This window comes from Gracilinanus agilis, chromosome 2, assembly GCF_016433145.1.
Source record: "Gracilinanus agilis isolate LMUSP501 chromosome 2, AgileGrace, whole genome shotgun sequence".
Lineage (NCBI taxonomy): Eukaryota > Metazoa > Chordata > Mammalia > Didelphimorphia > Didelphidae > Gracilinanus > Gracilinanus agilis.
This window is the reverse complement of record NC_058131.1, coordinates 583,032,180-583,104,268: the sequence shown is the minus strand read 5'-3', so window position 1 is coordinate 583,104,268 and position 72,089 is coordinate 583,032,180. Positions and strand designations below refer to the sequence as shown.

Below are 72,089 nucleotides of genomic sequence, written 5' to 3'. Positions count from 1 at the left end.
TTGAAAATGGAGATTTAAAAAATTATATACATGTACATATACATATATTTCTAGATTACATGTAGATAAAATTTTCAATAATCATTTTCTGACATTTAGTGAACCAGATGTGAACCATCTTGTGAACATCAATTGCCCCTGCTACTAAGGAAGACAAAGTCAGTGGATGACTTGAGTTCAGGAGTTCTGAGCACCATTATGATGGGCACTAAGTACAGTAGTAGCAATGTGAATGGCCTAAAGCCCACCTAAGGAGGGGTAAAAGAAGCTACAATCAGAACAAAGCTTCTAGCTAAGTTCCGATCTAGATAAGAGAGGGAGATTGAATCTCAAAAAGAAAAAAATTACTAGACAAGTTTCATACAACTTGGGTCTCTCCCTCCCTCTCCTCCTCCCTTCCCAAGATGGCAAGTAATATGATATAGGTTATACGTATGCCATCATGCAATACATATTTCCACGTTCATCATGTTTTGAAAGAAAACACATGTTGCTTATACAAGAAAAAAACTCATGAAGGAAATGAAGTGAAAAATAATATGCTTCAATATACATTTAACTCTATCAGATCCTTCTATGGTGGTGGATAGCATTTTTTTTCATGATCTTTTTGGAGTTGTCTTGGGTCCTTGAAAACCTGAGAATACCATGTAAAGGTCAGTTATTATTATCATTATTAATAAAATGAGGAAAAGACAAACCTTCATTTCTCACCAGGCTATAATTTGGGGTGTATGGAGTATTCAAGGAGGCCTAACACTTCTGGTGTCAGGGTTTGTCAAACACTTTCCAGGGCTGCTCATCTACCTTTGGTGTCTACTTTCCACCCAACTCTTACTTGTGGCTCTAGGAAGCTGTAGCTACACCCCAATAAACTGAGGCAGATGGGCTAAACCAGGTTGAAGGTAACTGACAGACCTCAAACTCATTGGCAATTTAGAGGTGTGAAGACTTTACCTGGCAGAAGGGGCTGCTGAGAACATTTTTTTTCCAACAACCATGAAGGTGGCAGATGTAAGTACAGGCTTAGAGCCTGGTTATACATTGAAGAAGCCACTGTATCCCAGTCCATAACCAGTCATCCTTGACTTTTGTCTTGCCACTGGACTTCAATGACCCTGGAAGAAAGAATGAAGCTGACATCTTTGTGCCTCTCTGCCTCACTTACATCCAGTGTATACAGGAATTAGAAGACATCACCCAGTGATATCATTTTGGTCCTTTGAAAGTATGGAGGACAACAATCCACCAGTGTCTTTTGGTGTTATTGCAGACTGCTCAGAAGTCAGGTATAAAATTCAAATATTTGTTTCCCCAAGTTACAAAACACTCAGGTCTGTTTAATATTTTATTGACTCAAAATATTCACAAGTATATTAAAAAGTCATTTATTCTGATCACTTGAAACTAAACCTGAACCTGATATATGAAAATCCAGAAAGGTTAGAAAGATATTTTTCCTAAGAGAAAAGGAATAGTTATTCAGCAAAATGCGAGAGGAAATCCAGAAATATTGTGTAGAAGGGACTCGATAAATGAAATTTTATAAAAGAGTGCTAGTATATAATAATAATAGCACAATTTTGTAGAGCACTTTAATGTCTGCAAAATGACTGACATGCTCTTTCTCAATGGATCCTTATAACAACCTATGAGGTAGGTGATATCATCCCCATTTAAAAGAGAAAGAGGGAGGTTCTAGGTTCAAATCTGGCCTCAGACACTTCCCAGTTGTGTGACCCTGGGCAAGTCACTTGACCTCCATTGCCTACCCTTACCACTCTATCAGCCAATACACAGAAGTTAAGGGTTTAAAAAAAAAAGAGAAGGAGGGGCAGCTGGGTAGCTCAGTGGATTGAGAGCCAGGCCTAGAGACGGGAGGTCCTAGGTTCAAATCCGGCCTCAGACACTTCCCAGCTGTGTGACCCTGGGCAAGTCACTTGACCCCCATTGCCTACCCTTACCACCCTTCCACCTATAAGTCAATACACAGAAGTTAAGGGTTTAAAAAAAATAAAAAATAAATAAAAAAAGAGAAGGAAACTGAGGTTAAATGACTGAGGTTAAAAGTCATGCAGCTAGTAAATGTTTTGAGGCAAGATTTGAACCCAGGTCTTCCTTATTTCAAGTGTTCTGTCCATTTTTTCATCTCTAGTGGTCCTATTTTTAGAGTAGGAATTGAGTGTCTCAATTTGTCGTGATTCTGAGTACTATATTGATAAGTTCATCATAAATTGAGATGTTGTTCAATCTTTAAATCAATAAGAAGACAACTCAAGAAAATGTAATAACAACACTTAGAATATTCCTCTAACCTTCCTTCAACTGAAATGGACTCCATCCCAGGTGTAACTAGTAAGTAGTATGGAACCCACTTCAGAATTATGTAATATAGTATCCTGCCCCTGCAAAAAATGGGAACACTGACAAAGGAAGTATTTATTAGGCCTCGCCTTGGGTGACACTGTGAAATAGGTATAATTAGTTTTATACCACTTTCTCCCCTCCCTGTAACTGTCCCAATACCCAGTACCTCATTGTCCCCCTTCTCTTCAGACAGTGAGTACATTCTTGTTCAGACTCATTTCCTCTTAATCTCATCACAGGATCTAAATCAATACTTTGTCTATTTCAAAACTACTTGAATATCTAGCCTTATCTTTTTTTGTGGAATGAAAAGGCTTTGCCTCCTATTAAAAGAACGTAAGAAATCATCAATCTAGGGGATAGGGTTTTGTGGAGGGGTAAGAGAAGCCTTTCCTTGTACTTCCATACAAAGTCAGCCTTAAAGATTCCTTATTATAGCAACATTGTCTTTGGGGGGCAAAATTAAGGATTACACATAAATAATCACTGGAGCCACCCATGGGACATCTATCGCCCTTGCTACTGAGGAGGCTGAAGTTAGTGGATGACTTGAGTTTGGGAGTTATGAGCACCAATATGGCGGGCACTAAGTAGAAGAGAAAGAATGTGAATAGCCTAAAGCAGGAGGAATAAAAGAGGCCAGATCAGAACAAAGCTTCCAGTGTACTTCCAACCTAGGCAAGAGAGGGAGATTGAGTCTCAAAAAGAAAAAAAAAATCACTAGACAAGTTTCATGAGGTCTGAGTCCTAGCTCCATCACTTACTGAATAGTTTGATCTTATCAAGTTAATTAACGTTGCCAAGTTTCAGTTTTCTCATCTGTCAAATGGAGATAATATTTACACCATCTACTTTACAGGATTGCTGTGTTATAAAGACACTGTTCTGGGAAGGGATTCAGACCAAGTCCAATTTGACTCTCTCTCTCAATCGCTAATTTCCTAGATCTTTTGTATATTTAATCCACATGGCAAACAGAACTTTCTCAGAGTGGGGTATATTTACTGAAGACTAGCAGGTACAAGAAATTTCTGACCCAAAATAAACATGCAAATTTATCACAAATAATGTCTGTAAATTGCAAATATAATTCTAAAAATAATACTTCCCCCAACGTGCCTGCCTAGAGAGTCAAATTAGATTATAAATCAATAGTCCTTTCAAGCCCTATTGGGCTTACTTGCCAGAAGCTATGCAGCCTACCAGTACAATACTCCAATTATAAAGAATCCAAGATGAAGGGAGAATAAAAAAGTGATAGATTTTGAAATGTGTGGATCATTGAATTAACAGGGAGAGTGACAGAAAGAAACAGCTGAGACTTCCTGGACCAGCACAGAAAGACAGAACTATTGAAATGTGGTCTCCGGCTGTATCAGAGAGAAGATGAAAACAAAAACATTACCATAGATACAGAGGAATGGTTGGTGGCGAAGGTAAAAAGACAGGATGAAAGTCCTTTTTTTTCCCCTAATATTTTCTTATAGTCTTACTGATATTTCTGGAGTCGTGAACTCATGTGTAAGCCTGACAAAAGTTATTTCTCTTTGCTAAGGTCCTTGTAACCCATTCCTCAGTTCCCTCTGAGGACTGGAGGCAAAAGCACACCTTTGCATTCCTAACCTTTTGTCAGAGCTGAGAGCTAGTGGCTTCGTTTTGAGGGTGCTGCTTTTTTTTAAAAGGAAAATTTAGTTCCAAATAGAGAAGATCATTTCTGCCTAGCAAGAGAAGCCCATTGCCTCAATCCAGTTACATGACTCAATGCGTCCTCATTCTCTGAGCAAGACCTATTGTTCAGATGGGGTCAGGATCGTAGAAGGAGAGAATATTATTACTTCTTCATTTCAAAGAGCAAGAAAGTAATGAGATGTCAAGCAATAATTATGGCACCTAATTTTGCATAATTTTGACAGCTAATTTAAGCTTCCTATAATTTTTTTTTGAGATGAGGAACTGGACCTGTGATTTTATTGCTCTAGGGATTTCCCAGTGAACCAAATCTGTTTATTAATGCAGGCAGGCAACTATTCTGCAATGTTTGGAGCCTGAGTTCTTCACCTGGGATCTATGGATTAAAATTAAAAAAAACTGCATTTTCTCTTTTTGTTGTTTAGTTTTTATTTCATAATCATGAACTTAACTCTGCAGTATAGCCAGACTACAGAGTTTTGTGGGGAAAAAAGGGAAATGTAACCCAGAGAGAAGGGCAGCAAGTAACAATATAAGGATTATATGGTATGAGAGCAGATAGGGGTTGGGGGAGCACTACCCAGGTAAAGAGGAATGGATTGATGGTGAAGCAAAAACAAACAAACAAACAAACAACAACACATCCAAAACCCATCCCAACAACAACACCCAAATAAAAAAACTTAGCAGAGTTCCCATAGAAAGAAAAAATGATCTTTTTTATTTTTGCTGATCTTGCCATCCCAAGAGTTAAAGTATTCTTTGACTTCCATGATTTACATCCCTTCTCTTACTTGGGCAAACACCATATGGAGGACATTCTCTCTCCATCACAATAGCAAACGTCTTTCTGATATTGATAATCAGAAGATTGTTAAACAGTTATCTCTGTGGTTGCTTCATCAAAGAATCTGATATGAGCTTAATGTCTGAATGATAGTTGCCTTGGTAAAGGAGAGCCTTTATGACTGTGTTTGGCTCAATTATGTCTACCATTTTGGGAGTGTAAATATAAAACAATCAACACAATGGAATTCAGCTTTCAGTCAGTTGTATGACTGTGAAGATATGGTCTGCTATAGAAAATAGCCTGTCTGTTATCTTCTTGTTTTTATTCAGTTTAATCCCTATATACTTATACAGATCTTTCTCATAAGGACTTTATAGAGATGAAGAAGTAGGTACATAATCAGTAGTTGCTCTCAATCTCTTTTTAAGGGAGGAAATAATAATACTTTCTGTGATTTTTTTGCAGTTGTCTCTTATCTTCTTTTCCTTCAAATATATAGAAAATGGATCCCTGAGTGCCCTTGAAACTGCAACACCTTTACCAGGGATTTTTTTTAACATACAGTAATCCAAAACTATAATCCAAATGAATGAATGTTGTCATCAGTCAGTTCTGTTTTTGTGTGTGTGTGTGTGTGAATTGTATTTGTAAGAGCATACCTCTGTAGAGATTTCAAATAAAAGCCAAAATATTTGTATTAAGCCCATTTGCTTCTTTGTTGCTTTCCTAATGGGGCTTCATCTTATAAAGCCTCTCACCTTATAGCTGAGACTGACAGAGAATGAAAGAGACCAGAGGGACATTCATGCTTAGGTAGAACATGAATGATGATCCAAAGGAGACTGAAGCGAATAGAAATAGAACCAAGAGAGGACCGTATAATAGAACCCAAGGGAGGAAAGTGTGTAGAGAAGGGGAGGATAGAGGTAAAAGAGTCTAAAGCTGAAGAGAGCTCAGGTAGGATAAAGACTGAGTAGAGGTCATTGGATTTAGTATTAAAAAATTCTTGGTACCTTTTGAGAAAGTAGATTTGGTCAAGTAGTAGAATTATATAACAGACTACAAAAGATTGAGAAGTAAGTAAGAGGTGAGAGAATGAAGATAATAAGTGTAAACTACTTTTCAAAAGGGATAATTATTATATTTGAGCTATCTGCTTAACAGGATTCTTATGACAGTATTTAGTGAGATGCTTTAGGCAGAACCTTAATCTCATCAGCATGGATACCTGCCTCCATAGATACAGATTTCAACCCTTCCAGGTCTTCTCATTCTATGTGATTCTTGTTTAAATCTTGTCTACATCTTTCAACAAATACAAGATCCATTTAGTGCACCAAAAGTCTTCATTTTTACTAAGTTAAATTCAATACAGATTTATTAAGGACCTGCCATGTATATGTAATTTGGCTGCTGTAGGGTTGCAAAGACAGAAATGAAATAATTTCTACTCTTGTGGAGTTCACACGGGGCACTAGAATAGTATTTAAGCTGTCATCTACCTCCTACTCATCATTCAAAGGCTGACCTTTTGGGATCCTTGATGATATGTATGACAGAACGAAATATTCCCAGTATAACTTGGGACAATCATTTAAGCTCTGATCTCTTGTTTAATGTTCCTTACTTATACTCACCGTGTTCTTTCACCTGCTCCTTGGGTCATCTCAGCCTTGATTCTTCTGAGATAGTCTCTGATTACTAGTCACATAGCACCACTGGGATTGATTCTAAGAAATGGGCTTTTAGGGAAGTCAGCAAACTGAGATATTTGAAAGAATCTTGCAATTTCCTCAATATAATACAGCCTGATTTGCTCCTCCTAGTCAATTCTGGGCCCAGTTCAATTCTGTGCCTGTCTGAGATATCTATAAAATGCCTAAAAACTCACTGATTACCCATTGAACTCTCTATTGCAATTTGCATTACATATATTTCTATCGACATTGTTTTTACAGTGTTAATAGGCCATTCTTTCCCCCATGACAATGGATTTCTTTGCATTATGCTTTATGTTCCTGGCATTGATAGCATCTGTCTGTTGTTATCTTCAAAGGAGCATTTGGGAAACTTTGCTGTAGATAAGGAAGCCTTCTGTTCAGATTGTACATAGGAAATTCTCTGTGACACTGCAGAATGCCGTAGGTGAGCACCCGTCAAGTTGTTTTGTGCCTAATTTGATGTTGATATTCAGTAGGCTGTTGAATAAAGTTACCTGTCATAATGTTGGATACCGCAGGGAGGTGATGGGAAATCATTGCCTGGGGCTGAGTAGTTTGGGTCAGAGCTGGGATGAGAGCAAAAATAACCTGAAAATTGGGGTTATCACCAGAGTATCTGTGGAGTGGCAAAATCCAAGAGGATGAGCTAAAAATAGGAGACTGGTTGCCAAGCTGAGCTTCCGTCTCGTAAGGGAATGGAAAGCAATGGAAAAGCATCTAGTAAGTGCTTACTGTTTGCTAAGTTTTACTAAGTGCTCAGATAGAAAATTGAGATATTCCCCTGCTCTCAAGAAACTCACATTTTAATTGGAGGAGACAACAACACTTAAGGAGAAGGGAAGAAGCATTTATTAAGTATTTACTAAGTGCTAAGTACTTTACAAATATCTCCTTTGATCCTCACAGCAACCATGGGAGATAGGTGCTATTATTATGTCCATTTTACATGGAGGGAGCTGAAATACACAGAGATTAAGTGACTCACCCAGGGTCACAGAGCTGGTAATGGCTGAGGTCAAATCTGAATTCAGGTCTTCCTGACCCCTTGCCCATTCCTCTATGACCATTGCCCTCTACTTCACTGCAGGTAGAAAGGCCAGTGAGCACTTCTTGGTAAGGAGAGTATCAAAGCAGATGGCAAAGATTAGAGGACCTTGTGGAGCAATGGAAAGACAAATGGCCCCAACAAAGATGGTTCCAGGGCCAGCTGGAATACCTCTAGCAGAGGCAGGAGTTTAGGGCTGGTACTCAACGGATAGTAGATGTCAGCTGTTGCTCAGTATTGATCAAAGGGCAATCAATGAGGGTTGAGTTCCTCTCAATGTCAGCAGGAGATATTGGCCAATTTTGGGCTATGAGGTCAGTCTGGCAATGGTCTAGTCAGCTATATCTCCTTCTGATTTGTCCAATTCTCCTGGGACAGTGAACACAATATATTCTATTCCTCCTGAAGAATGCTCCCGAAGTAAAGTCCATGTAATGTGGGAAGGATTTGGAGTAAGGAACTAGCCTCAAGGGTCAGATCCCTGGATAGTCCTCAGAGAGATTTTTTCTTGCTTTTATCTGAAGGACCAGGGAAAGAGCAGGAGAGAAAAATAAAATGAACTGCCACTATAATTAAAAGTGATGTGAGATGGGGCAGCTGGGTAGCTCAGTGGATTGAGAGTCAGGTCTAGAGATGGGTTCAAATCCTAGGTTCAAATCCAGCCTCAGACACTTCCCAGTTGTGTGACCCTGGGCAAGTCATTTGACCCCCATTGCCCACCCTTATCACTCTTCCACCTAGGAGCCAATACACAGAAGTTAAGGGTTTAAAAAAAAAGTGTTGTGAGAGAAGTCAGTAGAGAAAGACAATTTATTTCAGGAAGCCATGGGAGGCCTCGGCCATGGAGGAGGGTCCAAGGAATTAAATGTGCCATCTTGGTCAAGATATCAATCCCTATAGAGGTGGCATTGTATCCTTTCTTGTGGGCAGGTCAGGCATATGATTTGACATTATGGCTAGCCAGGATTTACAAAGGTTTCCATAAAACCTGCTGGTCAGATCACTGGTCTTTGGCCTAGGCCTTTAATTCCTAACCAACTTGTTCTACCATCGTCCATGCTATAAGAATATAAAATTTAGGTTTTTATGTTAATATCAAAGTTCTACAGTAATATTGTGGTCACCGATTTAAAAAATATTATAGCTTAAGTCAAGATGACTTTTAGCAGCTTTACTTACAAAGAGGTAGAAAAGAGTAAAAGTGGAAAAATGTAAGAAGAAGTTAGAGAAATGCCTAGTTTACCACCCTAAGTGTTGCTCCTGTGTCCGGCTCAGCCCTGGCAGGGCTTGGTAACCTTCAGCCAGAGGACCTGGTGGTGTCTTCAGCAAGGGTTCTACCAATGCAGCCTCCTCCAGGAAAGGAAAGACTCTCTGGAACCAATCTCTCCAGAAGCCAGGAAAAGTTGGCCATCTACTCATCCAGCTCATCTGAAGACAAACTCCCAAGGAGAAGATCCAAGGAGAAGTCCAAAAGGCAAAGTTCTCCAAAGAAACAGTCCAAAGGAGAAGCTACTTCCAAAGAAGTCCAAAGGAGACGCTCCAAAGGAGAAGTCTTCCAAAGAAGAAGACCCTCAGTCAGGAAGTGCAGGGCTTTTTATAACCCTTTTCCCACATCACTTCCTGTCCCTTCCCTACTTTATGGGAACCAATTGCAGTCTTTCAATTTGCCTAGCACTGCCCAGGGGGTGGACAGTGGCCTCTGGAGGTGTGAATTTACTTTAGTAAGTATCTGTGAATTCTCTTGCTTAGTGTTTAGTAGGGGTGCTTAAGTTTTTGATTGATTAAGTTAAAAGTTGCTGACTGGTAGACAAAGAAAGTCCAATTCACTCTTCACAATGCCCTGTCAATCTTTGACTCTATATAATTCTTACCATCTTAATGATTTAGTTTTACTCTTATACTCCTGAACATTTTGGGAAGAAATTGCAAAATACAACCAAATGAGTTCATCAAAACATCATGTTTTTCTATCTCAATTAGATCCTAAGAGCTATATGGAACTCATTTTATTCTTATCATAAATCATGGATTTAGAATTGTGAAGGAACTTAGAAGACTTAGAAAACCATGATCTTTATAGATGAGGAAACTGAGTCTGAGTAGTCATGTGACTCCTGAAGTTATAGAGCTTGTAAATGTCAAAGGTAGGATTTGAATCTAGTCCCTCAACTACAAATCCAGCACTTTATCATGCTTTTCTTTATATAATGACTCTCCAGATTGCTCTCCAGCAGTTGTTCCAGACCTTCTCTTTCATTCTCTATGCTACCACCATGTTGTCTCCTGCTTTTGTTGAGAATACCAAGATACTATGAGCTTCCTCATCTTTTTTACTCTAAAATTTACTGCTTTGTCACTCATGTTCTCTGCCTTTGCTCTAATATCTGAGAAAAAAGTCTTCCTTCTTACAAACAATAAACCTCTACTCACGTCCTGCTGTCACCTCTGGAAGCTTTTCACATTAATCAAATTCTCTCCTTCTCTGTCTCTGTCTCTCTGTCTCTGTCTGTCTCTCTGTCTCTCTCTGTGTCTCTGTCTCTATCTCCCTCTCTCTCCTCCCCTCCCAATTTGTCTCTACCTTTCACTGCCAAATTCATAAAGGAAAAAAATAACTACTTCTGCTACCTCCTTATTTTTCAGCCTCTCATAATTTGTGTTCTTTCTCTCTCTGCCCTTTTTAGTGTGAATAGCCTCTGAGGCTCTGTTCTGGGTCTCTTCACCCTTCTCACCTCTTCCCGTTATCTTCTCTCTCAGTGATCACTTGAGTTGCATTTAATTATAAATTCTCTGTAGATGATTCCTATATATGCCCAATAATCATCTCCTAAACTTCAGTCTTTTACCATCGAATATTTGTTCAACATTTTCTGCCGGATTCTTTATCATTAACTTAACTGAGTATGTCCAAAACCCAATTAATTGTTATTTCCTCTAACCTCTTCCTCCAAACTTTGGTATTGTCTGTTCAGGACACTACTGTCCTTCTCCAGAGTCACCTTTAACTCTTCCTTCTCCCTTACATATATATCCAATCTCTTGCCAAGTCCTGTTGATCCAATATCTATAAGAACACTTGAATCGAATTCTTTTTCTCTACTTAACAGGACCACCACCTAGTTCTGGCCATCATCACCTCATTCAGATTGCTGTAACAGCCTCCCAATTATCCTACCCACCACTTCCAGTCTCTCCTCTGCCTAATCCATTCTCCATACAGCTGCCAAAGTAATCTTCCCTCCTGTGAGCCCTTCATTCTCCAAGGACCTATGTAGTCTTCCAGATTTATAATACTACCCTGGAGTTAATCCTCTTTTCCCCTCCACACATATAAACATCAAGTGAAGAGAGAAGTCAGCATTCTTAGAGAGTTGACCCCTTTCTCCATATCTATGCAATTCACAGAGCTAGTTGACATATAGTAAAGGCAAAGTCCTCCTACTCTTACTTGTAGCTCTATGCCTAGCTATCCTCTCTTACCCTGGCACCCACTGGGTCCAGGAATTACTTGGTGGAGTCTAGAATCTCCTTTGCTGGGCCCAGGAAATACTTGTGGTTCAAGGGATTCCTACAGCTCCTGACATAACCCAAGGAATTCACTGCCACTCAATCTCTGCCTGCTATTTCTAGAGCTAGAGGAACGCAAGGTACCAGGGAGAAGTCAGAAGGCTGTGAAAGTAGGGCACTTAGGTCATATAGTAAATAGAATGCCTAGATTGGAATCAGGAAGACCTGAGATCAAATTTGGCCTTTAAAACTGGCTGTATGACCCTGAATAAGTCACTTAACCCTGTTTGCTTCAGTTTCCTCATTATAAAACCAGGAGGAGAAGGAAATGGCAAATTACTCTAGAATCGTTGCTAAGAAAGCCCTAAAAGGGGGTCCTGAAGAGTTGGACAGAATTAAAACAATTAAACAACAGAACAACATCAACAAGTTCTAACACAGTACCTAAGACATAGGAAATACTTAATAATGTGTACTGAATGATTAATTTTAAAATGGGAGTCTCACAAGTGAAAGTAATCCTCCAGACAAGATTGGCTTGTATATGTCAGTCCCTTCTATCATTATGGAGACTGTGATTCCATTTTTCCAGTGCAAGATTGAATTAGAATTTTTTCATGGTCACATTATACTGCTGACTCATAATGAGTTATCAGTATGGTAGAGTCCCTTGACCTTTTTCTTATCTTCTTAGTAGCATTAAAATCTAGTCATCCTGTGCATCTCCTTTTGGTCCCACCCACATCCAGGGTTTTGTTTTTCTTCCCACTATATTTATGTTTAGTCAACCTTTCCTTATGTTTGCTTTTAGTTCAGAGGCATATCCCCCTTTTCAAAAATAACCCTTACTTTCTTTGTATTAATTATGTCAGACGAGTGACAAAGGTTAGGCAATTAGGGTTAAATGACTTGCCCAGGGTCACAAAACCAGGAAATATGTGAAGCATATTTAAAAGTTTTGGGTTAAACCTCTTGAAACAATTATTTGTAATGAGAAAAAATTCCAAAGACTATTTTAAACTGTCCTATGTGGTCCCCTTGCACCCTTTTTTATGGACCATCCTTGTGACTGTGCTAGTAAAAGGGACCTCCAGTGGAACAATTTCTTCTACTAATGCAGATAAATGCCATTGTTCAGTTGTTTCAGTTGAGTTTAATTTTTCATGACCCTTTTTGGGATTTTCTTGACAAAGATCCTGGATTTGTTTTTGCCATTTCCTTCTCCAACTCCTTCGACAGATGAGGAAACTGAGACAAACAGGGTTAAGTGACTTGCCCAGAGTCTTACAGCTAGTGTTTGAGACCAGATTTGAACTCAGGAAGATGAGTCTTCTTGGCTGCAGACGTAATACTGTAGCCACTAGGTCATCCCGCTTCCCTTAATGCAGAAAAATTTATATTGTCAAAGATGTCCACCTCCAAAGAAAAAACTGACAAATAGGAATAGGCAAGACATAGTTTTATATATACGTATATCTTTTTGTCAAATGATGCCTTCTCTAATGGGAGATGGGGGGAGAGGAAAGAGGGGACAGAATTATAGGATATTTTAATGCAACAAATAAACGAACAAATAAATAAATGCTTGCTGATTGTTTTATTTAGGAGTAGCTGGGGGCACTAAGAGCTTAAATAGCTTGGACTAGGTCACATAGTCAGGATGTTTCCGACTCTGGACTTGCCCTTCAGTCTTTCTGACTCCACGATTAGCATGCTTTTCCCTTGGCCATGTTGCTTCTCATACAATCCCTTCTGTGATCTATTATAGATAATCATTTAAAATATTTTCAAGCTCAAATCTTCATAAATTCCTAAAGCGATTATGAAAGCTTCTGGGGAAAAATTGTTTTCAAAATAGGGTTCCTCTTCCTTCCTTCACTGTACTACTGACTAAAGAACTCAGACAATCAATTAGCTTTTATTAAGTGCCTACTGTGTGCCAAGCACTGTGCTAGACACTGTGTGATTAAATCTATTAGAGACTGACTTATCTGGAGGCTTTGCAATTGCAGATTTTGTCTATCATAACCTTTTCATCTTTCATAAGAGGAGGTTACATCTTCTCAAATTTCTGGATAAATCCTGCCTAGCCTGTTAAAAAGAAGTCTGATCTCGAGTTTAAAGGGCTTTTTGTTTGTTTCTTAAGTGTGGTGTCTTAAAAGAGAGAGAGTAGCATTTTAAAAAAAGAATCAAGTGCATATTATGCTCAACAAAAGATCTGTAACAAACCAAGGGGTATACCTTAAAAATAATGACTTCTTCCTGCACCAGAGTCCACAAAACTACTGTATATTCCTATTGTTCAAGGTACATTGCCTAGCAACAAAATACGGGTAATCCTTGAGCAGATTATTCCTAACTGCAGGCCATGAGAAAGCTTGTCTGATGACATGCTGATGTGTGTGCTGTGAGTGGGAAGCCAGCTTTATCACCTCTATTCCAGGCTAGACAGTATGTGCAAATGAAGCAGACAGTTTTGGAGTTCCCAGGTCTTGGGTTTCCACACCACTAACAAAGGCTATATAACCAGGAGCTCTGCCTACAGGGCTTTGGGACAGGTAAGAAGAGCATCATCTTTTTGCCCTGGAAATGTTAAGAAAATCTCAGAGCTCTTTATGCAAAATAACCTGACTCCCAATCCATTTGGAGCTATTTCACAAATTTCAACTTTTAATTTTTCATCCCTTTGAAACAAAACTACATAATCCTTGCTTAAAATTGTATTGCATTTGGGAAAATCACCAAAATTGCTTTCTTTTTTTTTTGAAAAAAGAGTTAAAGTAAATATTTTTTGAATGATAAAAAAAAAGACTTGGAATCACCTATAACATGTACTAGACTATTGAACTCTGAGACTTGGGTCTTTCTTCAGGAGAGAGGAGAAGCCCAAGATCTCTGTCTGTCTCTCTGAACCTCAATATTTTTTGATGGTTTTTTGCCAATTTGTCAATTCTTGTCAAATGGGTACAAAGTCCAACGAAGATCAATATGTAGAGGTTCAAGCTTGAGTTCTAAGGTAATGAAAGCTTTGGTGAATGACTAATGCACACAGCCAGAAGTTGGTTCTGTAGCTATTCGACCAATCCTAGAAGAGAGACAATTTGTTCCAATAGTGATGAAGGTAGCTCTGTAGTGGTTAGAACTTGGTTCACACGTCAAATATGCCAAGATCATCCACTGCATCCCAGGCCATAATCCTGATTTTGTCTTGCCACTGGACTTAGATGACTCTGGAAGAGGAAGTGAGGCTTACAGCTTTGTCCAATTCTGCCTCGATTAAATCTAATTCATGCACAAGCCAAAATATCACTCCCTTGATGTCATTAGAACTCTTTAAAGATGAAGGACAAACAACAGAATATATCTATGGCCAAGGTTTATTTTATGACCTATCAACTATCTTGGCTAAATCCTAACAACTACTTATAGTAATCCTGCTTAGGTCATTCTGGAAAAGCAAATTTTTAAAGTTAATTTTTTTAGTCAACAGAAATATATTTTTTCTTTCTTCTACTGCACCCTTTTAGGAAAAAAGAAAAGGAAAATAAAAACTGGCAACAAATTGACTGAATTAAGCAAAACACATTTTCTCATTGACTATGCCCAAAACATATATTTTTCTATAAGGTCTATCATCTCCATGTTAGGAGGTGGAGACCATCCTTCATAATTAGTTCTCTGAAAAGTAATTTGGAATTATACTAAGAAAGTAACTGTAATATCTATAATCTTTCATTTGGAAATTCCTATATCTACTTCAAGAGGTCAACGTTAGAAAGATCCTATATACACTAAAATATTCACAGTAGCACTTATTCTAGTAGCAAAGAAATCAGAGACAAAGTAGACATACCTATTAATTGAGGAATAACTAAACAAATTGTGGTACCTGGATATAATGGTATATTACTGCCCTACAAAAAAAGAGAAATGTGAAAAATTCAGACATATGGTAAGATGTTGTTTGTCTTTCATTTCAGGACCAATGACATCAAGATGTAGGATCAAATAATCAGAACCAGGAAAACTATCTATGGGAGGACCTTGTTTTACACACACTCAACAAATGATGATTCAGGTATATGCAAATGGCAATCAAAATTTTAAAAAAAGGAAAAAAATTTCAATTATTGACTATATCTATGCCATTTTCCCAAGCAGAATAAAGTCTCAGCAGCAGATCTTCCAGTCACACTCATTCTAGCTCTGAGAAGCTAGTGTGTCATGACATTGTTTTGCACCAAATATTAGCTCCCTTATTGCCCAGGGTTCACACTTGAAACAAGTCATGCCAGCTTCAGAGCAGTGCTTCTTTTTGTTTCATCAAAGCTATTTTGTTATTAATAATGTCCCCAAAGTATAATAATAGTAATAATGTTGGTAGCTCTGATAAGCCTAAGAAAAGTGGTAAAATGCCTAGGTATGTCCCATAAAAATACTTATTAAATAACGGGCACTGCTAGAATGTGAAATTTTCACCTTATGCAAAGGATCTTGGAATATATTGGTTGCATAAAATGAGGTCCTACTGTATGTATTGACTATATCTGAATCAATAATAGTGCAACTGAATGCTGTGTAATTGTAATAACTAGGGGCTGGCACTGAAGAAGAGATGGAAAACACATGTCTATCTCTTCTCTGAAGAGACATTTGATGTGAACTATTAATGTGGAACGCTATGAGGCTTGACTAACTTCTTGGTTAGTTTTTCTAAACAGCTACCCCCACTTTTAAAAATTATTTGTTCTAATTATTGCTCATTTAGTGGAAAAGAGGAAGGATGAGGGATATATTTAGGAATAAAAGTGATGGATGTAGAAATAAAAGATATCACTAAAAATGTTTAAATGAAAATAATCTCACAAAAAAGAAAAAGACTGATCAAGATTCCTACATGTAAATCAGACAGGGTAAAAATGTCAAAAGCTAAGACCATGGTTAAGGGCACTGCAAAAATGGTGGCATGAATTGAACTCTCACAGGAAAGAAAAATCACAAATAAGCAGAAAATCTGACATTGAGTTAATAAAGCCACACAGCAACATAAATCAAAATAACAACACGGTCTTCTGGTTTTCAGGAATTTAATTGCCCCAATAAAACCTGGAGCATAAAGGTCAGCACCAAGGTTTGAAGGAGCAGAAATGTGGTGATGGTATGTGTAGGGAGAAACAACACCCCTGCTTATAAGGAAATAAGCTTAAAAAAGCCAGAGAAGTTCTCAGATATTTGGACATCTTGACATTTTCCAAAGAGATTTCGTGATCAGTCAATCAACAAGCATTTAAGTGCATGCTTAGGCCACACATTGTATTAAGTGCTGGGAATATAAATAAAAGGAAAAAGAAAAGATGATCCATGCCCCCTAAGTGCTTACAATCTCCTGGAAAAGACAACATATAAAAGGGAGCCTAAAAGTAGGATCGGATAGAGGAGTCAAAGAAAGTACCTAGATTAGGGTCATGATAAATGGGAATGATGAAAAGATTTCTGCCAGCACTACGCACTTATTAAGTACCTAGTTTGTGTAAGGCATTGGGTAAGCTAAAAGATGAATCCCTGATCTCAGAGAGCTCATAATTTTATAAGGAGACAGGTGAAAATATCTATGTACAAATAAGATAGAAACAGGATAAAATAGAGATAATCAACCCTGGAAAGGCACTAACATTAAGAGGTAACAAGAAAAGCTTCTTGTAAAAGGTGGGATTTTTGCCAGGACTTGAAGGAAGCCAAAAAGGCAGGAGCTGGACATGAGAAGGAAGAATATTCTGGGTATAGGAAACAGTCCTAGAAACTGAACATGAAGTGACTTGTGCAAGGTACAGCAAGGAGTAGGGAGAGTAAGATGTAAAAAGACTAGAATGGCGAGGACATTAGTCTGTCAAGGACTTTGAATGTCGGAGGATTTTATATTTGATCCTGGAGGTGATGTGGGGCTATTGGAGTTTACTGAATAGTGTGTGTGTGTATTGAGGGGGAGAAGTGACAATGAATGATCAAATCTCCATTTTAGTTAGATTAATTTGACAGTTGAATGGAGGATGGACTGGAATGGAAACCAAAGACAGAGAGAGAAGCCAACAGGCTACTTGCATTAGTCCAGATGTGATGTTTGTTATGGACCAGGTTGGTGGCAATGTCAAAAGAGAAAAGGGACACTTTAAAAAATGTTACAAAAATGATTCTTAACCTTTTTTATGTAACAGGAGCTTTTCATAGTCTAGGGAAGTTTACAGAAGTTTCTCAGAATTGTATTTTTTCGTTGAATAGAACAAAACGCAAAGAAAACCAATTATATTCAAATAGTTATAAAATATTTTTAAAAATAGACCCTAGGTTAAACTCCCCTGTCCTGGGTAGATTGCCCTTGGGAAAGATATGGAGGCAGTAATAGGCAAGCTCTGTGCAGGGGACAAAGAATATTTTTATGATGTGGAATTTAAGAAGAGAAATAGAGGAAAGAGAGTTGAGTTATGATAGATGGGACACAAGTTAATGGGATATTTTGAAGAATCAGCAGAGGGCTCTGGATGGGATAGGATGAATATTCAGGAGCGGGCTGAGCTTTCAAAGACATTTTAGAAAAGAAAGAAAAGAAGGTCATTACAGCATTTAAAAAAAATTCACAGAGAACAGAAGGAGCTCCATAAGAAGATAAACAGAAGCTGGACAACTTTAAAATTAATTAGCGAAATTTATTATATTCTTTTTAAAAATGCAAGTTGTGTGTCATAGGAATATTCACGTACAGATCTCATCTTCTATTCTTCTGTATATGTATGTGAATGCTTATATTTATGTGATTCAGGATAAAAAAATTAAAATTTGAACTAAAGAAAAAGAGGACCATCTGAGAATGATGCTGAGAGCTTCATGTAACCTATTCAGATTTATATAGTGTTTAACATTTGCTATGCCATTTGAGTCCAACAACAACCCTATAAGGAAGATACTACAGGTACCTGGCTATGTTTCATGTATTAGAATCAAAAGATCATAGACTTTAGTCTCTCTCCTTTTTCTTACTGAATCAGGGAGTAAAAAGACATGGGAGCCTGTCAGAGAACCCTAAATTTCAGAATTTCCTACTATTTTCCTTCCTTTGATAGGTATACCTTTTGAACAATGGTCAACAACTAGTGACCACATTTACCTACTCTTCACTCCATTTTTGACTCATTGCAATCTGATTCTTCTATCATTCCACTAAAATTGCTCTATTACCCATTTAATTCTATTACCTTTTGGACAAGTAAAATGTACTTTTCATCAGTTCTTATCTTTCTTGAGCTTTTTTTCCCCCCCAATGGACACTGATTAGCCCACTGTGGTTCTATACCATTATACTCTTGATTTTCCTTGTTCTTTTCTGTTCAATGATTCCATTTCTAGTGAGCATTGCAGTTCTATTCCATTATATTCTCCTAATTTCCTTTCCTTCCTTGCCCCTAAGTAGTTCCTTTTCTTCCCTGTATCTCATAACAAGGAGCATCCTCCAAGTTTCTGTCTTCTTTCTCCTTCTCTTTACACTCTCCAGAGCCCATGTATTCTCATATTTTCAATTCTACATACATTTACATTTCCAGCACTGATGTCTTATCCTCATTATATTTCCAGTTATTAAAAAGATATCTCCTTGGACATCATGATATTACCTTAAATCCAGCATAAATCTGTTCCAAATTTTAATTTCTCCAGGTTTGTCAAGGACACAGCCATTCATTCTTCTAAGATCTCTGGCTCCAACTTAGCCTTAGCTTGTTTGTTAAGTTCCCCTGATTCTTTTTCTATGACTCATAAATTTGAGTCTTTCTCTACATTTTCAAAGAAAACTATCCTAGACTAGGCTCTCATTGATTTACTTTAATAACCCTTTAGCTGGTCCCTCTACATTTAATTTATCCCTACTTCAATGTACTCTGAACATTTACTTTCATTACAGGACTCCACTGTCTTGTTCAATAACCTACATACCAATCTACATTCTTCAGTTTGTCATTCCAGGACCAATATTAGCTGAGTCACTCCAACATTCTTTTTTCACTACTCTGATACACAACTCTGCTGTAGTCAGTCTATCCTCCTTACTGTGTCTTGCATAACCCCTGAATGTTTTGATCTTTGCTCGTTATTTTTCTCATGTGAAATGCTCTTTACTCTCCTTTCTGGCAAGCCAAATCCAATGAACTTCCTTCAAGGACTAACTCATATCAATTACTCCAAAATGACTTTATTGAATAGTATACCCCATTTTGAATTGCCTCAGCATTTAAAAAATAAAATCTGGTACATTCTTTACTTGCTTTTACATTGTCTTGCAATTCTTTGGTAGCTCTTACATGTATTTTCCAACTTTCTAGCTAGATTGTAATTTACTTAAGGGCAGGAATTATGTTTTTGACTTAGAAAAATTCTTATAGTAATTCATTCAATGCTAGGCACACTATAGTTGCTTAATAAATGCTTGTTGAATGAATAATTAAAGGAGATTGAGGTCCCCACATGTCAAAAGGAAGGGACAACAAATACGGTGTGCTGAAGCTTCCAGGAAAGAATGTGGGCATATGTCTTTAACATTTTTTTAAAAAAAATCTTGCCTTCTGTCTTAGAATCAATACAGTATATTGGTTCCAAGGCAAAAGACCTGTAAGGACTAGGCAATGGAGGTTAAGTGACTTGTCCAAGGTCACACAGCTAGGAAGTGTCTGAGACCAGATTTTAACCTAGGACCTCCCATCTCTAGGCCTGCCTCTTAATCCATTAAGCTACCCAGCTGCCCCCTTTAACAATTTTTTATCTAACTAATACAACTTTATTCAAACCTGGGGAGAATAAAGAGAAATCTTCTTGACCAACTCTTCTTGTATGAAGTACTTAACTTATGTTTAATTTAACTTTTTTTTTTGCTCCAAGTAAATATTAAAGAACTAAAAGACTATATTTAAAGTCCTTCAGCAGAGAGATCAAGTATAGGGATCACTGATGAGGAGAAAAGATACATATCTAAAACGATCAGTAGTAATACAAGATAACATACTACTTCAGTCAAATTTTTAGTTTTTACTATGTAGTAGGTTCTATGTTAAGCTCTGGAGATACAAAGACCAAATGAAAACAGTCCCTGCCCTCAAGTCATTTACATTTCAGTGGTGGAGAATATATATATATATATATATGTATATATATATATGTATGTATTTTACAAATTTTGAATATGTAATCTCAGAGGGAAAGACTTTAGTTGGGGAAAGTAGGACAGTAAAGACCTTTTACAGCAAGTAGCATTTAAGTTGAGTTTTGAAGGAAGCCAGAATTCTAAGAAGTGAAGGTGAGAAGGGATTGCATTTTAGACATAAAAGTAGGATCACTTGAATAATCAATTGAATTATCCCAACCCACTTAAAGTAACATATTATCATGCCCTAATACCTTAGTTAGATGATTGAATTAAATCATATATTGCAACTAAGTTTAAAAGAGACTTGGTCACTTCCAATGACTCTCATGAGCCATTGAATAAGCTGGAAATAATGTTACACAGAAAGAATGCTTGGATTGGTTGAGGGAAGTTGGTCACATCCTAGGGTCACCTATGAAATATCAAGTATGTTGGTGTGAGGGAGAGTCAGAATCCAGGAAGATTTGGGTGGTAGAGAGTAGTGAGAGCAGCTTCCTAAAATGAAGTTATCATTTGGAAAAAGGAAGACGCCTTTGGACTTGGCCAGAGAAGAACTTGGCAAAGTTGGAGGATTTCCCATCTTCCTATCCTCCCAATAGTAACCTAGTAGCATCCCTGGAACAGCTGGTTAAATTGTCTGCATTAGGAATCAAGGACAGACAAAATGCAGATTCATGGCTCTACAGAAGACCAGCAAAATGTTTTAACCTTTCCCAAGGGGAATTTTTTGAACTTTGTATGAAAGGGAGAAAAGGATTTTTAGCAACCAGGAACTTTGCTATTAGTTGTCCTTTTGCTACATGTCTTCTCTAAGCTTGAGTTCACTTTCCCTACATGCTGTATGTTCTTTTGGGAGAGTGTATCACAGATCTGAAGGGGAAGAACTGTTAAGAGGAAGAATGGGCTGTTCTTACTGTATCACCTTAGTAAATACCTCTTTATAAAAGTGACTTAAGTTTAGTTTCTTAAATGACTGTAAGCTGATAAGGCTGTCCTTCATGCCTGAAATGCTCTTCCTTCTCTTTTCCACCTCCCAGCCTCCCTGGCTTCTTTCAACTCCCAGTCCTAATCTCCTTCTACCAGAAGACTTTCTCAATCCATCTTAATACTAGGGTCTTCTCTCTTTCTCTGTTGATTATTTCCAATTTCATCTGTCCACAGCTTATTTTCCTATATAATTTTTTATGTACTTGCTCCTCTATTAGACAGTGAGCTCCTTGAAAGTAGACATTGCCTTTTGTCTTCTTTTATATCCTCTTCATTTAGCATAGTGCCTAGCAATATTAAATGCTTAATAAGTATTTTTTTGTATTAACTGACTGATCATTTTGTCCAGGAGCACACTGGTGAGGTTTCACACACTATATACCATTATAAGGCACTTTCATTATGGGTTACCCTAAGAGCCTGGAGGGATATAGCAGTCTTGTTCTGAGGATGAGGACTTGATTTATCATTGTGCAATGGAGTTGGTTTAGACACCTCAGAACATGTGCTACAAAGGTACAGTGTTCTAAAAATACAAAATCAGAAATGGAAGATAGAGAAATTTATGTGAGAATAACAAATATACCAATACTTCAGTTCTTCAAAATATCTACAATTTTGTTCCTCAGTCAATACATTTCAGTCTTCCCATAGCTTAATAGATGGTATCATTTAGTGACAATGGTCAACCTTCTGGTAATAATCTCTGAATTTAACTTGGTTATTCCTTAGATAACAGACACAGAGTATATCACTTGATCTACACTTTAATTTTTTCAGCTTGGTAGAACCAGCTGGAGCTTCTGTCCCCTTGGCTAAGCCTTCAAATATCCATGATCATACCCACCTTTGATGAGGTAAAAATCTGAGTAGGACACTGGTCATGAAGGGAATTGGGTTGCAGATCCCTATTCACTTATTAATATTCTGAATTTAAACTCTGAATAAAATAAGCATTAACTATATCCACAGGGGAACAGAAAAAAAGGATCAATAGGAAAATATGAATCTCATGTACAGCCTACCTTAAAAATACATATATATAGTACATAAAGCAATAATTATATGAAAAAAGAGAAATACCATAAAACATTACATATCACTAATATTCTGTTGTAATAAATTATAATCTCTATAATCTCTACATTTTCTTCTTTAAAGGTTAATTCCTTGCATTGTCCATTTCAATTTATACTTTATCTATCTATCTATCTATCTATCTATCTATCTATATATATATATATCTAATGGAACCATATACAATTAGCTTCCCAATTTTGTCAGCTTTGACTGATAGCAAGGCAGAATATCCATTTTTAAAAGGTATTATGGCTGTGATAGTGTCAGCATAGTTTTATTGTTCCAAATTACTAGACCTAGTCACAAAGCCTTTCTAAATCATGGAAATTTCAAGTTTATCCACACTTCAATTGTTTCTAGCATTCTCATGGTTTTGGCTAGTCTTTTATAAAACTGGATCTCAATAATTGGAAAGCCATTAATTGTTCATGGGTAGGACGAGTTAACATAATAAAAATGAACATTCTACCCAAATTAATTTACCTATTTAGCGCCATACCTATCAAATTACCAAAAAACTTCTTTACTGAATTAGGAAAAACTATAACAAATTTCATTTGGAATAACAAAAGATCAAGAATATCAAGGGAAATAATGAAAAGAAATGTGAAGGAAGGGGGCCTAGCAGTACCAGATATTAAACTATACTATAAAGCAGCAGTCATCAAAACAATATGGTACTGGCTAAGAGATAGAGAGGAGGATCAGTGGAATAGACTTGGGGGTAATGACGTCAGCAAGACAGTGTATGATAAACCCAAAGAGCCCAATTTGGGGGGCATGAATCCACTATTTGACAAAAACTGCTGGGAAATTTGGAAAACAATATGGGAGAGATTAGGTTTAGATCAACATCTCACACCCTACACCAAGATAAATTCAGAATGGGTGAATGACTTGAACATAAAGAGGGAAACTATAAATAAGTTAAGTGAACACAAGATAGTATACCTGTCAGATCTGTGGGAAAGGAAAGATTTTAAAACCAAGCAAGAGTTAGAGAAAATTACAAAATGTAAATTAAATAGTTTTGATTATATTAAGCTAAAAAGCTTTTGTACAAACAAAAACAATGTAGTCAAAATCAGAAGGGAAACAACAAATTGGGAAAAAATCTTTATAACAAAAAACTCTGATAGGGGTCTAATTACTCAAATATACAAGGAGTTAAAGCAATTGTATAAAAAATCAAGCCATTCCCCAATTGATAAATGGGCAAGAGACATGAATAGGCAATTTTCAGGTAAAGAAATCAAAACTATCAATAAGCACATGAGAAAGTGTTCTAAATCTCTAATTAGAGAAATGCAAATCAAAACAACTCTGAGGTATCACCTCACACCTAGCAGATTGGCTAAAATGAAAGAAGGGGAGAGTAATGAATGCTAGAGGGGATGTGGCAAAATTGGGACATTAATGCATTGCTGGTGGAGTTGTGAACTGATCCAATCATTCTGGCTGGCAATTTGGAACTATGCTCAAAGGGCTATAGAAGAACGCCTGCCCTTTGATCCAGCCATACCATTGTTGGGTTTGTACCCCAAAGAGATCATAGATAAACAGACATGTACGAAAATATTTATAGCTGTGCTTTTTGTGGTGGCAAAAAACTGGAAAAGGAGGGTATGTCCTTCAATTGGGGAATGGCTGAACAAATTGTGGTATATGCGGGTGATGGAATACTATTGTGCTAAAAGGAATAATAAACTGGAGGAATTCCAGGTGAACTGGAGAGACCTCCAGGAAGTGATGCAGAGCGAAAGGAGCAGAGCCAGAAGAACACTGTACACAGAGACTGATATACTATGGTAAAATTCGAATACAATGGACTTCTGTACCAGCAGAAAGCAATGACACAAGACAGCTCTGAGGGATTTATGGTAAAGAACGCTGCCCACATTCAGAGGAAGGACTACAGGAGAGGAAACATATAAGAAAAACAAATACTTGAACGCATGGGCTAAGGAGGACATGATTGGGGATGTGGACTCGAAACTACCACACCAATGCAACTAACAACAATTTGGAAATAGGTCTTGAACAAGGACACATGCTAAAACCAGTGGAAATGTGCATCGGCTATGGGTGGGGGGAGAGAGGGGAGTTAAGGGGAAAGCAGGGGCATGAATCATGTAACCATGTTAAAAATGAATATTAATAAATGTTTAAAAAAATAGAATTGTGCCATTGAGTTAAGGATCACAATGGCAGTTGAGAATGCTAGGAATGAGTCAACACAGCCCGTGAATCTCATTAAACCTTGTACTACTGTGGCTAGTAGAAGTAGGTGACAGCAGATTAAAACTATGGTGCCATATGTGTCATCACTCCTCATTATTGGTAGGTGGCTTAAGGCATCAATTACGAATTGGAAGCACAATGACAAAATTGAGAATCAATAAAACTAGGGACACATAAATATACATGAGTAAAAAAGTTTGAGAAGAAGATAAAATGCTCCCACATATTTGATCTTAGCCAAAAGGCCAAGAAGCAAACAGCTTGCTTTCTTTTACAAATGATAGTACAGCTTGCTTTTCTTTTAAAATACATAACAAATTCAACAAGTAATTTTCAAAGCTATTTTGCTTGTCTGTAATTCTTTCTGGCCTTCTGTTCTCTTCTGCACATTAAAAAAATGCCTCAACAACCATATTTTCCTTTTTTTCCTTCTTTTAAAATTTGGCTACTTTAGTTCCTTAATCATTTCACAAAATGGAAAAAAAAATTTTGTAGAAAAAAATATATATGTAAATGTATATATTTTCACACTGACCAGGTCAGAACATGAAGGTCTTATTCTGCATCTTAAGTTCATCATTTTTCCACCAGGAGGGGAGTAGCATGTTCCATCATCAGTTTTCTGGAATCGGAGTTGACTGTTAAATTGATCAGGATGCCTAAGTTTTTCACAGATGATTCCTTTACAGCATTCTGGTCTGAATTATTTTCCTTGTTTTTCTCACTTCTTCTGAATCAGAACATATCTTTCTAGGTTTCTTATTGAACAATAATATTTCCTTACCATATATCACCATGATTATAATGTCATATTCTGCTAATTACCTATAACATTCCATTATATGTTAGATTAGCATTCCATTACCATTATGTGTACCCTAATTTGCTCAGTCATTCCCTGGTTGCTCAGCACCCCCTTAGTTTCCAGTTCTTTATTATAACAAAAAAGGTGCTATACTTATTTTTTACATATGGATCCTTCCCCTCTCTCTTTGATCTCTTTGTTAAATATAATAACGGTATCACTAGGTCTAAGTGAATGAACAGTCTAGTTGCTTTGGGGACACGCTTCTAAATTTATTTCCAGAATAAGTGGACCAATTCACCACTCCACTAACATTATGCTAATCTGTTTATTTTCCTACAGTCTCTCCCCAAATAGTCGTTTTCTTTGTTTTGGGGGACACTTTGCCAATCTAATGAATTATGAGACGAAGCGTCAGAGTAACTTGAATTTGAATTTCTCTAATGATTAGTGCCACGGAGTCCCGCCCCTTTCATCTTATTGTTATGTAGCCCCACTTTTAAGCTGGGAAGATGAAAGACAGGGATTTGGAAGGACACACTAACACCTGCTTTCATGCCTGTCCTCTTTGTCACGGTTACCATTTGATTTATATTGCAACATAGTTCTTTGCCTCAGAAGCATTTATTCAGTGACCCATTTCAGGACAGCGTAAAGTGAAATGGAGTTCCAGATCCAGGAAGAGCATTTCTGGGAGCCGACATTCTCTAATGCTGTTTGCCGGTGCAGCTGAGATCACAAGCCCAATAACCCGACACGGGGATTGGAATCAGTGGGTAATCGAGGACGAGCTGTACACAGGGTTCTCCTCGCCATGGCCAAGGATTTGGCTAATATGCTCGGAGCTCCCCATCCCCAACCCTTGATCTGCCAGCATAGAGTCTTCAGATAATATCTCAAGCTCTCCTCTTAGGCTAGGAAGTATCAGAATTAGACGGGACTTCCCACTTAAATATGGAATCTAAGACTACAAGTTGCAGGGGAGGTAGTGATCTGGTTTGGGGAAGAGTTTCCTCCCTGGAAGAATTCTATACCATAAATCAGAGTTCTTGCTTTTAAAAAATGGGAACAAGAACACATGTGATCCAGTAATTAGGTTTTAGACAAGAATACTTGCCTCAAAAAAGAAAAACAAGAATTGTTCTACTATTTCAAGTAATTACAGTTATATGAAGAGCTACCATTTGTTGTTATTATGGTTCAGTTATTTCAACTGTGTTTACCTCTTCATGACTCCATTTGTGTTTTCCTGGCAAAGAAACTAAAGTAGTTTTCCATTTCTTTCTCCAGTTCATTTTACAGATGAGCAAACTGAGGCAAATAGGGTTAAATGACTTGCCCAGAGTCATAGACCTAGTAAAGATCTGAGGTCATATTTGAACTCATGATTCTAGGGCTGGTGCATTGGGTTTGGAGACACATAGTTTGATGGAATATGTAGCCTTGTGGTCCCTTGTTCTCTGGTGACAAAGTAAAATTTTTTTTGTGCAAAAGCCCTGGATGTTTTGGTCTATCCAATGCACCATCGGGCGAGCTATCGCAAACTAGCATTTGTCTAGTGCTTAAAGATTTGCAAACTACTCTATATGTTACCTCGTTTACACAACCAGAGATGTTTATCTCAAAGAGAAATGGAGCCACCCACATGTAAAGATCCATGCAAGCCACATATTGACTTAGTTTTAAAATGCAGTGCTATTGATGCTTTATTTTATTTTTATTTTCTTAAAAACATTTCCTAGTTGCATTTTAATTTAGTTCAGGTGGCACTGGGGAGTTGTTTGTCACCTCTGCTCATAACAACCCTGTGAGGTAGATGCTGTTATTATCCCAATTTTGCAGATGAAGAAACTGAAGCTGAGAGAGTCAAGTGACATGTCCAGGATCATAAAACGAGTGTATCTAGGGTGGGATTTGAACTCCCATCTCCTGACTAGCCACTGTGCTACCTAGCAATGAGCAAATGTGAGCTTACAAATAAAGGATGAATACCATAGGCTTAACACTTTAACATAGTTTAGTTGTCAACCAATATATACTTACATCTTAATGTGCAAAAACATTGTGGTTCCTATGCTAAATATTTATTAAACCCTGATTGCCAGGTGAGTATTCCTGTTCGAGGTTCTGAAAAATGAACGATATTTAATCATTATTCAGAAAGGTCAGATTTAGATCACATCTGTATAGTGAGCAGAAAATGCCAGGACAGAACTATTTATCTATAAAATGAATTTTAGAATTCAAATGTTAAGTCTGAGAGAAAGGCAAAGTTCTTTTTTTTTTTTTTACTCCTATAAAAATGTTTTTGACCAACAGGCATTTAAAGCAAGAATTTCCCCAAATACATGGCACACATTTCAAAGAGGTAGCTAACAGTTTGCTGAGTGGGTACAAATGAGGACTTTATGCATGCCAAATCAGCTTAATATGTCCCACTATTTTGTTAAAATGATCATTTATAAAGGTGATTTGAGCTAAATGAAGCTGTTTCTATGCTAGCAAAATGAAGACATTTGCAAAACTACTACTAATACAATACTTTCTCCACAGAAAATATGTTCTTTGAAAAAAATATCTGAGAATATGTTATATACGCAAAAGAAAAAAAAGTCTCAGTAGAGAAAATACCATCCATCCGGTGCTTTTGCACAAAAAAATTACTTTGTCACCAGAGAACAAGGGACCACAAGGCTACATACTCCATCAAGGTATGTGTCTCCAAACCCAAAAACAAGATTAGCAAATTTTTAACTGAAGTTAATATGAATCAACCCACCATGGATGGCTGAGGAGTGATGTGGCACTGGCAGGAAATGCACATTTATTTAAAAGTAGAAATATAACAGACGATAGCTCTTCTACCACATTTGATTAGACTAATGAACAAGAGCGATAAGGCTTGGGAGTGGCAGTAATATGCAGTAGAAAGAAGCCTAAATTTCTCCTGCTATTTATTCTATTTTCATTTGAGGATCAATTGAGATAATATTTATAATGTATTTAGCACAGGGCCTAATACATAGTAAGGACTTAATAAATGCTTGTTCCTTCCTTCCCTCCCTCCCCTAACTCAATCATACATGCTAAGCCTATTCTTCATCTTCTTTCCTTTGATTCAGCCTTATTCTCCCCTTTACTTATCTCCATAGTTGCACTTGACCCAATGCTGGACCCTTGGTTTCATTGACTTTTCTCTCCAATGGAATCCAAGAATCCTTTTTCTGCAAGACTTTCCATCACTCTAGATCCAAGGCCAATATCTCTTTCTACAACATCCTTTAGGGCAAATGTAGAAGGCTGGAGGAAGTTGCAAATATCAAGCTAATTTGCCCTCTTAGAAATTCATGGTACATAATAGCTGGCACCCGGTTAATGCTTAACAGTTTCTACTCTTCCCTCACTGATTCCCTATCTTATTATGCACAAAGACTTCCAACTTTTCCCCCTCTCAGTTCCCATTGTATCCTTAATCCTCCACACTCAAGAAAGAAGTCTGACAATCTTCTTATTTCAATTAATCAATCAACAATCATTTAGTAAATACCTACTATGTTCCAGATCCTTTGTTAGGTGGTGAGACTACAAAGACAAAAATGAAACATTTTCCTCCCTCAAGGGACTTACATTCTATCAAGGTAGAAAATATAAATATAAATAAGCAAACAAACAAACCAACAAACAAGCAAATTTGTGTGTGTGTGTGTGTGTGTGTGTGTGTGTGTGTGTGTGTGTGTGAGACATTCTAGGGAAGAGGACCAGCACGTAAGAGTTCAGTAAAGGTTTCTTTTAGAAAGAAAATTTGAATTGAATTTTAAAGGAAATAAAGGATTCTCATAGAGGTGAAGAGAGAATGCATTTCAGAGAAGAAGGACAGTCAGGGTGAAAATATTGAAACAGGAGATAGAGTGTAATGTGTGAGGAACAAGTAAGAAGTTTATTCTGGATAGCTCACAGAATATGTAGATTTTTTTTCAAAAAAAATTATTTGAGAAGGGATGGCAGGGAGAGAGATAGAACAATAATAGCCTTTTGGTATGGTAGGATGTAGTGAAGGATTTTTCCAGAATGAAGGGAGATTTAGACCTATTCGTGGGACAGCTAGATGGTATAGTGAATAAAGCACCAGACATGGAGTCAGTAAGACTCATCTTTGTGAATTCAAATCTGACCTTAGACATTTGTGTGATCCTGGGCAAGTAACTTAACCCTATTTACCTCAGTTTCTTCATCTGTAAAATGATTTGGAGAAGGAAATGGCAAACTACTCTGATATCTTTGCCACGAAAACTCCAGATAAGATCAAGAAGAATAGGACATGACTAAAATTCAACAACAGAATTATTTATAGGCAGCAAGGAAGGAAATTTTTAGGTATGGAGAAATTGAAATATAGGGAGAGAGAGAAGAAGAGAGAGAAAAAGAGAAGAAAGAAGATGACGTTAAGGGAAATGTTCCAGGAAAGATGGGAGGGGTTGGTATTGAAATATGTAACTAATAAATATTAGTAGGCTGGTGGTATAATGGTTAAAAGGGTTTAGAAGATTTCTAGGTTCTTGATATAATAGTCCTTGGGCCAGTTATTCAAAATCCTTTAGATCTGGGAAAAGATTCAGGGTGAGACTGACAAGGTAACAATAAGATGTTAAACAGGATTTATTATATAACTGAAACAGGTAAGGGAAGGGAGTGGGATGATCTAAGTGAGGTAGAACTAAACTCCTCCCACCAAGGTCCAAAAGGTTTTTAATAGATATTTCTACACTGATTCCTACCTAAATTTAACCAGGTATCTGTATTAAGTCCTAACCAGAATCCCCCTCACCTCCCCCCAGCCTTTGGTAGTATTAAGAGTAAGGGAAAGCTGGAAAGTATACAGGTCCATTGGGTAGCTGGAAAGTATACAGGTCCATTGGGTATGTAGGGAGATCTCACGAATGTTGTCTTCAGGGTCTGGCAGGAATCCAGTAGAGTCTCAGCAACATAAAATCCAAGAGGAAGGGGACTACACAGTCCACCTGTGTAGGTTACCAAACTCAACCTCTTCCTGGCTGGTGAAAAGCTTGATGGATAATCCATTCAGACAGGGTTTCCAGAGAGAGCCAGTACCTCCAGAATGTAAGTCCAGGAACTGTCACCAGAAAGTCACTGACCCCAGAGTTCTGGAATTTTCTCTCTCCCTTGCCTGGCATTTCCTGCTTTCTCTGATTTCACTATAACAGTATCAAGGGTGTGTGTATATATATATATATAAAGCCTTGGCAAGCTGAAGGAGACTCATTGATTGAGGTTATTTCTGTAGTTATGCCTTTCAAGAAATATCTGATTTTAACAAAGAACAGGAGACACTTTATTGGAGGAGAACTTTTAGGGTAACATTTTGCTTTACCAAAACACATGCTTCTTTATAGTCAACAAAAAACAAACCCAGTAGAATCTTGTATTCTCTCTATCTTTTAGTCTTTTGTGTTACTATAGAAGTATATCATTTGCAAAAGTCTGCTTTAGCATTTTGCTTGGATTTCAAGTCAAACTCTGTCTTTGTGTGTCTCTCTGCTGCTGCTTCTCTCTCTCTCTCTCTCTCTCTCTCTCTCTCTCTCTCTCTCTCTCTCTCAATCTCTCTCTCTCTCTTTCTCTCTCTCCCCATCCTTAAATTGGGATATTTATCCTTCTTTAATCCTATGAAATCTCTTCCATTCTTCAGGGACTTTTGAAGATCACTGACAGTTATTCAGAAATCATGGCCACTGATTGTTTCTATTCACAGAGATGTAGTTCAGTTGGACCAGATGATTTAAATTTATCAATGATATCAAGAAGACACACACACACACACATATACAGTTATATGCTTATAAATGAGAATTATTCTCAGTGGAAAGAATTACAAATGACCTAAACATCCAGCAATTGGTGGTTCTCTTAATAGTTCCCTATTTATCTTGAGTATCAACTCTTATGAGCAGTTTTTGTTCAGTCCTTTATTGTCTAAAGGTCATTATTGGCAGAAAAAAACGAGAATGTGATAATTAAGGAGCTCCACTTTATTTTTGCTTTTAAAGAGCTCTTCTACCCTGAACAATTGCCCTATGCTTTCTTTTATTGTCTTGATTTCCCCAACATAGCTGAAGAAAATTTTCCTGTTGTTCATAATTTTCCTCAGTAGTCTTAGTTCATTCTGTTTGGGCTTTAGCATTTCTGACACTATTTTATAGTGCCATGATGCTTTTTTGGTATTCATCTGTTAACTATCCTTGTTTCTATATTCTGCATATTATTTTTAAAAAATCTAAATTGGTGGATTTCCTGTTAACCTTCAAGTCTCTTTGGACAATTTCCAGTTTTATCTCCTATTAAAGTTATTTCCCTTTATATCACTAGAATTTAAAATTTAAAAGTTTCTCATTCCTTTTGGGCTGACTTCCCTAGAAGAATTTTAGTCTATGGGATCCTCTTTATCCTTTTGTTGAAATCTTTGGCAATTGATTCCTCAGCATTCCCAAAATGGCATTGCCACTGGCCCCAGACCCTCTCCATACAAATTCTGTCAAGTTCAGCTACTTTGAGTTGTTCTGCTTTCTTTGGTATTATTTCTAATTTCTCATGTGGCATATTTCATACTTTGTGGCTAAATGTAAATGTGTTGCATATAGCCTAAATAACTTTCTTAGTATCACACAATTGTTAAATATCAAAATAACTATTTGAGCCCAGTTCTACTTAACTCCAATCCCAGTTCTCTGTCCCTTACACCTTACTACCTTTTATCAGCAAAGATTTTAAAGGTTAATTTTAAAGAAGAAATATATGAAAGTGTATTTGATTTTCCAGAGTTCAAAATATAGCTTTAATGTGAACTGCTTTTTTTAGTATCTAGTTCTGGGCAAAAATAGGAAAAAAAAAGATGGAACTATAAATTCAAGAAAAAGAACTAAATACATGCAAAAGATTAGCACTTGATAAACCTATAGTTAATAACCAGGGAAATGATTCATTATTTAATATTATCAGAAAATTTATTAGCAAAACAAAAATATATTGAGATCCTCAGTTTATATCATTAAACTCTAACAGGATCATGAAATTAAACATGATGAACTATTAAAAAGTTAGAAGAAAATCTAAAATACTTATTTTAGCTGTGGAGAACAGATACATTTTTAACTTTAGAGGATAAAAAGATTATTCTGTCTTAGAATTAATACTGTGTATTGGTTCCAAAGCAGAAATGAGGTAAGGAGTAAGCAATGGAGATCAAGTGACTTGCCTAGGGTTACAAAACTAGGAAATGTCTGAGGCTAAATTTGAAACCAGGACCTCCTGTCTCTAGGCATGACTCTCAATCCACTGAGCCACCTACCTACCTCCCATATGATTTCTAAGCATCTGGAATATAAACATTCAAGAGTAGTACTTGGACATCATCGGATAAATAGCCCAAAGAGGTGAACAATTTACAAAAAAGAATACATGTAGAGTAGAAAATCGTTTGAGAAAATGTTCAATTTTACTAATAATCAGAAAATTGAAAATTCCGACAACTTTGAGGAAAAACATTACGCTAGCAAAATCGACCCCCTTTTGCTCGAATATTGCTCTTGTTAGTGATGTTTGGAGAAACAGGTACACTTATGGAATTGCAAATTAGTAGGATCTTTTTGAAGAACAATCTGGCAGTATACAAGAAGTCAAGAAAAGAATCATTCCCTCTGATTCAATACAGTCCCATTATTGGGAATGTACTGTGAATGCCTCTAGAAAGAAAACAGAGCTATCTCTTCACACACACACACAAACATGTCAGACACATATGCATATATATGAGTTGTCATAAGTGGAAAAAACTGGGAACAACTTAAATGTCCAGCAGTTGGTGAATGACTGAATAAACTACAGTATATCAATGCAATGGAATATACTACAATGCCATTAAAATGATAAATAGGAATATAAAGAAATTTGGAAAGACATATGAACTCATTTGAAGCAAAGAAAGCAGAAAACAGAAAAAATAGTATGCTGACAATGACTAAAAACAAAGAACAAACCAAATAAAGAGAGAAAAGCCAAACAATGAATGGAGATGGAGAGAAAATAACTATGTTGTTGTGGACTTATTACAAATAGAAAGAAAGTCATTTTAAGTACAAATAGTTGAAAATGTATAGTTGCTGTTGTTTTGCTGTTTGATATTAAGGGCATCATAAATTGTAGCAGGGTTTTTTAAGGACATGAAAATTGTTGTTATTCAAAAAAGTAATGACATTGGAAGGCTTGATTCTAGGAAGGAATATTGGTTAATAGGCTTTGAAGAGGTAGCAAGTATTCTGAGATAACGGTGTTATGTTGGTTTGTGTACTTCTTAGGGAATAAGAGACCATGAGGATGCTTTTTCTCTTAATCAGTACAATAGATGTGGTAGAAAGTGATTTGTATTTCCTGGACAGATGCTTGTCCTCTGAAGGGATTCTTAACTTGATCATGGGTCAAGTAGACATGGTTGTAGCATCACATAAGGGATATTTGAACTCCTATGACAGAGACACTATCTTAACATTGAATGGAGTTCAGATCACTGCAGTTATCACAGTCGGGAATTGACTAGGTAGGACCCAGAAGGCACTCATTTTGGTCTACTACCAAGTATTGACTGAGTACCAAGACCTAGTGGCAAGCTTTAAGTAGCACTGGAATGGCCTTTGTACCATATTATAATCCACAGACCTAGATACATTCGCTCTTTACTGAACTTTATCCTGATCTCTCACCCTTGTATGGATTAATTTACAAGCTAAATGAATGGTAGACACAGGCATCAGTATAAATATATTTGAAGAACTGTTGAGTAAATTTTTTGGTCACTAGTAATAGTATCTTTTTGTCATTGTTTCCAAGAGAGGAGGGAAGTCTGACCTCTGCATTGATTCCTGAGTCATGAATGAGAATACCATCTAAACGTCTACCAATTTTGGTTTCTTTTGGACATTTTGGCTAGAGTTCAGGGAACAAAACTCTATTTCAAGTTTGTCCTTCCATCTTTTGGAAGTTGCTTGGACACTTTAAAGATTATTTTTTTAGGTTAGTTAATTCATTTATAACCTCTAATTAAATTAAATGAAAAGTCATTAAGTGCCTCAGTGAGTATGGTAAGACTCAGCGTGACATATTGGACAGAAAGCCAGGCTTTTTTTAGGTTTGAGTTCTTCTGTCTTTGACATGTAAAGTGTGTGACCATGAGCAAGACAATTAATTTCCTAGTCATTGATGAAGTCTCTCTCTAAGACTGTAAGTTGCAGAAATATTGTTGTTCTGCACAAGTGGAGGAAATTCCTATACCAGGAGTGCCCTATAATGACAAAATTATAAATCCAGGCCTTCCCTTAAGAAAAAAAGTTAAGGATACAAAGGTAAAAAAAATTATATAACCTTTGCCCTGTTAGTATTCTGGGGCAGGGAATAATATATGTACAAAGAGAAGTATAATGAAAAATAAGCCATGATAAAGGCAAGGAAAAATTCAGAAACAGTTTCTGGGAAACACATTCCAAAAGTTGATTAATGTGATTTTCTTGATCAATATACCAAAGACGATTTGCATAAAATTCTGATTTTTTTTCATGATACAAGCAAGGACATATTATTGAGCTTTGACAAGTATTCTCCCAGTTGCTTCTCAAAAGTTCTATTATAAGTCTATCTTTCACTAAAGCCAGGTAACAAGGGTTCAAATTTGTCTTGAATCTAAAAGTAGTATAAATCGTTCCAACAGGTACAGGTCATACAAAACTGGATTCTGCCAGCTAAAGCCCTGCAGAGTTCCCTTAGGAGGATGAAATTTTATAGATAGTTCATTCCACAGTTCTCAAGGTTGTCAGAATCCTTCACATAATTTACTGGGAAAGGAAATAATACACAAGAGAAATGTGAGGCAGGAAGAGAGGATCTTTCTATAGTTAAGACAGCCTTCATGGCTATGTTCTTGTTAAGACATTTGAAACCAGGTTGTTTTTTTTTGTGGGAACAGATACCACCAGGTGGCTATTGAGGTATTGCTGATTTACAGTTCAAAGGAAAAGAAAAATGTTCATACACTGAGGTTTTCAACTTTCTAGTCACATATTGCTTTCATTAATTGCCTCAATAAGATGGAAATAATCCATGATGGTCTAAGGACTGCTTGATATCAATCCTACCTTGGAGATTTGGTGACACTATTTGGAGGGTGCTAAACTCCTAGCTATGGTCCTAACGGTGCTGGCAGAGAGTGGTTGCTTAATAAATGTTCATTCATTCATTTATTCATTCACTTTCATTCATTGAATAAGAAATCATAAGAGCTCAGCTTATTTCAGAGAAGCTTAGTTCACACAATGGCATCATACCCAGTGCGTATGATTAATTTCAGCCTTTTTTCCCTGTTCATTCATGTATCGGTAATAAGAAATATCCTAGCTGATACACTAGCGCAGGATTCGGGACCTAAAGAGGAAGCAGCTCAGGAATAACTCTCATGTGTCCTAGATATGTATAGCATTAATAGGGAAGCAGGAACTAATTAAGCTATGGTTCTTCAAGGAGTGCATCAGAATTGTCACTTTACTATCAGGAGAAGGTATTATATAGTCTCATCTCAACATTCTCTTAAACACATCTGAAAAACATGAGAACCCCCCAATAGAACTGGTTAGTATCAATGGTGCCCTGTCTAGGCAAAGGACATTTGGCATCGTATCTAAATCTTTGACTGGTATGAATCTATGCAGAGAATGTGATGGAAACCATAGATGTTTTTAGATTCCTCAGTAGTGCCTCAAAAAATCATAATTTCATAATTGAATTACCACCATTGAAGGAAGAATGCTTCCATTCTCAGTGTAGAGAAAGACTTCTTCAAAATGTTCTGTTTGATCCCATCTCCTAAATTTCCATCTGCATCATAGACAGTTTAGCATTTTTCCTTTTTCTTAAAATAAGTTTTTGTTGATGATTTCTATTTCTTATATCATCATAATTATCCCAAGTATCCCTCCCACTAGCCTTCCTGTAGAGTCATCCAATATAACAGTTTTTTTTAAAAGAGGGAAAACATCAGCATAACTCATCAATAGACTGAAAAGGCTGAAAATATGTACAATATGTAATAAAGACCTGTGGATCTCATACTTCCTTGAAGGGGCTTTTTATATCTCATTATTTGGATTCTGCTGGATCTTTGTAATTTTGATACATCCACTTAATATTTTTAGTGTGTAATTGTTTCTATTTTCATTGTAGAATGGTATTTTCTGAAAGTTATTTACCTACATGGTATCTTCATACAGATTTTCTTAGAGGAGGAATAATAGGTCACAGCCACATTCTGGAAAACACTTCCAAAAATAGGTTAAGAATTCATCTACTAGGGGGCAGCTGGGTAGCTCAGTGTATTGAGAGTCAAGCCTAGAGATAGGAGGTCCTAGGTTCAAATCTGGCCTCAGACACTTCCAAGCTGTGTGACCCTGGGCAAATCATTTGACCCCCATTGCCTACTCTTACCACTTTTCTGCCTTGGAGCCAATACACAGTATTGACTCCAAGATGGAAGGTAAGGGTTTAAAAAAAAAGAATTCATCTACTGCTTACCACAGCTTAATACCAACAGTCTAAGGGAGCAACTAGGGGGTTCAGTGGATTGAGAGCCAGACCCCAAAATGGGAGGTTCTGGGTTTAAATCTGGCTTCAGATACTTCCTAGCTATGTGACCCTGGGCAAGTCACTTAACCCTTACTGTTCTTTTGCTTTAGAACCAATACACAGTATTGATTCTAAGATGGAAAGCAAGGATTTTTAAAAATACTGATAGACTAGTTGGCAAAAGGATATAATAGTGACAAAGCAACCATAATAGACCAACTGTAAGATTTCAGAAGTGCTTTACAAAAATCTTATTTTATCCTCACAATAGCCCTGGGAGAGAGGTCCTATATTATCCCCATTTTGCTGGAAACTGAGGCAGATAGAGGTTAGGTGATTTGCTCAGGGACACATAGTTAGTAAGTGCCTAATCTTCCTGACTCTAGACCTAACATTCTATCCACTACGACACCTATATCTATGTTTTTACACCATACACTTAGGGTAGAACTGGGCTTGTTGCCTATTGACACAGAATTTTCCAAGAATAATGCAATGCAGATGTTACTGTCTTTGGAAGCTTACCTTTTCTTCTGGTCTATGGATTTTATCCACATACACAACTGGCAGACACATGAGAGCCTAAACAAATGCTAAACTTTATGAATTAGGAATGACATCTGAAAAGGAGATCTGGGCCACTCATCACACATTAAAGGGGAACAGAATCATAGGAGGCAGCAGGGGGATTCAACAAAGAACAAAGATTCCATTGTGGAAACCCAAGTCTGTCTAGATCACATGCATTTCCCTCTGGCCTCCAAAACTATCCAGGCTCATTCACCACTTTTTTAGAGTGGATTTGGTGAATTATCGCCTAGGACTATCACAGATTTGACTTATTCAAGCAAAATTTCATCTCAAAATCACGTTCTCTTGAATTTGTACAACAGTGGGAACAACCCATTCAAGTATTTTGTGGACAAGAATAAAAGATGAGTTTTGGGCATGGAAAATTTTGAATTATGAACAGAAATAGAAGTTGTTCATCTCAGTTGTGTCTGACTCTTCATGTCTCCATTTGGGGTTTTCTTGCAGAGGTACTGGAGTGGTTTGCCATTTCTGCCTCCAGCTCATTTTACAGACAAGGATCTGAGGCAAACAAGGGCAAGTGACTTACTCAGGGTCACACCTCTAGTGTCTGAGGCCAGATTCAAACTGAGGAAGTTGAGACTTCCTGACTATAGGAATGACACTCTATCCATTGTACTACCTAGCTTCCCTAAGAGATAGAAGTTGGGATAGTATTTTATTGTCTGGAAAGTATATATCTCAGAGGAGTTAAAGCTATTCATATTCCTCACCTAATTAGGTTTCTTTAGTAGAATTAGCCTTCACCACTTTACTCAGGGATAAGTAGGAAGGTATAGTAGGAGGAACACATTGACAAGATCATTTGTAAGTCAAATAGTTGAGCCCTGGATAAACTTGGTCAGTACTGATATGTGGAAAAGCAGTGGAAAGGGCTGCAGTGAAAGCTGTGTTTGGAGCTCTAAAATGGAGTTGAAGGGGGATAATATCTCAGATATTTAGTATATCAAAAGTGTTTGTCTGGACTTTCTCAGAAAACATTTTCATCAGTCATGTATATTTGAAGGCTGACCATTAGCCAATAGAGAAGTGTCAGGTATAGCCAAAGTTCATAAGATACCTAGGGATAGAGGAAATACCCTTCATGACTTCTCTAGGGATCTGCTCAGTGGGAGAAGAAGAAGGAGAAGGATCAATGTTCATGTTGGAGAAGTTTCCCAAGTACTGCAAAAAATGAAAAAATGGAGGTGAGTTCTTCCCAAATCTTTGGAGTATGAGTTATTTACCTAGTGTCAGTGAATACTGTAAGGGTTCTATGGATAAATTTCAGAGGGCCCATGAACTAGGATGAGGAAAATTGTATTTTAATTTTCACAAATCTGAATTTTACTTACACTAAATGAAATTTATCATTTCCTTCAATCATGGATATAGGCAATAAATCAGACTAGCATTAGTGATACCTGTGATTTTGTCACCAATAGAAATTAAATATCACATTACAAGTGTCACAGATATCCTGAAAGGTTATTTGTGCTTACCATTACTTCTAAATTACTCCCATTATTAGACTTGCTTCTAGAATGCATGTTATTATAGTTGATTTGCTTACAGATGTGCAAGCAACATAGCTGGTAAACCATCGAGCAATTCTCAGCCTTGCAGTTGCTCCACCAAACAGAGAAGTCAAATGTTCCAAGCAAGAACATTTACTGGGGACATGGGCATCAATATTGCTTTCCAATATTCCTCATCTTTATTGTTGACCAATACGCAGAAGGAAGTTCTTTTAATTTTTGTTAAAGTTTTGTAAAAGCAGGCAGTTCAAATGAATTTATAGTTCTCTGGAGAGGGGCACTAAATTTTGCAACATATATGTATAGACTACAGTGTAGACCAGACAAGTTCAGACATATCTGATTGTGGTTATAACTGCTGAAGTGTGTGATTTAAAGTAAATTCTTATTGTTGCTAACAATTTCATGATACAAATTTATGAGTCACAAACAGTGTTGTAAGTTCTGTTAGTAGAGTTTTTATTTTTTCCCTTAGTACTGTTTTTGTATATTGTGTTATAGAGTAAGGGCATATGTTGCAAAACACAGTAGTTGTAATAGTAGTGTTTGGATATTATTATTCTACAAAAATGCAACACACATTAAAAATGACTTCACAAGGAAACTGAAAACAATAACAGAAATGGAAACCATTCTTTATAGGAAGGCATAGACAGTTATATGTGACAATAGCTCTATGCTAATTCTACAATCTGCTTGTCTACAGAAGAATTAAAAGTCAATAAAAGTGTTAGAACTTTGGATAAATTGTAACACCTGCCTTATTTTGCCTACCTGTCATACAAATTTCTTAAATGTCTTACACTTTACTTAATTAACATACAAATGTCTAATTTCCGTGCAGCTTTATCAAAAACATTCTTTAAAAATATCAGTTCAATCAAACATTTTACTTTACTTTAATTTTATGTTTTATAGACCCAATTTAATAAAAAAGGAAATACGATAAAAATTTCTCATCAAATGGATGCATTTACATTAATGAATATGATAGGACACAAAAGCTGCAGTGGTTTTTATGCAGATAATTTCTTGTGAATATATATATATGAAAAACTAAGAATACCAAATATCTATCCGTATTGACAATAATAATGATAGATGCCATTTTTATACTGCTTTAAGATTTACAAAGTACTTTATAATTATTATCTTATTTTATTATCCTCTCAGCAAGTAGATGCTATTATTATCACCTTTTTACAGATGATGCAACTTGAGTATGACACAGAAGGGAATAATCATTTATATGATATCTACCATGTTCTATGCTATGCTAAACACTTTTGTGAATATTAGTTCATTTGATCTTCACAACAACCTTGAGAGGTAGGTACTATTATGATCCCCATTTTACATTTGAAGAAACTTGGGCAACTGAAGTTTATCGATTTGCTCAGAGTTACAAAGCTAGGAAGTGTCTAAGGCATAATTTGAACTCAGACCTAAATGAAAGTCAGATCTTTTCATATGAAGAAAGCTCAATTTTTAAAAACTAGGACATTTACAAAACTTGGATTTTCCATAAAAAATCCAACTTTTTCTTGAAGTATCCTATAAAATTGCTTTGCAGCTTAAACAAAAGGAAATCATGCACTATTAGGGAGATTTTAGTAAAGCTACATGTGATGGAAATGGTTGATCTGATTTGTGAAACAGAAAAGAGGAAAAAACTAGAAATGGTTCCATTGTCAATTGATGTGATAAGTTCTAGGATAGCCGTTATTTCTTTTAACATTATGAAACAGGTTATCAAGGAACTGGCAGTTACACTATTCTCCTTCAGTATACAACTGAATGAAACTAAAGATATCTTTCACTGTAGCTAGCTACTTATTTTTGTTCACTTAGTCCCTGCTGATGCCATGAAAGAATTCTTATAGTGTGGGTACCCATTGAAAATGACAAAGGCAACTGACATTTTGGAAATGCAATTTTTTCAAAACAAAATTTTATACTCTGTGCAAATGGAGTTCCTATGACGGTACTACATCACATTTTACTACTTTATTTTTTCCAGAAATTATATTGTTAAACAATGCATCTGATAAATCAGAGAAGTAGTACCTCCTACTATAAAAAATTTCATCTGAACAAAATTTTAGATATTTTCTTAGAGAACAGGTCTATACATTGGTTAGCATTTTAGTATTGTAATGTGTTTTATCATCTCAGACATTTAGAAGGAATTTGAAGATAACAGAGATTCTGTAAATGACATATAATTGTACCCTCAAAGACATGTCATGTATAAAGAGAAAAATAGAAAAAAACCGCAACAATACATTCAGTTCAGATTCTTATTTTTGTAAGACGAATTATAAAACTGAGTCAAAGACTAGAAATTCCATTTCCTCAATGAATCATCATTCCTTAAGTGGAAATAAGACAATGATTTCTATGATCTCAAACATCAATGGACATTCCCTTTCTCCCACACATAAAAAACAACATTTGTGCCCATAATGTCACCCTACTTAATGCTCTGAATAATACAGATATATTTCACTATACAACTGTGCCAGAAAAGTTATATAAAAACCAAAGCTCCTTGATTAGAAATTACTGTGCAGTCTAAAGAACATTGGCCTGGCAGTTATTAAGATCTATGTTATAATCCTTGTTCTGTTACTGATTTTCTTACTCTATGGCTTTGGCCAAGTCCTGTCATGCCTTTGAGTCTTGGTTTCTGTAGCCATAAAAATCTTCAGCTTTAATAAACTATGATATCAAAAAATCTTTTGAGATAAAATGTGTTAAAATTTATCTTCTTAAAAATGCAGATAAAAAATACATTGGGCTTTCTTAAAGGAACATCTGTTTACAATTTCCTTGAAGATTTCATACATGTTTGGTTCTCAATTCATATTTATATTCAAATAAAGAAACTAAGCTTGTTTTTTTTTGTAGTGTGAACCATGTATAACCCTGAGATACATTAGATTGGATAACTGAAAGTCATTCAAAGGAATTAGAATTATTTGGCCCTAGAAGATAACATTAGCTGATGACAGTGGAGACAACCCCCTTTCCACCTCTGAGAATCAAGTATAAAAAAATGATATGATCTTTTCCTCTGGAGAACTTGATGCCAAGAATAAACACCCATCTGTGGGATGACTTAGATGCTCTCTATAGGATCTTTTGAAGTTTACTCTACAATTTTGCAACATTAGCATATTTTCATATACACTGTTATGACAGCTAAGATTACTTTTGAACATGCTCATGCTCTAAAATAATTATTTATCATATACACAAATATATAAATACAAATAATATACATGCATATGTATATGTATAGATAAGTACATGTGTATGCATAATGTGTTTACTCATATGTGCATGCATGACAAAAGGAAAGAAGAATGGAAACAATCCAAACCATATATTTAAAGATTTAAAACTTTTTTTCCAAATAATGTCAAAATGGTTATCTATCTAATATCAATATCCAAACTTCACAATAGATATGCTATCTAAGAAAAAGAGCTGAATTTTAAAAATCACAGGAATAAAAGAGAAAATTAGACATGGATAGTCTATGTCTATTTTTCAAGTAGAATTTAAACCAAAGCAAACTATGACATTTTTCATCCTTGAAACTACTTAAAATTATTTAAAAAATAAAAATTAAACCTAATTAAAATAGTTAAGTTTTACCAAGTAGCTATTGAAAACTCAAACCAAACCAATGCAAATTTTCTAGAAAAGAATATTTTGAAAAAATTTTCCATTTTAATGTTTCTTGGCTAGTTCAGTTATTATCTCTTAGGCACACTTGACTGGTATGCTACCAAATAAATACAATTATTTAAAAAAGAATATCTATGAGGATAATTTCTGTCCATAAATATGTTACATGGATATCAATTGCTAAATACTTATTAAGTAATGGAAAAGTAAATGATTTATGCCATATATAACTATATTTCTCCAGGAAAGTCCATCTGATATCACTGCAACTGATCCTGAGTCCTGCAAGTCTATGCTAGCAAGTTTGGGAAAGGCTTGTTTACAGAGTTAACCTGTTCTGTCCACCACACTAACCATGCTCAGAAAGGTTCATTAATAGAAGAAAGCCACCAGAAGACAAAAATATTTTGACCACAGCAATTAAAAAAAACCTACTATTTACTATGGCGCAAAGAGGGATTTCAATGCAAACCAATTGTGGGTTTATCCATCAGTGATTTCATTAATACTTTAGATATTGATACCTGTATACCTTATTCTTTACATTTTTTCTTAATTTTGTGTATTCTTCCATTTCTTAAGAAACAAATTTTTCAAACAAAACATACATTTTTAAAGGCTAAAAAATGTAGAGAATTGTCTCACCAATCTGATATTTACTTTCCCTAACTAGTATCAAATTTACCTTTTGAGCAGTAAGAAACCAATAGTTTTCACTTTTCAAGGAGAAAGGCTTGGTTACATACATCCCATATTGCTTTTGCTTTCCCATCTCTTCTTTGTTTAAGATTCCCCTCCCCCCATTTCTTCTTCTTTTAATACCCCCGGGAAATTTTAGCATCTATTTTAACTTTTACAAAGTTGCAACGAGCAACAGTTTTGGCAATCTTTGCCGTAAGCTTCCAAGTAGCTAATCTGTTACTTAGTTCTTCAACCTTCTTAGGATTCCCTTCAGCCACAGATTTGTGATGTGCACTTCAAGGTCTGACTTCTGAAGAGCCCTATTACTTATGAGGAATTCAAATTTATCATTTATTTCAGAATATTGAATAAGCTTTTCCCACTGGGCTTTATTTGAAGACTGTTGACTGTCAGAATCTTCTTTATTCTTCTGGAGCGTTTTCTTTTACTCTCCTTGCTTTTATAAATTGTTAAGGCTTTAAGTTCAGGAAGTTTTTCTGTAATTTCTGAAACTTAATCCACATATTTAGGAGCACTCCAGATGGGCACTCTTGATTGCCATGTTTTGCATTTGTCTCTGTTCCATTAGTCCCATTAGTATGGAAAACAGAGAATATGACTTCTTCGATTATACTCTCTCTCCTATCTTCCTTTGAACTGAGTTCTGAGATTTTCATTGTGGTCTTATCCTCAGAACTCAAATCACTTTCATTCATCCTAGGAGTAATAGTCTACTCCATGTCTTCTTTTCTGATCAGCTCTTTGATCAGGGCCATTTCCCATATTTTATTACTTAAAGAAGGAAGCTCCTTGCACTGTTGCCATTCATTGTTTTTTCCTAATAAATTTTGTTTTACAAATTACATATTGACAAAATTTTTAATAATCATTTTCTAAAAAATAGCAATTTTAAATAGTTTCTTGGATAGAGGGATCATATGTAAACTATATAGAGAACTTCATCAAATATATAAGAATGTGAGCCTTTCAATAATTGATAAATTATTAAATGACATGGACAGTTTTTTGGATGAAGAAATCAAAACTATATGATAGTTTTGTTTTATCATATAGTAACTATATGATAAAGTGCTCTAAATATTGATTAGAGATATGCAAATCACACGTCTGAGACATCATTTCACACCTGATGAATTGGCTAAAATTATAAAAGGGCAAAGTGACAAATTTTGAAGAGGATGTAGAAAAATAGGGACACTAATATATTATTGGTGGAACTGTGAACGTATCAAATCATTATGGAGAATAATCTGGAATTATTTCCAAAGAGTTATAAAACTGTGTATATCTTTTGACCCAGTAATACCACTATTAAGATTATTTCCCAAAATGAGCAAGGAAAAAGGACAAGAAACTATATATGCTAAAATACTTATAGCAGTCCCTTTTGTAGTGGCAATGTACTATAGGAAGGTGAAAGGATGCCCATCATTCAGGGGATAGCTAAACAAGTTGTGGTATATGCTTGTAGTGGAATATTATTGTGCCATAAGGAATGACAAACAAGATCATCACAAAAAATACCTAGAAAGACTTCTGTGAAATAACAGAGAATGAAGTGAGCAGAATCAGGAGGATGTTCTACACAGTAACAACAATAATGTCTGTTGATCAAATGTAAATGGCTTAACTATTATCAAAAAGTCAAGGATTCAGAACAACTCCAAGGGACTCATGATGAAAAAGGATATCTACCACCATAGAAGGAGCAGATGGAATCTGAAGGCGAATTAAAATATGCTTAATTTTATTTTCTCCCTGATTTTTTCCCTAGTGTAAGCAATATGTGTCTTGTTTTACAACATGACAAATAGGAAATATGTATTATTTGATAATATTATAAGATAATAAACATGAGCAACTTATATCATATTACCTGCCTTCTTGGGGAGGGAGAGAGGTAGGAAAGGAAAAAAGAATGAGATAAGATTTTTGGACCTATCTAATGTGAGAATTTGTTTCTCCTGGATAAACATATTTTAAATAATTTATTACATATTTGTAACAGATAATATATATTATATTATTGTTATGCTACATATTATATTGTCATATATAAAACTAAATAACTCAAAAAATAATCATTTTCTGCCATTTTGAAATACAAGTTCTCTCTCTCCATCCCACCCATTTCCCCTTCCCAAGATGGCAGATAATATGAAAAAGGTCATACATGTGTTATCATACAATATATATTTTCATGGTCATCATGTTGTGAAAGAAGACACATATTGCTTACACTAGAGAAAAGTTCATAGAGGAAATAAAGTGAAGTATTCTATGCTTCAATCTGCATTCAGATTCTGGCAATTACTTCTAGGGTGGTAGATAGCCCTTTTACATAATGAGCCCCTTGGAGCTGTCCTGTATTCTTGCATTTCTGATAATAGTTTCCATTCACAGTTGATTGTAGCACATCATTGCTGTTACTGTGTACAGATTTCTTGTCATTCATTGCTTTTTAAAAAAAATTAATTTATTTGTTACATTAAAATACCCAGATAACTCCTTCTTTCTTCTCCCTCAATAGAATAGGCATTATTTAACAAAAAGATATATGTATATATATATTAAACTATGTCTGTCTTATTTCTATTTACTCATTACTTTTTATACAAATATTCACTGGCAACAAAGACTTTTCCAACAACCCTAAAAGAAGTTTTTTCAACAGCCATAAAAATAATTTAATTTAACACTGGTAGGTCTCTGAATCATAACATTTAAAAAAAGATAATGTCAAGAAATGGGAACATAATATAAATTCTTCATCACCACACCAAAGTTCAGTGGCTTTCAAGAGAACAAATATTGAACATTTGTTCAAACTAAGGGCAGAAGTTTTACTTTTTTTGAAAAAAAAGAAAAGAGAAGAAAAGAAAACATGCTACTGGAACACTTTGAAAGAAAAAGTTTTTTTCTGATAGTTGGCCTACATGACAGATATTTTTAACCATATGAGTGAAATACCATTATGGATACTACTGAAAAATTACAAGAATTTTTTTTTTTACTTAGCTATTGATTCCAAAAAAGAGAGTAGAAGCTAATATACTTATAAATCTTCAGATGCTGGAGGAAGTTCTTTCCAAGGTGGAGTTCAGGAAAAAATGTATCTCTCAATTTCTTTGAATAGATAAACTCATCAACTCCTGGAAATACACCAGAACTTTTTAAAAAGGTACCTTTGACCTGATGCCATTAAAGTTGGACAATGGGTGGGTTGGGAATCTTTTCCCTCCTGATATGTTATTTTAAAGATGTTGACCTAGTTAAAGATGAATTCATTGATCTTAGGACAAAAACCGAGTGTAACTCAAAAGCTTCAGAGAATTGTTGATGTTCCTTGGAAGAAGCTAATCCTCAGCTTATTGAGAGGAGCTTCGAAAATTTTAATTCCATTTGCAGCAATAAATCTTTGTAAATTGGAGTTTCCTACACTGAGAATCATTAAAACAAAACAATGCAAAATCAATTGGATGTCTAGCATGACATGTGTTGCCTCATCAAAGATGACTCCACAGTTTAATGTTTTTTTTCAAGCTAAACAATGATAGCCTTCATGATGGCATGTCTTTTAAAAGTAAACTTTAACTTCAACTTGCTTATACTTTAAATATTCTATTTTGTTATTAACATGTTAATAACAAAATAACATATTACTATGCCACATATTTGTGCTTAATAGTTTAATAACTATCTTTCACTGTTTCATTTCCTTTGTAATCCTAGGCATTTTATGCATTTGAAAAGATTATTCTTAGAAGGGGTCCATTCGTGTCACCAAACTGTTGAAGGGGACCATGATAAAAATGTTTAAGAATGCTTGTCTTACATTCCTGCTTGGGTATGAATCACTCTATAAACGAATTTGTCATAGGGTTTCACAATGATTGTTCATCTCTTACTAGCATCACTAACTTATGCTCTTTCTCCTCAAATCTGACTGCATGATGTCCCAAATAACATGATAATGACACAATACATTTTACCAATCAATGGCGCTCAACTTTTTAAATTTCATCTTTGTTACTCCCCTTGAGCAAGATGTTGATATTGAGCTGCTTTGCCCTGAACTTTCTGATATGTGTGTAGTTGGAAAATTTAAGTAGGATAAAGAATAATGTTTGTTCATGGTGGATAATAAAGATAAGACTCTTTTTGCATGTGGATTTTATGATTTGAGAGGGGAGACTCATACACTTAGTTGTATCCTGAGCTTAAAAGGGGCATGACTATATTGTCTGGCATCCTTGGGGGACTTCCCTTAAGTATGGCCATACTCTATACCTCTCCCTATATGCTGACTCACAGGAAAGCAAACCTGGATGTTGTATCAGTGTTTTCAAATCCCTTCAAGCATCTGATATGATGAAGATACCATTTGCAACGTTGCTGAGTGTTATGGTCAGCCACAAGAGTTTTATCCCATCAGGGAGACTTGAATGAGTAGATTCTTACCTGTTGATCACAATTGTCCAAGTGTCTTGAGGCAACTCAAACTCTGAGCTTCTCTGTTGCTTAGTCAATGGAATGATTTATACCTTAACTAAGGAGTACTGTCTGTTTTGAATAAGAACTTTCTTATTTCCATTTTGCCTTGAGATTAGGGAATATAGTACTGAAAACTGGGGCAAATAGGTAGCATCTTGAATAAGACAAAAGATCATCACAGCCTATATTCCCCCAAATTTTCTCTTCTTAAATGTGTAGGAGGATAGCATTTTTTTCCTGAGAGAGAGAGTATAGTGTAGCATATAGTTCTGGGTCATCTTTAGTTTGTGTCTTTGACATGTACTGGTTGTGTGACCGTAGGCAAAAAATTTATTCTCTCTCTCTCTTTTTTTTTTCCAGCCAACTTCCCAGGACTGTGATCTGCATTGATGGAGAGAGCATTATCACAGTGGGAATTGCCTACACTTATAGAATCATAAACCCTTTGTTTATTTGTATGTAGTTATTGTTTTTTAAAATCCAATGTGAGATAGTTTTTGGTAATTATTGTTTTATAGTATAATTTGAACTCTAGAAGCACAAATCCCTTTCCTTCTATTATGTCTTTTTGTAATTGTTAGTTTGAAAGTCGCTAACAAATATAAACACTATGTAGTTGTAAGATAAGAAAAAGTAATATTTCAAAAAACAGGATTTGTTATGTACAGTTTTTTAAGTATATTTATTATATTTAACTAGGTAGTAACAAAATTGCTTTATCTGAGACCTTTGTGTTTTCTTGTTTTGTTCTGAGCATTTAAAATAGTTTATTGATGCTTTTTTGCATATCTATCACTACCCATTAAATTATTCCTTTCCCCTCAACTAGAAACCCTTTCCTAAATATGTTCCCATAGATTTCTATATTTAGTTAAGCAAGGAAAACTAACTAAAGGGCATGTCTGAGAACGCAGGTCTCATTTTGCATCTCTAGCCTATCTCCTTTCTGAGATGGCATGTGAGGTTTCATCATTCATCTTCTGAAGCCATGATAGGTTGCTACTTTGATCAGAGTCCTAAAAATTTTACAGGTTATTTTCTTTTAGATAAGTCAGATAATTATTGCCATCTTTGTAAATTGTTTCAATTTTTATAATTTTCTTTGATATTATTGGCATTTTGCCTTCCATATATATTTTATTCTATTTTGACAAATTATAGAAAGCATTTGAATTTTGATAAGTATAGCATAAAATCTAGAGGTTAATTTTGGAAGTACAATTTTATACTACATATGTATATAATACTATATGATATGCATATCATAAACAATGACCAGTTATTTAAAATTTTTTAATTGACATGCCAATTGTTTAATTTTCTCTTTATTTCTCAAAAAATTATAGTGTCGGTGACCATAAAATTCCTACATTTGAGCTAGTAGGTCAATTTCCTGATGTTTAAAATATTTTGTCTTTATTTTAAGTGTTATTTCTCTATTACCTTTTCCTGCTCTTTATGGGTGCTATGTAGGATATATGTTGGTGATGCAGGGTGAAGAGTCATGGTGGTGATCTTATACCCTAATATTTTACTAATCTTGTCTATTATTTCATGTAATCATGACATTTTGGATCTTCTAGATATAGCATCATACTAGCTACAAGTGGAAATATTCTAGCTATATCTTTACTAACCCTTATTCCTTTAATTATCTTTTCTTGTCTTATAATTATAGCTAGCATCTCTAGGACTGTGAGAAAAAAATAACGAACAGAGTGACCAGTCTTGCCTAACTCTGATGTTGAGTGTAAAGAGTTCTAAGATTTCTCCATTACTGCTATATTTGTAGTTCACCTAATTGTTTCCTACTGTGCTGAGGAAAAGGTTCTTCTGATCCAGTTGGGTTTATATATGGGAGGGGCAATATGTGGAGTTTGAAGATGAAAGAGACAGGGATATGATAGCAATGTGGAGAGAGATACTTGCTATTCTCGATCTTATGGCAAAGGAGTCAGGACACCCCTGTCTTTTTAATCAATTATCATTCAGGTCTGATCTGTTCTCTGGCATGAACAAGGAAGGTAGGTGACCCTAACTGACCTTAAGTGGGAAGTGTGACTAGGTTAAGAAGAAGACAATTTCAGATTGTGATAATCAGTACACACTGTACTGTCTAGCAAGAGACAAAAAGGGAACTTCAAGCGGCAGAAACTATGGATGAGTTACTTGATGAAAATAAGTCAGAAATATCCCCTTTTCTCCACTTTGTCGAAGGATTTATGGGTTTAAGAGTAGGCACTGACAGAATATTCTCCTTTTCTTTCCTGACCAGAAATATCAGAAGAAAGGGACAAAGACTAACTCACAACCTTCCATCCTAGGGAAATTGAGAAGCTTTTCATGCTTCCTTCCCCCTAAATGCTTTTAGTGTTCATGGCTACTGTAGTTCTTTTATTTTCAGTGTTTACAAATTTAATTAAACTGTGTTTAACTATGATGGTTTGATGGCTACAATACCTCTCTCTGGAAGGCTAAGGAGTGGCTGGTAGTTGGGAATGACAATGACAAATATGATTGAATTGCTCTAAGACTTGAGTATAGTCATAACAGGGAAGAAATGGAGTGCTGGATGATTCATAGAACTAAGAGCAATTGATAGAAGTTGGAAAGAAACAAATTTAGGCTTGATGTGAGAAAAAATTCTCCAACAATCAGAGCTATCCAAAAGTGGAATGGTCTGCCTGAGCCAGTAATGAGCTACTGTTCACTGGAAATCTTGTGATAAAGGTTGTGTAATAATCTTCCGGCAAGGGGTGGTTAGCCACAAAGAGGCTAAAAGCTGTAGTCTGCAGTTTGGGAAGAGAAGAAACTAATGTGAAATCAGTCCTCAAACAAAATAGTAGTGGTCTTTTACAAATACCATATAGTAGGGAGGTTGAGGATCTCTTGAGAAAATGAGAAACGAAGAAAGAAGTTCAGTTGTCATTTGTCAGCAGAGAAACAGGGAAAACTGATGGCCACAAAGGCATTTCCCTTCTTCAAGACCATGATAAGCTCTATGTGAACAAGTGGAGAGGTGACCTATACTTTTTGAAAATCAGGAACACTCTCATAGTTGGACTCCTCAAAGAAAACCTGACATGAGGAACTAGAGGTGCCTATCTCACTTCTACCTTACTTCTTAATTGTGTTTCAGGACTCTGAGAGCCATATAGAAGAAAGTGATCTTTCTTAATGCCAGACTGCAAGTTCATCATTTAGCCTATTGTTAAGAGAGTTTTGGTCTCCAACTGGGGGAATAAGAAGAAACTATTTCATAACTATATTTCTATAGAGAGGGCTATCCCCTTGACATGTAGCATGGAGGTGTCATTGTGAGGCTCAAAGGGAGGCAGAAGAGATGTCTCTATTGTCTTCTTCCTCCCCTCTTCTCCAAGAGAGTCTTGATTTCCTGCCAGGAAGGGAAGCATGAAGTGGTGGTCAGAAATTTTGGCCACTCAATTCTTCTCAGAGATAAGGGAATATTAGACTAGAATTGTATCTATCTGCTTTCTTAAATATTAGGATTCTAAGGGTTATGATTTTTAGGTTTAAACTAATTTCTCTGTGACCCTGGGTGAGTCATTTAATCTCTATGTATTTCAATTCCCTCCATGTAAAATGGATATAATAGTAGCACCTATCTCCCATGGTTGCTGTGAGAATCAAAGGAGACATTTGTGAAGTGCTTAGCACTTAGTAAATACTTAATAAATGCTTCTTCTCTTCTCCTTATGTGTTGTCTCCTCCAATTAAAATGTGAGTTTTTTGAGAGCAGGGGAATATAGCCATCACCATCCCTCTTCCCCCCATAGTTGCAGCACCCACCAGGGGGCGGGGCCATCTAATTTGGGAATCATTGCTCTAAGGCAACAGTCTGCAACCTTTTTGGCCGTGAGAGCCACAAACACCTGCGGAAGGAGGATGATGGAGTCAGAAGGCCCTAGAATACGGGGCGGGGCTGAAGGGCCCCCTGAGGCACACCCTGGGGCTTTGCCCGGACTGGCCCGTAGGTAGGTAGGTGGAACCAGATATGGCTCCCTGCTCTAAGGTGTTGAGAGTCATTCTTTTATGTTTATTTTTGCTATGCTTTTGAAATAAAAATCCTTTCGTAAAAAGTTTATCAAGTGTTAATGATTACATTGTCATTAGACCCCCCAAAGGAGGGGAACATCATCAGTGGAGGCTCAAGCAGATAACAGAACAGTCTCCAACTTTCTTTTTTTTTTCCATGTCATCTTGGAAGGGAAAGGGTAGTAAAATGTAACAGATCTGCCCCTCAGGCAGTAGGAGTAGAGCAAACCCATGTTTCAACTGGGTGACCATTTCATTGGATATGTTGTAGAACAGTGATTCCCAAAGTGGGCGCCACCACCCCCTAGTAGGTGCTGCAGCGATCCAGGAGGGGCAGTGATGGCCACAGGTGCATTTATCTTTCCTATTAATTGCTATTAAAATTTAAAAAAATTAATTTCCGGGGGGGCTAAGTAATATTTTTTCTGGAAAGGGGGCGGTAGGCCAAAAAAAGTTTGGGAACAACTTTTGTAGAAGGAAGTTTTTGTTTTTCTATAGGTTGGACAAGAAGTTCTTCAGATTTCTTCTGAATCAGAGATTCTGTGATTCTTTATCGTATCATTTGCTGGACATATTCCTTAATATGTTACTTCTTTTCCTGACTATAGCACAACTATCAAAAAAAGTAAGATGTACCTATCCACTACATCTATTTCAGTGTTATGAACACAGCTATGAAGAAAATGTGATAACAACTGAATAAATCTTAACCCTTCTAGTTTACTCAATACATTCTACCCTTACTTATCATGCAATTAGATATTATATATCATCAATAATTTTAAAGATAGCATATTTTATTTTTTATTTTTCAATATATTGATGTTTAAAAAATTTATTAGTCACATTAAAATACCCATTTAAGTCCCTCCCTCCCCTCCATTAGGGAAGGCATCACTTGATAAAAAGATATATATATAAATTATATCTTACTTATTTCTATTTATCAGTTCTTTTTCTGGAGGTGGATCTATACAAATCATTCTTCAAATACTATTTATTTTGCTGTATCTAATGTTCTCTTGGTTCTGTTTATTTTACCCTTCATAATTTCATGTAGGTCTTACCATGTTTTTCCAAAATTAACCTGTTCATTATTTGCTATAGCTCAGAAGTAGTCCATCTCATACGCCACAACTTGTTTAGCCATTTTGGGCATTCTTTCAATTTCCAGTTCTTTGCCACCATAAAGAAAGCTGCTATAATTTTTTTAGAATATGTAGGTTCTTTTCTTTTTTCCCTGATCACCTTAGGAAATATCATATTTTAAATGCACAATCTACAACTGTGTACAAAATATAATACAAATACAAGTTCTCCCCACCATCTGAGAACACTATAGATTACAATAATGTCTCTGGATTTTTTTAATGCTAACTAAATATCTTTGATAATTTTACAGGGCAGTTCTTTACCCCACTCCCTGAGAAAAGTTTAAATCATAACACCTCCAAAGTTTTGTAACTTTTATATATACTTAACCCTTAATAACTTTTATGATTCCCCTCCAATTGATTAAATCAACTGGATTCAATTCAATTAATCCGAATTTTATTAGAAGTTCATCATTGATTTGCACTTAAATTTTCCCCAAGTAGCATGGTCTTTTCATGAATTACCTAGAGTTTTGTTATTGGGCTAATTTACACATCAGAAGCTCCCACCTAAAAAGGTTTATTTTATTCTGGTAAAAATGCTTGGAAATGCTTTGGGAAGTCAAAAGTATATTTTTATCTTCATGTTTCATTCCAAGTTTAGCTAGATAGAATATTTTGAGAGTGAAGTTCAATTTCCTTTGATGTTCTACAAATTGTATTCCAGCTTTTTTTTTTCTATTTTCCTATGATGGAAGAATAATCTTATGTGGTTCTAACTGATGTGTCTTAAAAGGTAATATTTCTTTCTGAGCTGCTTGTAAGATCCTTTACTGATGAAGTTCTAGAATTTATTGACAATTATCTGAGTGAGTTGAATCTGGCATTTCTTTTTAGGTTATCCAAAGAGTTTTGTAAATCTATTAATGTTATTAGTTCTAGGAAATTTCCTTGAGCAATTTCCTAAAAGGTGATGGTTAGAGTCTTGTTCATTGCATTGTCAAAATAGGGCATTTGGATATCATTAGATGACTTTCTAAATTCTAGCTTCTAGTTCACTTAGCAGAGTGGCATAGTGTGTACAGTGCTAGATTGGAGTCAGGAAAACCTAAGATCAAATCTTCTCTCTCACACATACTAGCTGTGTGATCTTGGAATAAGGGGATAATAATAATACATGTTGTACTTTCCTCAGGAGTGGTTTTGAGAATCATATTAGGTAAGTATGTAAAGAACTTTTACAAACTTAAAGCACTATGTAAATATTGAACATTATTAGTTCCATTAATTTTTCTTAAAGTTTCTTCAACTATTTTTCTAATTGAATCTTTCTTTGAACCTGTTTTGCTGCATTTTTTATTGCTTCTGTCAATTTGTATTCCAGGCTGCAATTTTTTATTTCACATTAATTCCTCCCCTTTATTTAAATTTCCACCATTTTCTCCATGTTAGTGAACTTTTAAAAATTTCTCCTCCAAAATGCTTACTAATGATAGGTCTTTAGCTACAGGTGCCAGGCTTTTTTCTTCAGTGACACCAAATTGGTCTTTTCTATCATCATTTCACTAAGTTGACAACAGCTCAATTATCGAAATATGGTAGGAGAAGTGGGCAACAGGATTTCCTTTTTTCCCCTTCATTTGATTTAAGGCTAATAAAATAGTTTGTTACTAATTGATGTATTTAATTAACTAATCAATTTTCCAGGGTGGCAGTATTTTTATATTTAAAATTTCATATTATAGTTAGAGGCAGGATGGTCAGGAAGACTTGGACTGAAATCTCACTACTTGATACTAGCCAGATGAACTCATGCTAGATGCTTAACTTCCATAGGCAAAACTCCTTAAAATTGATTTACTCTATAGGTAGCACAATGGATACAGTGCAGGCCTACTGTCAGGATGACCTGGGTTCACTTTCTAGCTGTGTACCCTTGGTAAGTCATTTAACCCTGATTTTTTGCCTTAGAATCAATTTCTAATAAAAAAACAAACCACTTTTAAGATATTTCCAGCTCTTAATCAACTATTTCCAAGGCAGAAGGTAAAAGTTGTTTTTTTTTTTTAAAACACTAAATCTACTAACTTAAGGACATGTTGCCATTTATGTTGGTGTAAAGAGTCTTTTTTGTACCATTAAATCATATACAATTATCCTTTCCACATGGGAAGCGTAGAAAAGATAATAAATAATGGAGACACCAGGGATGTTATAATAAAATTAAAAGATTGGGGGTACACACACTAGGGTTTAGGAGAGACAGGACCTGGACAGGGAGACCAGAACAGCTAAGCTGCTCCTAACTGACAAAGGGATTGTTGACCAACTGCCATCACTGGGCCAGAGACTTTGAACATCAACAGGCAGGTAAAGTTTTTAACAAGTTTAATTATATTTAACTAAAATAGAGGTGGGAAAGGGATTTCTATACTTAAATCCTAAAAGACAAACCCACAAGGGCAAGGGGAGGATTTCCCTACTCTAATCTAGTGATCTAAGCAGGCAGGGCCCAAGGAGCAGTACAGTCTCTGGGAAGCTGATTCAAGCCTGGTACCAGCCAGACTTGAACAGCACAGCTCTGGATCAGAGGGTGGCTTTGAGGGTTCTCACAGTTTTCCGAAGAGGTTCACAGGATGCCAAAATCCTAAGTGGTCCAAGACACTAAGTAGAGTGAGTGAACTTGAGGTGCTGTCTACCAGGTCTCAAACTCCTCCTCTGCTTGGTTCTGCTCTGTAGGACTTCTCCTCTTGCTGGAAATCCACCTCCACTCAGGGTCCCAAGGAAATCAGGAAGCAGGGTCTAAGATCTCCCTGGGCTGGCAACAGTTTGCCCACCACTAATGGAGTCTCTCTCTCAGGGCACAAGGCACCTACTTCCTCCTCCTTCATTCCATCATAGAATGCTCCAGGCTTCCTGCTAGGTCCACCTTAATACTTAATCAATTAACTAATCTTCCTCACAACAGTTGAGCTAAGGGCCCAGTGCCCTGCATGATTTGGAAAATCCACATAAAATTTTTTGGCCCTCCCTTCATACCAGAGAAGAATTCAGGATTTTTTTCTTTTTCTTTTAAGGGGAATTTATACTACCTTATTATAAATTTTGAATTAAGTATACATTTCTGAATTTCTAAACTTTTTGTATGACATCTGTTGGCCTTTGTTTTTCATCTACAGCTTTTGCAAAGCTCTTCCCAAATTCTAATTTAATTTCTTATGCCAACCAATAATATATCAAAACCACAATAGAGAAAGTTGCAGTGTGGAAGACATAACTGTAAATATGGTATATTGACTCTTACACTCTACCCGACAAAAGCCACCTTTCATAGAAGTATTAGAGATAGCATTATGTTTTCTACTATTACACTAGTAAAGTCCAAATCCTAGTAGGTTCCACTAAACCAGAAAGGTTTTATTTCTAGGGATGGACTCTATTTTCATTTTTTTTGCATTTAAAATTTTTTATTTTTTATTTTAATATTTTTCCATATTTCCATGATTCATTTTTTTTGTTATCACTTGATACCTATTTCCATATTATTCATTTTTGCAATAGAGAAATCTTTTGAAAGCAAAACCCCAACTCATATACCCATTGTATTTTCATTTTCTAAGGATTAATCTACCTAAATTCAGAGAGTAAAGTCATAGACACTGTCTACTAAGGCAAAGAGGGGCTAGAATCTGTGTTAGTGGTGGGGGTACTCAGACTAGTGAAATAAAAAATTCATTACTTGAAATTTTTAAAGAAGTTATATATATATATGTATATATATACATATGTATACATATATATAAAGAATGTAAGATTTTTTTTTGTATACTCAGAGATATTTTTGAAAGGATTCTTTAGTTGTTGAAAGCTTGAAGACAATTATTTCAAGGGCTTTATATTATTAGCAGGTTAAATAAGTGGAGAATTGAATATTCTCAATAAACCAACTTTTAAAAAGCGGAAATGCATTAGTAAGCCTAAATACACATGTCTTTTTTTTATCAGCCCTTTTCTTTGATTGCTAGATTTCAGCAGAGCAAATGGGAATTATTTACTATAGAAACCATGACTATAGAACTATTAAGTCATTTGCACAAAAATTTTTGAGGTAATTTGTATATTAATCTAGTTATGGCATTAACCCCGTGATTCAGGACTGTGAATATCCTAAACACACAGAGGGGAACATCACACAAGCTTAGTTATATTTTATGTGTTTAGGATTATTGCCTGATCCGGGTTTCCATTTCTTCTTTGCCAGTTAGTCAACATTGATTGAGTGTCCACTGTGTGCCAAGCAGATTTATATTTATTGAGAAGGGGTACGTTACATAGTAAAATCCGGAGACTGGAAGATAAGCCCCCTATTTGTATTCTACTCCAGCTTTGCCAGAAAGTTGGGAGGTGACCCACCTGCGTCCTGATCTATGTCCTCATTTCTATCAGAGACATTCAACTGACTCTGTGGAATAGTTACTAAAGTCAGCCTTATGGAAGTAAATCTTTTATTTCAGTGCTTTGGTTGACTGAACTTGGAGAAAACTATGACAATGAATGAAGTAAGGATTAAGCATCAGTAAACTATTTTATGCTTTTCAAAGGGTATAGTAGGAAGGACCTGAAAATCTGGCATGAAATACTTCTGAGTTGTGGGATCCTGGATAAGTCACTTAACCCCAACTGCCTAGCCCTTACCACTCTACTGCTTTGGAACCAATACTTATTATTGATTCCAAGATAGAATGTTTTTAAAAGAGTATTCAAAGGATATAAGGTGTGCTTGACTGGATGCTGGCACTGAAATGATTCTACCCATTACCTGAATGACTCTGAACTTCACCATAGTCTCTTTGCCTATTTCTTCATCTGTAAAATGAGTGTTGGACCTTATGACTATAAGGTGTTTCCAACTCTTATATTTTATATTCTTAAAAGACATCCCTTATTCTAAGTAAACTTAATATGAGGAATTTCAAAGTCATAAAACTGATTAAAAAGAAAACAAATTCATACTTTGAAACATAGGCTTTTCCTGTTGTATGTCATGTATTGTTAGATGGAGGGAGCTTGGCACTTAGTGGTAAATCACATTATTGCTGCCTAGTTATAGCCCGAGTCTAATAGTGTTAATCCCCTTATTTAAAAAGAAGGAAAACAGAAAACAGCACTTTTCTACCACCCCGTGACTGAAGCCTGATTATATGAATGCCTTTCTTTATATCTGCATTACTTTTCTCCTGTGTATATCATTGGGAAGAATCTCATGTACTACCAACTGTGAGATATTTCAAGGTACAAGTCAAATCAACATGCATTTATTAAGTAGCTACAGCATACCAAACATTGTACTAAATGGTGTGGATACAAAGAAGAAGGGGAGGCTCTACCCTCAAAAAACTCACACTCTAATGGCAAGAAGACATGAACACAACTTTGTACAAACAAGATATCAACAGGATAAATAGGAAATTATCTCAGAGGGAAAGTACTTTTATTAAAAGGTATTGGAGGGGCCAGCTAGGTAGCTAAGCATACTGAGAGACAGGCTTAGAGATGGAAAGTCCTAGATTTAAGTCTGGTCTCAGACACTTCCTAGCTATGTGATCCTGGGCAAGTCACTTAACCCTCATTGGCCAGCCTTTACTGCTCTTCTTACTTGGAACCAATACATAAGGCAGATGGTTTTGGGAAGGATTCTTGTAGAAACTTGTTTGTTTGTTTTTGTTGGGACTGAGAAGAACTAGGAAAGTTAGTAAATGGAGATGAAGAAGTAGAGAATTTCAGGCATGGAGGATAGCGAAATTGCATAGAGTTGGGATTTGGAATGTTTTGAATGAGGAACAGCATCATTAGATTATAGTAAAGGAGGCAAATGTATTCCCTCTCCTGCCTTTCAACTACTTGTCATATGTTATCTTCTATTTAACTATAGTAAATTCTTTAAACTCAAGAAATATCCTCCCTCCCTCTTTTCTTCCTTCCTTCCTTCCTTCCTTCCTTCCTTCCTTCCTTCCTTCCTTCCTTCCTTCCTTCCTTCTCCTACTCTTGTGCCCTGTCCTTAGTATATGCCAGTATGTATCCAGCATTGATGAAGGGTTGTAAAATTCATTTCTGTTCAGCAAAATGAATTCAAATCGTGGCCACCTGACCTTCACCTATTTTCCATTATGGTAAGTACCCAGGGGACCTGCAACATTGGGCTGCTGAACTATACAGGGTAGGAGTTAGGGAATTGGGAACCCAGCTGCCATTTTCAATCTCTATAAAGTGAGAGCAGTTCCAGGTATAGAGGGCTGTAGTTAGTGTCTTTGCCAGCTAGGTAGAGTGGATGTTCTCTGGTATTATTTTGCTTGAAAATGGACATGTGGATTCTTGAGGACTGAAAGAGGCAGGAATTTTGCTGTTCAGTCATTTCAATTGTGCCTGATTCTTTGTGACCCCAGTGCGGGGGGATGTCTTTTTTTTTTTTTAATTTCCATATTGTTCATTTTATGAGTAATAATATAAAACCAAAACCTCAAAACATAAACCCAAATAAATAATTTAAAAATAATAATCTTTCATCTTCATTTTCATTCCAACAATTCTTTCTCTGGAGGTAGATAGCATTCTTTGTCATAAGTCTCTCAGAATTGTCTTGCATCATTGTATTGCTAAGTCTATCACATTCGATCATTCCACTGTGGGGTTTCTTGACAAAGATACTGAAGTGGTTTGCCCTTTCCTTCTCCAGCTCATTTTATGTACAAAGAAACTAAGGCAAAAAGGGTTAAATGACTTTCTTAGGGTCACATAGTAATAAGTGTCTGAGGTCAGATTTGAATTTGGGAAGATAAGTCTTCCTGACATTCTATTCACTGTGCCACCTCAATGCCCAGGACAAGAATAACCTTTGATAAGTTATCTCTGTGAATATGAGCCCTGTTCTATTTTGTCTAAGCTTTAAACCCCTGAGACTTAGATATCTTCATCAGTATTGAACCTTCATTTCTATTTCCCAGTTAATTGTAGCTCTCTTATTAATACAAGGTAAGGGAGGGATCCTACATTTTCTATCCTGGATCCCTTTTTTATTAGTAAATTCTTCATTTTTTAGCTCAGATGTCTACAACCAAGTGCGCAAAGTTCAAAGGCTAAGCAGAGTATATATTTTTTTCTTAGACCATGACCATTATATCATAAATTGGTGCTCCTGATTTTCCAAGGCATGGATGTATTCTGTTTATATCTATCTGCATCTTAATTTTCTTCCTCACACACATCCTCTCATTCTCTCTCCCTCTCTCCCAAAAATGGTCATATGGTTGCCATTCAGAAAGGCTCTTCTTCACAATTTTCTTGATAATTCATTTGATTATATAGAACCTTATAGATTTTCTACTTTATTTATTTTTGACTAAAGTATATGAGTTGTTTGTGTAAAGAATAACTATATAAAAAGCTATTGATATATCTATTCAAGAGCCAGAAGGAAAAATGGAGGAAAGAGGCACATCCTATGAATTATAACCTGTCAAATCTTGTAAAATTGCATGGAACATGCACATTATTGTTGGGTCTAGTTTCTTTTAGTCTGAATTGAATCCTGGCTGGAATTCTGTCCTAATATTATTGTCTTAGATAGTGTGGATTATATCTTTTAAAATCTGAGTTTCCTCCAAAGATCTTTAAGTAAACAGTAATCTAGACATCATTAAATTTAAGGTTATGCATAACATGTAGCTTAGGTCTCATCATGCTTTCCAACAGTACCTCCATTTCTCTAAATTGAGATCTTATCATTCCTACATCTTAGCAATAAGCTTTAGCTAAGGTGCCAATGACTACAGCCCTGGAAACAGTTACTATATATATATATGTATATACACACATATATATAATTTTAATATATTTTATCTTCCCAATTATATATAACATCAATTTTTAATATACATTTTCTTAAATTATAAGATCCAAATTGTCTCCATCTGTCTCTTCCCTCCCCCCTCCTGAAGATGGTAATTAATTTGATCTCAGTTAAACATGTATTATCATGCAACACATACTTCCATATTATTCAGTGTTGTAAGAAAATACTCATATAAAACTAAAACCCAAAATAAAAACATAAATAAACTAAAGTGAAAAATCATATGCTTTTATTTGCATTCCAAATCTAGCAGTTTTTTTCTGGAGGTGATTAGCATTTTTGGTCATAAGTCCTTTAGAAGTGTCCTGGATTGCTGTATTGCTAAGCATAGCTAAGTCTTTCACAGTAGATCATCATACAGTATTCCTGTTATTGTGTACAATGTTCTCCTGGTCCTGCTTATTTTGCTTTGCATCAGTTCATGTAGGTCTTTCCAGCTTTCTCTGAAATCACCCTGCTCTATTACCTGTACACATAGCACAATAGTATTCCATCACCATCATATACCACAATCTGTTTAGCAGTTCCCCAACCGATGGGTAGTCTCTAAATTTCCAATTCCACAAAAGAGATTCTATAAGTGTTTTTTTTACGAATAGGTCCTTTCCACTTTTTTATGATCTATTTGGGATACAGACCCAGTAGTGTTTTACAGGATTAAAGGGTATGCACAGTTTTTATAGCCCTGTGGGTACAGTTCCAAATTGTCCCCCAGAATGGTTGGATCTGTTCACAGCTCCCCCAAGAATGCATTGATATTCCAATTTTGCCATAATCCCTCCAACATTTACCATTTTCCTTTACTATCATATTGGCCAATAAAATAGGCGTGAGGTGGTACCTCAGAATTGTTTAATTTGAATTTCTCTAAAAGAGTGATTTAGAACATTTTTCCATATACTTACTGATAACTTTAATTTTTCATCTGAGAACTGCTTGTTCATATCCTTTGACCATTTGTCCAGTAGAGTATGCAATATATTCTTATAAATTTGACTTAGTTCTCAACATGTTTGAGAAATTAGACATTTATTAGAGAAATTGGCTATAATTTCCCCCTATTTTGTTGTTTCCCTTCTAATCTTGGTTACATTGGTTTTATTTGGACAAAAATTTTAAAATTCAATATAATAAAAAGTACTCATTTTATACCTTGTGACATTCTTTATCTCATAAATTCTTCACTTCTCCATAAATCTGCCAGGTAAACTATTCTAAGTTCTCTAATTTACTTATGATATAATCCTTTCTGTCTAAGTCATGCATCCAAATTGAACTTATCTTGGTATAGAGTATGAGATACTAGCCAATACCTAGTTTCTGCTATGCTGTTCTTAAGTTTTCCCAACAGTTTTTGTCAAAGAGTGAGCTCTTAACTCAAAAGCTTGGGTCTTTGGGTTTATCAAATACTAGACTGCTAAGGTCATTTACCCTTATATATTGCATATCCAATCTACTGCATTGATCTACCATTCTATTTCTCAGCCAGTAATAGATTGTTGTGACAATAACTGCTTTACAGTACAGTTTAAAATTTAGTACTGCTAGGTGACCTTCCTTCGTATTTTTTCATTAATTCCCTTGATATTCTTGACCTTTCATTCTTCCAGACGAATTTTGTTATTATTCTAATCCTATAAAATAATTTTTTTGTAGTTTGATTTGGTGTGGCACTGAATAAGTAAATTAATTTAGGCAAAATTTTTATTATATAAAGTTGGCCTACCCATAAGCAATTAATATTTTCCCAATTGTTTAGATCTGACTTTATTTCTGTGAAGTGTTTTGTAATTTCGTTCCTATAATTCCTATGTTTGTCATGTGACAAATCATACCACTAATTGATGTCTTGTCCATCTCCCTTCGGACCCTGATTTCAGACAGCCAAGAACCCTGAACTCAACAGCTTGGAAATTCCTCCTCAGACCAAAATGGACAAAGCCAAAGATCCTGAACCCAAGAGGCTCAGGAATAGCTCAAAGCCCTCTGTCATCATGCTGGGAAACAACTCCTAAGGATATGCAACCTGTCAATTGTTCCTAAAAGAGCTGAAGTAAGACTCAGAAAAGCAAGTTCTTGTCATCAAATTCCTTGGCATTATCAAATGACTTAATATAAAAAATAGGTATAATTTTATTGGTGAAAATTATTTTAAAGAAGAAATATTATCATTTGCTTTGCTGCTATACCCTGATATATATAGCTATACCTATACCATGGATGGGACTGTTTTCAATTGACTTGCAGCTGAGATCTTCCTTACATACTATCTCTCCTAGTCTAGAGACTATCCTACTTTTTATTTGTATCTCTAGCATTTGGCACAGGGCTTTGCATAGAGTAAGCATTTGATAAACGCTTTATTCATTAGATCTGTTCATCAGTCATTGGGCTAAGTGCTGGTAATATAGATATAAACAATAAAGATAATCCCTTCCCTCAAGAACCTTATAATTTGGATCAAGTGTTCTTTTTTTTTTTAAATTTTTTTTTAAACCCTTGTACTTCGGTGTATTGTCTCATAGGTGGAAGATTGGTAAGGGTGGGCAATGGGGGTCAAGTGACTTGTCCAGGGTCACACAGCTGGGAAGTGGCTGAGGCCAGGTTTGAACCTAGGACCTCCTGTCTCTAGGCCTGACTCTCACTCCACTGAGCTTACCCAGCTGCCCCCGGATCAAGTGTTCTTAACCAAAGATCAATCCATGAACTTCAAAAAAATTTGTAACTGTATTTCAATTTAATCGGTATCCCTTGTAATCATATGTATACACAGTATTGATTCTAAGATAGAAGGTTAAGGGGTTAAAAAAAACCTTTTTGTTGATGTAATCACCTACAATTTACAACATAACCTTCTGTCCCCTAGACTTTACCTTTATATCCTAGACTGCAAAGATATTTCTGAAGTCTTCCTTTAATATCGAATATTTAAACATTACTTCAGTTTTATGTCATATGCAAATTTGATAAGCATGTCATCTATGCCAAGTCACCAATCAAAATGTTTACAGTACAGTCAAACATAGATCCCTGGGGCATATGACTAGAGCTGCCTATCCAAGTAAACATCAAACCATCAACAACTGTTCATTAGTTCCAGCTATTTAATCAGCTATAAATCCACCTAACTGAATTATTGTTGTCTGATTTTTCTATCATTTACAAAAGGAAAACATAAAATGCTTTAGCAAAAGAGAGACTAAAATCTAAACAAACTATATCTATAGTGTTTTCCTTCTCTACCTTCTGGTAACCCCATTATAAAAAAGGAAATGAGGTTAATATAACATGACATTTTCATTGAAACCATATTGGCTCTTTGTTAGCACTGCTCATTCACTAAACATCTCTTTAAAAATACTCTCTAGAATAGATTCCATCCTATATTCTTCCCCTTTTTAAGATCAAACAATACCCTTCTCTAGCCCTCGTTTTCCAAAATCTTCCACAGATCACTGACAGTTGCTCAGTAATCACATCTGGTAGTGCCTTTAATTCTTCCTACTTATTTTAGAAATCAACTACCTATGAGTCATTTTTGTTCTGTCCTTAGACCAAAAAATCAGTCTTTTTGCCAGAGAAATCAGAAACAAAGAGTTGAGCTATATCTTCTATCTCTGAAACATTTTCATCATCCCATTCTTTACAAACAGCAATCTCATCCTCTCTTTGATCTGCTTCTTTCCCCAAATAGAGCTGTAAAGACCTCTTTTTGTTGTTCTTAGCATTGTTTACCAACCTCAGTTTATTTTGAGATTTAGCACTCCTGACACTATTCTTATTAAACCTTACCACATTATTTTTTTCCTACTCTTACCTTATGCTACCTCTGACTTCTGTACTTGATTCTTGAGCTCCCTTTTTATTGACATTGGTTTGTTAGGTGATACTGCCTTTTCTTCCTCAACAGAATTGTCCTTCTGGAATTTCATATTTGAGTTTCCTGTTACTCCTGGGTAGCATGACATAGTTGATTAGAGATACTGGACTTGGAGTCAGAAAGACATGGGTTCAATTCTCACCACTGACACATTATATGAATTTAGGCAAGTCACTAAGCTTTTAAGCCTCTTTCCTTCTCAGTAAAATGGGGGTGATAAACCTGTATTACCCAATTGATGGGGTTGTTATGAGCCTTAAGTAATACAATGAGCACAAAATGATTTCTAAAGTGTAACAGTAACTAGTAACAGTAGCTAGGTGGAACACTGGATAGAGTACCAGGCTTGAAGTTGAGAGAACCTGGTTTCAACTCTGGTCTCAGACAATTCCTAGCTTCATGACCCTGAATAAGTCACTTCATCCCAATTGCCTAGCTCTCATTGCTCTTCTCTCTTTTTGAATCCTTAGTATCAATTCTAAGACAGAAGGTAAGGGTTTAAAAAAAGTGTAACAGTGGTTACTCTGGCTCCCATTGTCTAAAGACCAAGTGTGTTGCTGTAACATCTATGATCTTAAGTGGGGTTAAAGCTGCCTCACAGAATTCCACAGTGCCCCCCAGAACTCCGGGAGAGGGGGTAGTTGGGGCAGTTAAAAATACTGGGTATAAAATGCCAAGACACCCAACTTGCAAGGACAATTTGGACACTCCTTTTGGGGTTCAAGGGAGGCTGGGAAGAAGTATAGCATTGCTTTTTGTTAGCTCATCTCTGACCTCAGGGAGCAGTGTTACTTTGCTGGTTTACTCCATAGAGACTATACCAGGCTGTGAGCTCTGGGAAAAATTACCTCACTTACAGAATCCCAACTGATCTCTATTTCAAACAGATCTTCAATCAAAGTTACCTTCACCATCTTAAACTTTGGGGAAAGTGAAGCCAACAAGTTTATTGGAGATTTTAGATAGCCCTCCCCTCTCCCTGTTTTCCTGAAGTTAATAAATCCCTTTCCTAGTTGAATTTGAGAGCCTGTGTGAGGTTACACCAAGCTATACTTATCACCAATATACATTACCTAGGCAAGAACTTCATCTAAGCAAGCACTGGAACCGCTGTTGTCCAGAGAGCAGTTCTGCTGATTGAGAAGACAACTTGAACCTTTTATCTATCTCAGGGTTTAGGGAATAATCTTTAAACAGTGGAAGTTGTTAATCTCTGTGGGATCAATTCCTATCTATCAACCAACTTAGCCCTGGATTAGCCAAGCCTGTTCATTCTCCATTACTTGACCTAAAGGGGATTCAGTTAACTGAATTATTTTCCCTGCTCTAAACTGTTTCAAGACGGGGAAGGGGAAGAATTCTATTCATTCCTAACCCTCCACTCTGGTAGGATAGCAGCATCCTGCTTGCTCTGACTCCATTACCAACCATTGCAAATCTGACCCAATTCAACAGTTGTATTTCAGTCCTCCCCCAGGGATCTCAGCGCCCTTAGAGAGACTGGAGGGTGTCCTTTATCAAGTCTCCAACAATTATATTCCCCTAATTTTAGAAGTCCCTAACAGTCCAAAGCCCTTTAACTTCTTACACTGTCTGATAAGGTTTTATAAAGGAATATTTACTTTAAAAGTATAACAAGAATACACAAATATTTCCCCTGCCTTTTAAACATTTATTAATATTTATTTTTTAGAAAAGTTAACATGGTTACATAATTCATGCTCTTACTTTCCCTTTCACCCTCCCAAAATCCCCCCCAACATGGCTGATGCGTATTTCCACTGGTTTTAACATGTGTCATTGATCAAGACCTATTTCCAAATTGTTAATAGTTGCATTGGTGTGGTAGTTTCGAGTCTACATCCCCAATCATGTCCACCTCAACTCATGTGTTCAAGCAATTGTTTTTCTTCTGTTTCCACTCCTGTAGTTCTTCCTCTGAATGTGGGTAGCATTCTTTTCCATAAGTCCCTCAGAATTGTCCTGGGTCATTGCATTGCTGCCAGTACAGATGTTCATTACATTCTGTTTTACCACAGTGTACAACATTCTTCTGACTCTGCTCCTTTTGCTCTGCATCAATTCCTGGAGGTCTTTCCAGTTCACATGGAATTCCTCCAGTTTATTATTCCTTTGAGCATAATAGTATTCCATCACCAACATATACCATAATTTGTTCAGCCATTCCCCAATTGAAGAACATACCCTCATTTTCCAGTTTTTTTGCCACCACAAAAAGTGTGGCTATAAATATTTTCATACAAGTCTGTTTATCTATGATCTCTTTAGGGTACAAACCCAACAATGGTATGGCTGGATAAAAGGGCAGGCAGTCTTTTATAGCCCTTTGAGCATAGTTCCAAATTGCCAGCCAGAATGGTTGGATCAGTTCACAACTCCACCACTCTCCCCTTCTTTCATTTTAGCCAATCTGCTAGGTGTGAGGCGATACCTCAGAGTTGTTTTGATTTGCATTTCTCTAATTATTAGAGATTTAGAACACTTTCTCATGTGCTTATTGATAGTTTTGATTTCTTTATCTGAAAATTGCCTATTCATGTCTCTTGCCCATTTATCAATTGGGGAATGGCTTGATTTTTTATACAATTGGTTTAACTCCTTGTATATTTGAGTAATTAGACACCTGTCAGAGTTTTTTGTTATAAAGATTTTTTTCCCAATTTGTTGTTTCCCTTCTGATTTTGGCTACATTGTTTTTGTTTGTACAAAAGCTTTTTAGTTTGATATAATCAAAATCATTTATTTTACATTTTTTCCCCTGCCTTTTAACACCTTGGGACATAATCCCCTCTATAACTCTTTGGTCTCCAAGGAAGTTAGGTTCATAATTCAGTTCAGTTTCTATATCACATAAATCCCACCAATTGCCAGGTCCAAAATGACCCTGGCTTTATGTCCCAGGACTCTGGATTCTCAGGACTTTCCTGGTGGCCTGATAACAACATCCTTAGTATCAGTTCTAAGACAGAAGGTAAGGGTTAAAAAAAAGTGTAACAGTGGTTACTCTGGCCCCCATTGCCCGAAGACCAAGTGTGTTGCTGTAACATCCATGATCTTAAGTGCTAAGATGCTAAGACTAGTGAGGTCTTGGCATCATTTCCAATACTCTGTCTTTACTGCATCTAATCCCAAATAGACATGGTTCCTAATGTGAAGTAAAAACATGCAATTGCTTGAAGTCACAAAAGTTAAGCATGCAAATGCTGAAGATCAGCTATACCATGTTAAATTTATTATATGCTTTTATAAAGGTCTTCATGGCTGCTTAAGTTTCCATATCTGGAACTGGAAAAATCTTTCTATTGAACAAAACAGATTCAAAGTTTAAGCTTGTTTCTTGGGTCCATGGACTTAAGGGGGAAGGTGAGAGTGATTCTTAATCTACCCAGCGTACTTAATTGTGCCCATGCTATGGGTAAAAGAATCTTCATTCCTAGACATACCAAATAGATTTACTGTGCCTTAGGTAATTTAAAGATATGAGGATGAAGCCAGTTCTGCCTATGCAGTCAATGGAAAGAGACTTCCCCCAACTACATGTTGGGAGAACACAGAAGCAGGTCCCTGCTGTCTCCCATGTGGGTGCTTCCTTCTCAGGTAATCTAGGCATGTGCCAAAGCTCTATTCTAAAAGTTTAAAATCCTACATAAATATTGGTTATTATCATCTTCAATTATCATCATCTGGTATGACAAGCTTTGGAAAGTCTTCTGTCATACATTATATAAGTACCCAAGGAAAATGGCAAACTGCTCTGTTGGTGTTAGGCCCTTGGGCAGGGAGAAGAGCAGAGGACCAGACCCAAGAAAATTCTAAAGGTCTCTTTCCTCATTCAAGTTGAAAAAACGTTCCTAATAGTACTTTTGGATCAAGATAATGTTATTAGAGATGGAACCTATAGCTATAACTGCATGAGAATGTGACCCTTTTGTTGAAAGGGAATACCCCATATGATCATGTTAAACCTAGGACTCACTTTGTTTTTTATAAAATTTTCTTTTCTTTTGATTATGAATTTGACCAATATTTAAAAATATGAATATTTCTATTCATAAAGGACAGAAAAAGATTGCATGACATTATGAATCTTTATTACATACAGATTTTTATAAAAACATATAATAAATTTAACATGTTATAGTTGATCTTCAACATTTGATGCTTAACTTTTGTGACTTCAAGCAATTGCATGTTTTTATTAGTACCCTCATTTTCACTTTCACATTAGGAACCATGCCTATTTGGGGTTAGATGCAGTAAAGACAGAGTGTTGGAGATGATGCCAAGACCTCACTAGTCTTAGCGTCTGACAGCAGTGACTAAAGACCCAGCAATATCTCCCTTGGTTTTGAGAGGGTGGTCAATGGGAAGAGGTTTACAGTAGTATAACATAGAGTACTATGCCTTCACAGTACCATATGACAAAGTGAAAGGTAAGATTCAGATTAAATTTGTTTTAGTTTAAAGAATTTTATTTGCTATGTAGTTTTTCTGATATTTTCTGATTTCATGTCTTATGAAAAGTGAATATTTTCTGAAATTAATGGTTTTTTATTTGAGGTGTTAGCATAAAATGTCACAGAATTCTAGAGAATTGCTAGCAAGAAAAAATGTTTTGCATGTTGCTAATTTTATTTTGTATACTGAATCTTAGAGTTATTTCATGGCGACTGTTAGTAAAAGTGCATACTATCAGAACTGATGTTTTATTATAAATAATTATATGTAGGGGGCAGTTGGGTGGCTCAGTGGGTTGAGAGCCAGGCCTAAAGACGAGAGGTCCTAGGTTCAAATCTGACCTCAAACACTTCCTAGCTGTGTGACCCTGGGCAGGTCACTTAACCCCCATTGCCTAGCCCTTATTGTTCTTCTGCCTTGGATCCAATACATAGTATTTATTCTAAGACAGAAGATAAGATTTTTTTCTTTTTTAAAAAGAATTATATGTAGAAATGTGTATTTTCAGGAACATATAGTGAAAGATTATAGTTTTAGTTGGTCATGGGAACTTAACCCTCTATTCTCCATAGTTTCAATATATCAACATTCATTTTTTTTTTTTTTTACTTTCACACTGTTTTCTAGGACTATCACCCCTGCTAAAGCTGAGGATTGACTGTATTTTCCAACACTGCTCTTGAATGTCTGTCTTCTTCTGAACCTTGCTCTGTTCTCTGTAATGTATTTTAAGAATATTTCATTGATGATCTTTTCTTTCTTTTCTCAATTTTGATAGTGCTATTCTAATCTCCTTTCTACTCACCTCAAAATAAATAAATGCCATCCATAACAACAAGTAGTACAGTTAAGCAAAACAAATCCACACATTTGCCATACCTGAAAACACATGCCTTACTAATTTCATTATCTCTGTACCAAGAGGCGAGAAGCAAGAATCATTCTTTGGAAGAGTGAATTAATGCGTTGATAATGGTTAAAGTCAGTGCATCCACATTGTCCAGTTTCTGTTCTATAAAAAGTTCCACTATAAATATTTTTGTTTAAGAAGATCCTTTCCCTCTTTCTTTGAGCTCTTTGGGGGTTTATACTTAGGAGTAGTATTGCTATAACAAAGAGTATGCATAATTTAGGTGAGTTTTGTGCGATAATTCCAAATTGTTTTCCAGAATAGTTGGGTACTCATCTGCCTACAGATCCTCTAACATTTGTCATTTTCCTTTCTTGTTGCCTGTGCCAATCTGACAGGTGTAAGTTGGAAGTGCAGTGTTATTTTAATTTAAAATTCTTTTATTAGTAGTAAATTGGAACATTTTTTCATATGGTTGTTGATAATTTGACTTTCTTCTTTTGAAAACTGCTTCAAGTATATTCATTTAGAGGAGGGTGAAGAAGAGAGAGAAAGGGAGGGAGAGAGAGAGACATTCTGTGAACATGAATGTATTGACAATGAATATTTGTTATCATATTTGCATCAATTTACTATATGTATCTTGGATATCAGACATTTATCAGGGAAGTTTATTGCAAACATTTCTTCCCTTCTTCTTTTCTAATTCTTACTGAATTATTTTATTTGTGCAAGAACTTTTCAATTTTAGACAATCAAAATTATCTATGACTTATTCTGTGATCTTCTGTTCCTTGTATTGTCAAGAACTTTTCTATATTTATAGTTAGGAAAAATATTTCCATTACTATTCCTCTTATTTGTTTATATGAGAGGTTTTATGTCTAAATCCTATAAGATTCTGGAGTTTATTATGGTATATCATGTGAGATATTGGTCTAAAACCTCAGTCCATTCCAGTTTTCTCAGAAGTCTTTGTGAATAAATGCATCTTTATCTGAGTATTTGGAGTCTTTGGTTAAATCAGTCATTGCTGTTATGTTCAGTTGATTCTGCTTCTTATATACCTGATCTGTTTCACTAATCTTTTCCATTTAAAACAAACTATTTCAAGATAGTTTGATGATTGCTGACTGCTCTGATGTAAAGTCTGACATCTGTACTGTTAGACTTGCTTCCTTCTACATTTTTAGCATTTCCTTTGAGATTTTTCTCTTGGTTTTCTTTTTTTCTTTCTATTTTTTAAATCACATTTTCCAACAGTTTATTTATTTTTTGGTTTATTTTTTAAGCTCCTGGTTTTATTTATCAATTCTATTCTTGTCCTTTCTATTTTTCTTATCTCTTCTTTGATTTGGTGGATTTTATTTTTTGTGTTTAGTTGAGATTTTTTCAGTTGTTGCTTTTCTAGGTTTTATGGTTGAATGCCCAGTTTATTCTTCCTTTCTTTTTGATTAAAGTGCCTAGAGATAACATTTTCCCCTAGAGATTAATTGACCACATTCCAAATGTTTCGGTATATTGCTTCATTATTGGAATTTCCTTTGATGAAATTATTAATTTTTCTTTGTCCCATATTCTACTCATTTTTTTCTATATTTAAATTTTAATAATTTCTTCAAATTCCTTTTATTTATCATAATTTTCTTTTTTTATTTTAAACATTTATTAATATTTATATTTTAGAAAAGTTAACATGGTTACAAGATTTATGCTCTTACTTTCCCCTTCACCC

At 35.8% G+C, this 72,089-nt stretch overlaps 1 pseudogene; it reads right to left on the bottom strand.

Moving 5' to 3' along the window:
• Positions 1–43,705: 43,705 nt before the first annotated feature.
• LOC123234192 lies at positions 43,706–44,287 on the bottom strand (annotated as a pseudogene).
• Positions 44,288–72,089: the final 27,802 nt, after the last annotated feature.